Source organism: Orbicella franksi, chromosome 2, assembly GCF_964199315.1.
Source record: "Orbicella franksi chromosome 2, jaOrbFran1.1, whole genome shotgun sequence".
In the NCBI taxonomy this organism is placed as follows: Eukaryota; Metazoa; Cnidaria; class Anthozoa; order Scleractinia; family Merulinidae; genus Orbicella; species Orbicella franksi.
In genome coordinates, this window is record NC_138146.1 from 13,711,801 (window position 1) to 13,783,260 (window position 71,460).

The 71,460-nt window shown below is 40.2% G+C and overlaps 4 protein-coding genes and 2 pseudogenes across 6 annotated transcripts; 1 reads left to right on the plus strand and 5 right to left on the minus strand.

Moving 5' to 3' along the window:
- Positions 1-2,670: 2,670 nt before the first annotated feature.
- On the minus strand, positions 2,671-15,957 carry LOC145470828 (uncharacterized). The gene is made up of 4 exons (XM_081454699.1): positions 15,799-15,957; positions 7,422-8,088; positions 4,691-5,014; positions 2,671-2,888 (listed from the first exon to the last, which is right to left on the minus strand). Exons 1-4 carry the CDS (start codon positions 15,955-15,957, stop codon positions 2,671-2,673), a joined length of 1,368 nt encoding a protein of 455 aa, XP_081310825.1.
- Positions 15,091-24,530, minus strand: LOC145478110 (uncharacterized). Its single transcript, XM_081456027.1, has 3 exons — positions 23,179-24,530; positions 20,872-21,195; positions 15,091-19,809 (listed from the first exon to the last, which is right to left on the minus strand). Exons 1-3 carry the CDS (start codon positions 23,879-23,881, stop codon positions 19,604-19,606), a joined length of 1,233 nt encoding a protein of 410 aa, XP_081312153.1. The 5' UTR covers positions 23,882-24,530; the 3' UTR covers positions 15,091-19,603.
- A 7-nt stretch (positions 24,531-24,537) lies between these two features.
- On the minus strand, positions 24,538-41,072 carry LOC145478113 (uncharacterized). The gene is made up of 3 exons (XM_081456032.1): positions 39,240-41,072; positions 29,067-29,390; positions 24,538-27,611 (listed from the first exon to the last, which is right to left on the minus strand). Exons 1-3 carry the CDS (start codon positions 39,904-39,906, stop codon positions 27,394-27,396), a joined length of 1,209 nt encoding a protein of 402 aa, XP_081312158.1. The 5' UTR covers positions 39,907-41,072; the 3' UTR covers positions 24,538-27,393.
- An 88-nt stretch (positions 41,073-41,160) lies between these two features.
- On the minus strand, positions 41,161-44,935 carry LOC145478111 (uncharacterized). Of its 2 annotated transcripts, XM_081456030.1 has the most exons (4): positions 44,523-44,935; positions 43,954-44,226; positions 42,863-43,189; positions 41,161-41,604 (listed from the first exon to the last, which is right to left on the minus strand). In XM_081456030.1, the coding sequence occupies exons 1-4, from the start codon at positions 44,620-44,622 to the stop codon at positions 41,399-41,401; spliced, it is 906 nt and encodes a 301-aa protein (XP_081312156.1). In that variant the 5' UTR covers positions 44,623-44,935; the 3' UTR covers positions 41,161-41,398. The 2 variants fall into 2 exon arrangements, with proteins under 2 accessions (XP_081312156.1, XP_081312155.1); XM_081456029.1 differs by having other exon boundaries at positions 43,954-44,935.
- A 17,101-nt stretch (positions 44,936-62,036) lies between these two features.
- LOC145478126 (uncharacterized) lies at positions 62,037-67,282 on the minus strand (annotated as a pseudogene). Its single transcript, XR_014048191.1, has 2 exons — positions 66,721-67,282; positions 62,037-62,367 (listed from the first exon to the last, which is right to left on the minus strand). The product of XR_014048191.1 is annotated as an uncharacterized LOC145478126 (transcript).
- On the plus strand, positions 64,693-66,250 carry LOC145480098 (uncharacterized; annotated as a pseudogene).
- Positions 67,283-71,460: the final 4,178 nt, after the last annotated feature.

The following is a 71,460-nucleotide window of genomic DNA, read 5'->3' on the forward strand; positions in this document are numbered from 1 at the left end:
CTCGAACTTTTTTCAACTCATTTAGACGAAAGAATGGCCTCGGCGGGCTACAAAAATGACCAAGAGAAAAAACAGAACAAGACAGCAGAACAAACCGATAATATTTCACCGCGTGGCTTTCGGCACGAAAACGAAAATACAGCTTACTTCTGGATAAATTCAGCCTTAGAAGCCACCAACTGGTCCCATATTACTTTCTGTATCCTTACAAATGTCCTGACTTCCATCTCCGAAAGATTTTGCCCCAATTTTGAGCAAATAAACATTTCGCCGACAGCGACCACCATTACGGTGGCTTGCATACTAAATTAGCTAACTTGACAAAATTCTCCCGTGGGGGGAGGATGTGACGAAAAGAGCTGAAAAATAGCCTGTAATTGGCTAATGATGAGATCTTCCCACTGTCCAAATTTGGTGAGAATCGAAAGTAACGCCAATTTTCTGTCACGTTTTCAATCTGTAGCCACTGGAGTGACCAAAATCGATACATCGGTCGGGATAGAGTTTCATTATTAAATTACATGACTTGTGTGACTACTTTGCTAGCCCTTTACTCATGGAAAACACCAATCAAATTTAATCATGTCTTTAAAGAAAGAAAGCTGTTGTTAATAGTGTTGTTATTGTGTGGTTCATATCGTTCGTGACCATACATATCCCGAAGAAAGTTCTAGATTAGGACCATTACGTCATTGGAGATTTGTCAACGGCTACCACTGATGGTGCAATAATACAGTTTGTGTTGATCAAGTGATGTGATATCTGCAGTAAGAAAAGAATCATCAATGACTGCTTTGAAATGTGCACTACATTCCGACGGTAGTGCTAAGCAAACAGTTAAATTTTAAAAGCGCGGTTATAAGATCTAAAAGATCTTCTTGTTGTTAATTAGTAGGCATCTACTAGCGTTCTATCACGAATGCCGTTCTCTGATTGGTTACGCTACTCACTATCTATTTAAACAATAGAGTGTTTCTGTCGAGGAACTATCGGTTGATAGTTGCCCCGCGGAAATTTGATGCTCTTAAAACGTAATATTTTGGCGCAGTGCAAAGCAAGCAACTATCTACAAATGACTCAGCCATTTTTGACTTAGATGCAGTGATGTTCATATGCACAGGAAGATGGTCACAGATTCATGGTATTCGACCAATAATAGGTTGACAGTAGGCGATGTACAGCGGACGTTAACCTTGTGTAAACTAAAGCAAACTTCTGCTTTATCAACTGCTTTATGTACGACGAATGGTGAGAGATCGACTAGAAACACGTCAAATCGGCTTTGGACCTGCCTTTTACAACAAATAAGGTTAGAACATTTCGAAATTATCAGCTCTGTGTCTATTTCAACTTATTATAGGTCAAGTTATGTGACGCATGCTAAAATATACGTCTAGCCCGTAAATTGAAATTTGACGACGGATGGTCAAATATTTGCATTTTTGACGTACTTTGAAAAGCTCTCGCGTCGCTCACAATCAATTGCCCAAAGAAATTTTTACAGGAATCTGTAGGCCTTCCTTCTGCGATTCAACCACCAGAAGCTTAATCCATTAAAAGGTTTCGCACATAGTGAAAATTAATTATATTCACGAAGTACTTTTAAGTGAATAAAATACATGTCTTCGAAATTTAATTATTTTGCACCCAAAAAGACAACGCCACATTCCCTAAAATCAACCCAGTTCACATTTAAACATTGCACAAAAATATTTGAGTGTTTTAAAGACGGAAGAATCATGTGGTTTTGCATGCGAGGCTATACAATGGTGCGTCAAAAGACGATTTTAACGGAATTTGGTAATTTGCATATTTCTTTGAAATAAAAGGATATTTTGCCAAAAAAACTATCCAGTAGTTTTTGTCATGCCTTAGCCTATCTACCATGAAAATATGAGCGAAACTGAATTTTCAACCCTTGCCACGAAATTAAGAATTTGTCTGATTTTTACAGGCAGGCACTCTTAATACATTTCAATTGTTTACTTACTGTAAGCCCGCTTCCTTACAGAAACATTTACACGGACGAGTACTATCCATCCGGGTATTTTCCTCGGACGGGCACTATGGGCTGATAGTGTCTCTCCACGGATGAACATCGCGTCACGTGATCAATTTAAACCAATAAGAATCGGAGAAAATTTAGTGGTGAACTATAATCTGTGATAGATAGTGAGTGGCGTAGCAGTGTTATTAACAAAATGACGGCCGCTTCTTGGCGTTTTCGAAGTGTCTGTGAAGAGAATTTAGATTAAGTTTTGAACGACTAGTAGATTTATACTAAAACAATTACATTATTCGCTCTCGATTTCTATGCGTGGTATTGAATCGGGCTGCGCCCTCGTCAACTATCAAGCGATAGAAATCGAGAGCGAATAATCTAATTGCTTAATAGAAATACGATTTTTAACCAATCAGCGCGTGTATTTTCTTAGGGCTGTTTTCTAATAAACAATTAGATTATGAGCTCGAGGTTTCTATCACGCATAGAAACCCTTGATGGATTTCCTGCTACTAACAAAATTTCGCTGGGCCTTCTTGGTCCGTGGCATCTTTTAAACTCAAAATGGCGGCTTTTTGAACCAACTGGAAATGATGTTACGTTTACAGATTTTTCAATTTGCAACTTAAAGTTTCCTGACAACCCTAGCTGTCTTTTTCTCGATCATGTTAGTTTTCTAACTGCAAAAAGTGAAACAGCACAGCAGTTAGTCCAAGAAGAAAGGAAACCCAGGTCAGAGCAGTGTCAAACGTGATTCTACAAACTTTAAACCCACAGCGCCTGTCCTTAGCGTAAGAAATAAACAGAGCGATGTTACGGCGATCTCTGAACGGATGGCCTTCATTCCAGTCATCAGATGTGGTGCAGTTGATTCTCTCGTAGATTCCTTTGAAAAAGAAGGGAAAAGGCAATATAGTATTGAAGAAGCCAAATATATAACGATGACCCAGGTACCGGTTCATCCACAGTCGTTCTTGTAAAGTAATTTGAGATGGCCAGAGATAAGTATAAAGACACGGGTATTAGAATTTTAAGCATGTTCGAAGGGGGTTATATCAGCCTACTGTTTGCAATAGACCGCTTGCATAAATGCTGCCCAAGTTTGAATAACAATACTTTATCCTTAGCCTCGTACTTATGTTTCCAGACAAAGGATTTTTCACATGAATGCGAGGCTTAGGATGTAGTAAAGAATTGGTTCATGTTTAGCGTGCGTATATTGGGAATTTTGGAAAGCAAGAGAGAAGCGCGAAGAGTTGCTCGAGGCGAGTTGCTCGTTGCGAGACTCGAGGCGATAGCCGAGAGTAACTCTAGCTTCTTGAGTGCTCTCCAAACTTTCCAAGTGTATCCATAACTCGATATACGCACAGCTAAAAGTATGAGTCAATTCTTTTCTAACATGGCGACAACAACATGGGGGTTCTCGCGATACACGGTGAAGGAAAACAAAGGTCATTAGAGTCAGTTGAGTAACAGTTGAACGAAAACGCTTAACCTGGTTTCTAAAATTGTCAACGAAAAATTCGCTTCTTCGAATTAATTAAAATGAAAACGTAGACAAACAAAGTCAAAATACTCAAGCTTAAGTAAACATCTTAGCCAGGTAAAGGTCAAAGGCTCGAAGTAGGGTTTGGATTGTGCAGAATAATCTTCAAATTGCCGAAACTTAAACAAAAGAAACTTGCACTAAACTCGACGGAAATTTCGTAGCTAAACTAAAACTGCACACTTCGTGTTATATACGTACGGCCGTGCGTATATAGAGATTTCGTTCATGATGGCTCAATAGGAATTAGACAGGTTATAAAAAAGTATTAGTATATTTAGGATCCTAATGACCTTTGTTTTCCTTCACTATACATTGTGAGAACTTTGTAGGCAATCACGAATGAAGCATGTTTTAGCGCCCAAGTTGTTGTCGCCATGTTATAAAAGAATTGGTTCATGCTTTTAGCTGTGCCCATATCGAGTTATGGATGCACGTGGAAAGTTCGTAGAGCACTCAAGAAGCTAGAGTTGCTCTCGGCTATCGCCTCGACCAACTCTTACGCTTCTTTCGTGCTCTCCAAACCGCCTTTCGGCGTGCGTCCATAACTCGATATACGCACGCTAAACATGAACCAATTCTTTAATAGTAATAAATAAATTTTCAGATGAATGACTTCAATCTTCCAAAACTAACGGAGAAATACTTTGGATGAAAACATAAACACCACTTACTGGTCATAAATAATTAAAAATTATTGGTCGAGGTTGAAAAAAATATCGTTATTTGTCAGGGGCGAGCAGATCAATTATTTGCCAAAGCCGAAGGCTGAGGCAGATAACTGATCTGCAAATACATTGACAAATCACGATATTTTGCGATAATGATAAATCGAGTCCAATAATTGTTTTATCATTCGATCACCATGTTTGTTTTGATATTTACACCACTCTTTTCAGCTCAGGGAAGCGACCTGCCATTTTTCGCACAAGAGTGCGGTTACAATTACCCATGAGCAGAATATTATTTGCAGCAAAACGCATTTAGACGTAATTGTGCATGAGCAGACCATTTTTTGTAGGCGGTCATTGCAGGTCACGCGGTGGCCTCTCGGACAATGAAAAGGAAGACAAAATGAAACGAATGATAATATAAATTATTACTTTCTCATTGTTAATTGTTGTCTACATAAAAGCTCTTACCAGCACAGCTACTTGTGATCCTGGCCGCACAGAAACAGGGGAATACAAACAGATACAGAAGACCAACCAAGACTGAAGCGAGGAAGACCAGAGACATCGATGGAGTTTGATGCTTGACACTCAAGGTAACTTCTTCTGACAAAAGTATGACGGTAACAACGACGCCTGCTCCATATTTAAACCAGTGTAGCACAAACCAAACGCTGTAAGCTGATACTGTATTGAAAACAACTGTACACAGATGTTCATGAATTCTTATCACGTCATCAAGGGTTCCATTCTGAACATCCCGGATTAGCCTGAAGGCGTCTTGTGCAATAGTACCTGGAATAAATTTTTACAGTAATACAGACATTATTTATCGTTTGGCATCATGCCGATGTTCAAGCTACGTAGGTATGGCCAGGTTTGAGTTGTAAATGCATTTTCTTTGATACTTTGAGCGTGCTACTAGCAACCAGTGAACGTACATTCATGCAGGTATATATTCACAGAAACATGCCCGCATTGATCCAAAGACAGTCCCACCAGCCAGAAGTCATCTGACCACTCCCCTGGCTAGGAGATTGGCCCCTCACGTATGCACGTGGCATGGACCACTCCAGCAGGGTGCCATGTCAACACAAAACCCTCAAACAAGGTTCAACAACTGAGTAAAATACCCAGAAACACAGTCAATATCAAGGTTATTTAACACTTAATCTAGTATTGATAGAGATATCTTTTTGGTACATGGTAGTATTTCATTGTAACTAGTTTTATTCATTTTTTTTTCTGTTTGTGTTGCTGACCTAATAAATTATTTATATTTTGTTGTAATACTGAGGCTGTCTCAGTTCAAAACCAATTTTGCAGATTTTGGAAACCTTTACAATCTTGCTACACCACACGACAAAATTAGGTGGGAAAGTTGTAAAATTATTTTTGATAACAATACGTTTTCAATGTAACTGAATTAAGTATACCATACACGGACCCAGATGATCCACAGTCAGTTTTTGCGCTATACGATGAGTGGGATCTGGGTACGATATAACGAGATCTGCCTCCCGCCTTTCTCCATCCTTGTCCCTCTAACCCTGTAGGGCCTTGAGGACGTATGAAAACACCAAATCCAGAAACGGAAACGAAAACGAAAACGGAACCGGAATATAACTGAAAAGATTGAAAAATTCTATGAGCTTTTAATTTTTAGCTCAGTGTTTCATGCATTTCCATTAGGTAGGAGCAGTCCCAAGTTGCATCATTCACATGTAATGGAAATTCTCAAAGAAAAAGTTTGTCCCGGGCGAAAAAAGCAACATTAAGAAAATGAATAAAACATATGGAAATGAAAAGTTTTACAAGAGCAGTTGTCAGTAACACCCTCAAGATATCTCCAATTTGTGGTTTCAGTTCCATTTTCGGTTCTCGTTCCGGTTTCGTTTCCGGATTCTGGATTACATATTCCCTATTTTCCATACGCCTTTCTCCCTATAGATATTGGAGAGCAATGAACAGTAATTATTTGCTCGAAGCTTTATTCAAGAGCGAAGGCTAGAGAAAGAATGAAATGGCCTGACTTCGTGATGCATATCAAATTCATTGCGACGTTTGCCATACACACTATCGCGTGACCCTAACATCCGGTAATTTTAAAATTGCTCCAAAAACACGCTACTTTGAGTGGAATATTGCTTCTCTTTCCCAAAGTAGTATTTCTTTCTCAAATGTACCACCAGAAATAAGTTGTAAAATATGTAACCTACTATCGATAATAAACTGGAGAGATTTGGCGCGATTTAGGCATGGCATTTTTAACACTTTCTTACGTGGGTTTGATGTAAATTCATAAAAGCGTCACCGGCCGGGAAACCACTGTACCGAAGAAAACTGGGCTTGTTCGACAGCGCATGCTTGGAATAAACACAGGAATAAATTTGCTGCATTTTGATATGTAATTCGTAGGGGTTGGCATCAATTACGGCATAGCAAAATAACTTCGAAAATCTCCTATCTTGTTTTCTTTGTTGTATTTGCGTGTTGCATGGCGGTGACCGCCGTAGGTGATCATTCTGGAGGTCAAAATGACGATTCAAACGCGAAATTCAGCCGGCAGAATATTCCTTCGTATACTTACGAGATCAACAAGTAAGTAAACTTATAAATATTTATTATATTTTTTTTTCGAACATTCAATCGTTAAAATTTCCTCTCTCAATGTAACTTCCCGTTGCCTGACCAAGTTCAGTGTCAAACACATCCTGTTCTACTGGCAACTCTATTCTGAACTCAGGCCATCCGGGTACTTCTTTCCTATCAGACCACAGTTTTCGCTTAATCGCCGTCAAACATTTACTTTCTGCTTTCTAACGTTTCTTCGTCTGGAACATAAATGTTTTCGAGGCGGACAAATGGTAACTGATCACTGTCGATTGGAAATCACGCCACTCATCAAATTCATTTCCATGGTCGACATGAATCTTCATGCATTTTTTGTCCTTGTCCACCTCGGTCACTTCAATATCGTAGAGGTTATTGTCCTTCTTTGGCTTTCTTTTTTTTTTTTTATAGCACAAGGCTTTGGTTGCTCAACTTTGACAATAAAACTCTTTGGTGGTTGCGATTCTACTTTTGGGCGAGCCGCCATCTTGAATTTTGGTCACACTGAGCAAGCGCAATAGTGCCACCTTCATGTAAGAGTCACCAATTTTGTGGGCAATGAGTTTGATATGTAAATAAAGTAACTTACCGAGTGTAAAGGAACTGACAGCGAAGACATGACAAGTGGTGACTGATGCCCAATGAGCCAAGTACTGTACTGTAAAAGCCGCTTCACCAGGGACACTGGTGGGTTCTATTTTGAGAGAAAGGACCCACGAGCTTAAAAAAGAAATAATAATGAAAACAAAAGCGAGAAATAACAAGAAGATGTCCGTTCTTTGAATATCTAGCATCATCGTTTCAGATGGAGATACCAAGGCCGAGTCTTTACGCCTAGCTGCGATAAAACAACCAGTGAAAACAATATAAGAGAGGAGACCGGCAAGAGAAACTGATAATGTAAAACATATTATTTCAGCACGAGTATTAGGCGTAGTGACATCTTGACGGGGAATTCTGATATAGAAGATCCAGAAAACGGTGGGAAAAATACAAATTGCGCTGAATAGAACGCGAGGAATGTAGTTCCATGTTTGATGTCCCCACAATCCAAACGAGCAGAAGGTAACTTTAAAAACAGACAGGACGAATGCAGTGAATCTATTGGCCTGCTGTGGTTCTCTGCCAGGCCGGAAGTGTAAGTAAGTTGCTGATGACTCGGGCCGAAGAAGTGGTTCTGTTTCATTCTGAGTTTCACTCAGTTCATCAAGCCTTTCGTCTTCCATTTTGGACAAAATGGTGTCGGTGTTTATATCCTTTCAGCGTTTAAGTCATTCGGTGGAAGTATAAATCGTGATTCTTAATATTCCCGGAACCTGCGTCTGGTTTCGTTTTCAAACGGCGTATAATCACGTGATAGATCACGCATGCATTCTGACGGCTTTCCGGAGAGGAAATTGTAACGTAAAGAAAGTCGTGACGTTACCCCTTTTTAGTGAACATTATCGCAAACTATCTTGTGAAACCGATTACAGGGTAAATTTAAAAATTCCCTGAGAATGTGAAGGTGAATTAATCAACATGACACGAGCGTGGGACAAAGAAAAATTCTGAGTCCCCGACAGGAATCGAACCCATGACCTCCCGAACACCGGGCGGGCGCTCTATCCACTGAGCTACGAGAACTCATGGAGAGCAAGGATATTTAAAGTGCCACTGAAATGAAATTTTTGTATGTGAGATTTTTGCTTAGTAATAAAGTTTCAACCTTACTTGGAAACGCTGCAATTTTTTTTTTTTCGCATACGGTAAGCGAAAACTACTTTTTCAGCCGTTCGAAGTTGGCTGGTTAAGCCCAAAATTGGCGGCCATTTTGGCGCGGCCAAAACAGCCTAGTGACGTCACTGGTTGTATTACTCTCATGCCGCGCTGAAAATTTAGAGTGATTATGGGAGAAGAGATCACTGTTCGAAGCCCCCCAAAAAAACATCTTAAGGACATCTCAGAGCTGTAAAGCAGATAATAACAGTAGCCTTAGACATGAAGAGGTCGAGAGTCGATCCTGGGGCTTTCCAGTCTATTTAATTGGATATTTGCAGGATATTTTATGTAAGCAAGCAAACGAGTGGGAGTTCTTAAATCGCAAAATGATCGGGACTTTTGGTGAAATGGCCAGCACTCAATTAAACAATATCTACACTCATAAAGTAAAAAAGACATGAAAACAAGAGAAAGCGGCTTGTGAAAATATTATCCGGACTGCTGCTGCACGAATAGGAGCAACAACGCTTCGAGTTTTCGAGTCGCTTCGCTTGGAGGAAACCGGACGCTTTGTGAGTTTCACAGCGGACGAGATTGTGCCACAGTGACCTTTAGTCTAGTTGCATCTGCTACATCCTACAAGTTATCACGACAGCAACAATTTAAGAAACCCTCTTCTTTTATATGAGGAAGCGAATTTAAACTATAAAGGTAAACTAAGCTGCCATGACCGTACAGGTATGTTTTCAGGAAACGAGAGAAAGCGTGACAATGTCGGCGGCGAAAGTCATATATGCAAATCAGCCGTTCAAATTCTGTTTAATACGTGACCTTCGAAAGGAGTGTAAGCTAGTGACGTTTTAACGAATTGTTTTGAACTTGGATACTATTAAATGAAGATCATAGACATAAGTATGTGCTAAAGAACTCAAAGTAATCCATCGGCCGTGAAATATTGCAATTGGGAGATACGTGTAAAAGAGAAGCGAAATTCCCGCTTTGTTTACACTGATACGTATGCGGCGATAAAGCAAACCCTGCTGCGGATCACAATTTTTCAAAGATACATTTTGTCTACCACAAGAACTCTCACTTATTAGTATCATAGAAAGATGCCCTCTGTGTGCAAAGAAGTACTCGACTCAAAGCTTGTGGACCGTTAATAACTTCGTGATTGTGCGGATGGCTGAGCGCTTATGGCTTTTAATGCAGTAAAGTTGCCGAGGATATATTCGAACCTTGTTAATAGACCTTAAATAAACGTGAGAATCCAAATTTCAGAACCAGGCTGAAAACAGACGACGAAATATCGTGTTTAGGCTTCAGGACGTGATATAAAAGTTGCCACACTCGTCTTCGAAATCTCCAATCGAGTACTTAAGATGTTCGAAAAGTATACTGAGCTGTTCTAATCTGTAGCATATATTTTGGTGAATCTACACTCTCTGGCGCCCTCCAACGTTTATGATGTGTATTTCCTGTCAAGGCTGGACACAAATTAAAAGGTAGAAAACTAGTAGGTATTGACAATATGAAAAATAGACTTGAATAAATCAAGTGAAAACAAGAGAGAATCTATAGCGCTTCTTGCGTTAATACAACCAGTGACGTCACAAGGTCCTTAAACTCGGTTCCAGAGCCCGGACACAGTTTTGCTCCAAAAAGTCGATTTCAACAGCTAAAAAAATCACTTTCCGTTAGGATTTGACAGAAATAAAGTTCACCATTACTTTAAGCACGTTTGAAACTATAGATTGGGATAATAAAACAGAATACGAAAATTTCGTTTCAGTGGCACTTTAACTGAGTTCATTTATGATAGGTGTCCTGCATACTGCTAGGATCAACGCTGTCGAATTCATCGTGAGTAGTGATAAGTTAATAAAGATGGTGAATTTTAAGCTCGGTAATGAAATGTGAAGGTGAATTAATCAACATGACAAGAGCGTGGGACAAAGAAAAATTCTGAGTCCCCGACAGGAATGGAACCCATGACCTCCCGAACACCGGGCGGGCGCTCTATCCACTGAGCTACGAGAACTCATGGAGAGCAACGTCATTTAACTGAGTTCATTTATGATAGGTGTCCTGCATACTGCTAGGATCAACGCTATCGAATTCATCGTGAGTAGTAATAAGTTAACAAAGAAAAATTCTGAGTCCCCGACAGGAATCGAACCTTCACATTTCATTACCGAGCTTAAAATTCACCATCTTTATTAACTTATCATTCCCTGAAAATGTTTGACGAAACTATTATTAAACACGCAACACTGGAAGTTCCAGAGTGTGAGGCGTTTAGCCTATTTATGACTAGAGCAATTTACAATTGAGAACCAAAACAGTCACTTAGCAATTAGACTATTCGGCCAATCTCAAAGCGCAGTAAAACCAAAACCAAAACCAAAACCAAAGTAATTGCTTGATAACTTTCGACACTCAATGTTGAAAACGCTCAATAGTCAGGTCACGCTAGGTTATAATTGGACCGTGAAATAATAATTATAAAAATAGATAAATAAACTGATAACTTTATAGGGTAAACACAATTACTGGTTACTCAGCAGTTTACATTGTGGCCCTTTTAGATAAGCAAAACAAGTATATTGTGAATAAACAGAAACGTGTTAAAAACTAGTGGGAGGCAGACCAGTTGCCGGCTATTTATAAGACGTGGAGGAGTTGAATTCGAGACCACCGCCGCCTCCACTTGACAATAAAAGAACTCAAGACCTAAAATTGCTAAAAACCTGACAGGAATATTCACGGAGTAGAAATCTGCTACATAGATATTGAGCACTGAGAGAACGTAACATACTGTAATGAAACTGATATAGTGATTGCACGAGCTATGATGCGCGTGCTAAGATGTATAACGGTTGTATTTGAATGTATACTCGCAAGAGTTCTAAGACTAAGAGACGGTTATATGGCGAGTACGGGATGCGCAATGTACTCGTAATACAGCGTATATAAGGGACTCACGTTATGGAGTGGCCTGTGTGTGTTAGTAGACTTGCCATGTACTAGTAAGCTAAACGTTGAGAGTCGAGTAATTAAACCGTTGGCTGTTGGACTCCTTGACTGGAAGTTGTTATCGCCCGCGTGCGTTACAATACATTGTATCCCGGGGCGACTTACCATAAAACGATCGTCGGAAATTTTGAAAGCAATCCATAAAAGGTACCCGTATGATTGTTTTATGGACGTGTCAGTTCTTTCTTACAAACCGCTCCTTTCGCACTTTTTACCAGCTTACTATCCTAGCCAAAAGGTACTGGAATGTCTTTGGTCATCAGTTCATTTCATGTTTAAACCAATTAATCAACTTGAAAGGTTGAAGAGCATGAGAGAAGCTATCGTAAATGCTAGAGTTGCTCTTGGCTGCGTCCCGAGCAACTCTTACACTTCTCTCGTGCTCTCCAGACTTTCCACTAACTCTTACTTATAACAAGGGAAATAAGCAATACTGTAACAGTCTATTAACTACTTTTTAACAAGCTGCTTGCAGATTATTAACTAACTTACTGATGTGCGGATAATTTTAGCTCAGTCATTTATTTTTTTTTTTTATTTACAAACACAATATACATAAAAAAAGACTGCCAATAACTTCTGGCGGATTTTTAGAATTTTCTGGCAAACAAAATAAAACTTTGTGGAAAACAGAATTAAAACAGTCTTCGATTCAGATCAGGGCGTCACTTACGTGTTGTCAAACATAACTAGCGGAGGTAACATAAACTCTGTGAGTGCTTTTCCTGTAAGACGGAGGTTAGAAAAAATGAAATAGCAAAGCTGTTAATCCGAAGAAAAAGGAAAGCCAGGCTAAAGAAGTGTTAAACGTGATCCTGCCAACTTTGAACCCACAACCCGTGTCCTTAGCGTAGGAAATAAACAGAGCGATGTTATGGCGATCTCTGAACGGATGGCCTTCATTCCAGTCATCAGATGTGATGCAGTTGATTCTCTCGTAGATTCCTTAGAAAACGAACAAAAGGAAACTATAAAATAACACAATGTTACAGAGCCTATGTGTACCAGAGATACGGTTGTTAGATTTGTTTTAAAAAAAAACCGAATTCAAGCTTTTAGATAAAATCAATCGAGAGAAAAGTTTTTAAAGACAGTATACTGACACATCTACTCTGTTCGTTTAATATGGGAGGCTTCACTGAAAATTCTCCTCATATTCGAGTAATATTGAACTTTTTGGTGGTCTGTATTAGTGCTGTAGTTGAGCGGTATTCCTAAACCCTTCATACTTCCTTTCTAGTGGATATTTTCGGAAAGGAAGCCAGCGTTTAATTTGTCAAAATCATAGTCCAAGAATGTTAGCCAATCATATATCATGTGTCTCAGAGTCACTTTTCCTTGCGCCAAACAACCACTGGCTATAAGAGAGGATGATCACTTGCTAAGAGGGACGGACGAATGCGTTTCTGTCGGTGGAGTGCTTTGGGGGCTAGGTAAAATAAATAATAAATTACATTATCATTGGATACATTTTTTTTTCTTCCTTTTCATTGCCCGAGAGCGAACCACGTGCCTGGAAATAAATGCCCACAAATAATGGTCTGCTTATAGGTACTACCGTCAAAATGTGTTTTGTTGCAGATGATATATTCTGCTCATACGTAATTGTAATAACTTAACATCCTTACGGCCGGCCTCCTTCGAGAATAGTTCAGGGGCCCGTTTCTCGGTCCCGAAAAGTTTTTGCACTCGAAAAGCCATAGCAAAATCTCAAACCTTATGATTACAGAGCTGTTTTATTCACTTATTCTTAATTTGAACATAGGTTCTCTTCATACAGGAAGTTTCAGGCGTATACACTTCTCCGTTTTTAGATACAGATGAACTAAAAATGGTTTTACGGGCCCGAAAAGTTTCCAGGACTTTCGTGAAACGGACCCCAGGTCCGGTAACTTTGCGCAGCATCCCTAATCCTGTTAAGGGAAATTTAGAAAATTACTAGCGATCTTGTCAACTGACATGAGAATAATTTTCATGACTAACAGAACAAAGCATGAGGTGTAAAAAGCTAAACATTAACACTCAACACACTGTCAGCTCCGTTCCAGAATGTGCAAAATAGCTTCGTAGAAGCTAGACTACGAGTAGTCCCTCTTTTGCCTAGTCCCTCCTTTCGCGCGGCCATTTTTTTCTCGCAGTTTTCTTTCGCGTTACGCACGACGGACTAAGCGAAAGAGGGACTACTCGTAGTCTACGTAGAAGCCAGAAATATAATATGACGTCCATGGAAGGAAGGAAGCGAAATATCGCGGCATATTATTAAATTTTCCTGATTGTAAGTAAGTAAGTAACTTTGTTTAACCGGGGTAGCCCATTCAGCAACGAGGCTAGTATCGATAGGGGCCCTGGGGAATAAAGATATATACAATCTATAAGATCTAAAAAATTAAGTACAATTTAGAAATTTAAAATTAGAGTAGGAATAATAAAAACTTTTAAAAAAAGAGACTTAAAAGGCTAAAATGTACAAAATATGATAACATGTTTATAGATTTCCAAAGGATGAAAATTACAAATAAAAATGCTTAATTATCAAACTTTTAACATTACTCAAGGAGGGGGCACTCTTAATACAAGCACGTAACGCATTAAAACAGATAGTTCCTGCATACTTAAAAGTTCTCTTTCCCATATTGTATTTAGGCTTTGGTGGGTGCAGGTCGTTACTTCTGCGAGTAACATAGAGATTGTAACATATTAACATCTTATTAACATAAAGAAATATACTATCGAGCCTTAGTTTCACTATTTTCGGAGATGGGGGCGGGGGGGTGGGGTGGGCTCGCTGCTTTCGGAGGGTCGCTACTTTCGGGATTTATCAGCGGCCACAATTTTTTGACCGATTACTTTCGGGGGATCGCTACTTACGGGGAGTCGTTATTTTCGGAAGTTTACGGTAACATGGTTAAAAATCCCAACTGGCAGAAGGCAGATAAGTGGATCATTTACCAGCGTAGACGAGGAGTTGAACTCGAAACTATAGAGAACAACGCCAGCTAGTGGCCAGAACGGGACTTAAATCCGCGACCTACGCATTTTAAGTCCGGCGCCCTAGAATACGAGTAGTCCCTCTTTTACTTAGCCCGTCGATTTTCTTCTGCGTAATGCGCGACGGACTAAGCAAAAGAGGGAAACCACTCGGCCTTTCGGTTGAATAGTTCAGGTCCGGTAACTTTGCGTAACATCCTTGTACCAAGGGACTTCTAGAATTAGAAATTACCAGCGATCGTGTCAACTGACATAAGAACAATTTTCATAACTTAACAGAACAAAGCATGAGTTTGTAAAAGCTAAACGTAGCGCTCAAGACATTGTCAAGCCCGTCAGGCGGACAAAGCCCTCGATCAAATATTTCAAATTGATGCAAGAACTGAGTTAAAGAGTCCTCGCAACCGCTCTCTTCTATTTTTTGCAAAAAAGGCTTCGTAGAAGCCACAGAAATCTCTATGGAAATTAAATCAACAACAACAACAATCCTTTATTTACACACGATCTAGTTCAAAGCAGTAGGTTTGCTTGTAGGGTCGTGTTTACCAAACCAAACCAAGACAATATGACATCCACGGAAGGAAGGAAGCGAAATATTGCAGCATACGTAATACCAAACTATTAAGATCCTTCCGGCCGGCATCTTTCAAATATTAGTTCAGGTTCTGTTCTACCAGGAAAATGTCTCCATAAAATGAGCACATTTCTTGATGATTTTAAACCCGAAAGTTTACAGCCGGGAACGGTGATCGAGACTTGAAAATGTCAGGACTTGTTATCCGCTTTGCCTCCGTGATGTGCCTGCTTGTGATGCTTACAGGACCAAGTTCTGCAGCTTTTAGGCAAATAGGTGAAAAAAATATTTGAAACTTTGAATAAATCGGTTAATCTTCTTTTTTTTTTTCTTTAATAAAATAGTTTTCTATTGGTCAAGATAGGAAAACTCTGACCTTCAAAGCTTCTCTCACGAGTATGCTTTTTTGCCTAGTTCTCAGGCCTCGATGTTTCGCCTCGGTCAATCTTTTCGGGTCACGTGGGCCGACTCGGATACCTCACCGAAATCAATTGACTGTGAAGGCCCAGGAGAAAGCCGTACAGGAACTAGGCAACAGAGGTGTAACAGCTCTCGTAAGCTTTTAATTCTTTTGTTTGTTAGCAGCTGTTATTGTTTTGGGGCTAGGTGCATTGTTTCTGTTGTTTGTCCTCTTAAAGAGTGGCAAACCAGTCATGTGAGACCTTACGAGATCTGCTACATCACCCTTTTCAAAGACCTCCCCTTTCTGTATGAAATCAGGTTGTCTAATCCTCAATAATTCCACTGTGGTAATGGCCGATTCACAAGTTTCTGCTCCTTTGGCCACCACATAATTTTCTCTAATTCTTATTAAACGTATTTGCATCTGATTTTGCGTTTTTGTTAATAGACCAGTTTACAGTTGTCTGTTCAGTGACCTGGCCTTTGAATGGCAGCGAGGCTGGAGGTGACCTTGTTTTGATAAAGACCTCACTGTTTTTGTTGTGTAAATCAAGTTGTTCTTGTCTTATGCTAACTAGTTAGTATTTACATGAGAAAAGTAGAGAGATCTGTATCAAAGTAGACTACGAGTAGTCCCTCTATCGCTTAGTCCGTCGTGCGTGACGCGAAAGAAAACCGGGAGAAAAAGAATGGCCGCGCCAAATCGTGGGGGCGAGGATTTGGCGCGGCCATTTTTTTGTCGCGGTTTTCTTTCGCGTCACGCACGACGGACTAAGCGAAAGAGGGACTACTCGTAGTCTAGTATCAAAGCAAGGTCACCTCCAGCCTCGCTTGCGGTCATAGGCCAGGTAACTAAGCGCAGAGCTGTATGCTGCCGCAGTGAGTGAGCCTGAAGCGAACAAACGAGATTACACTATATCGGAGAAATCCACCACTTTTCGTGCAAAACACAAGGAGTTGTGGTTATGCGGGAATGGAAGAATTGAGATGCGCTGTTTTCCATGTGCTCTCCTCGATCGATGAAAGCAGGGATGAAAGCTATCGGGAACAAGAGAAGAATCAGTCCATAATATCCAACAAAACACTCTTGTGGAGTCTCAACTAATACTAACACAAGTCATATGGAAAATTACAGAAATGAAGCAGTTAATAGGTCAAAGGCGCCCGCCGTGATAGAGAACCAAGTCAGTTTTCAAAATTTTATCGTTAGCTTACCTTAAGTATTAAAACACAAGTGAATATATGAAAGATCACATATATGAAGACATGATTGATCATGGGAGTTACACACACAACTTGAGCAGTTGTGAAATTTTGAAAGCCTAAACGGGATTCGAACCAATTTCCCCCGCGATGCCGGTGCAGCGCTCCACCAACCGAGCCACCAAGCCAACTGGGAGCTGGAAAATCTCTCCAACAGATTAATGGATCGCGCACGTGGGTCATGTGGGGAGACGAACATGATACGCAAGGGGCGGTAACGGAATTGAATGAAGTCAATTAAATCAAATTAACAATTAAAACAGCCACGAAGCTACTTAGATATTTAACAAATTATTCCATGAGCGCGCGTTGGATATGAGATGGTAAATAGCCAACGAGGCCTGTAGAAGCCGAGTTGGCTATAACCAATCTCATATCCAACAAGCGCGAATGGAATAATTGTTTTATTAAATTCGGTGCGTTTGTATACTTGGAAATTATAGTTTAATTTTATTGGATTTTGATTTTACAAAGCGACCGGAAGTCGATGTGGCAAAAACAAAAACAAGTTGGAAATCACATGACATGCGCGCCGTTTGTAAAATTAGTTGAATGAAAAATTTGAAAGCGAAGCAAGCGAATTTGCTGAATGAAATTACAATCAAGTAGGATTCAAGGAACGTCTATCAAATGAACCTTGGTCAGAAAGTTTGAAAAGTGTTCAAGTTCGAGTCATGGAGAAGAGCCGAATAATTGTGCACTTACACATTGCCATTGTAATAAAGCTGCGGAAAACTTTGATCGCCATGTGACACAGACGTTGTGCCAAAATTATTCTCGACAAGATCTCTTTCAGGATTCCCTTGTTTTGAAAGCCTTGGCATTTCGAGCTGTATGTGTGGAGCTCATTATTGGCCAGATTCAGAGTCAGGGACAGAAACTATCCTAGCGTCAGATTCATTTTCAGAATCTCCGAGGCCACCCTGTGGTTTTTCGTGGCTGGTAAAGAACCGGGCTTACTTCGATTCAGCTCAAAACACTCAACTTCTTGAGGTGCTTTTCGCAAGGACATCGGAATTGTTGGCGCTAGCTGTCGTTGATTCTCTCGTCCTCGTCGGCCAAAAAAGAGACCGGGATAAAACTAGGTCGTCCTCTGTAGCTGTGCGGGATTTTTGCTCTCGGCCGATTCGAGCTTGCTTAAGTCGAACAGTTTCCTCATCTGCTCATTGGAAATTGGTTTCTTATGGACTACGCCGGCAATGATGCCTGTTTTCCTGACGCCTGTTACAAATGTTCTAATAATTTATTTGCCTGGTCAGAGATAGTGAAAAACGGTTTGTTGTGTGGCGACGAGCGACAGTTTTTTGTACAGTAGAAAACCTGTTTGCCGGACAGGTCGGCGCACGCACGCAAACCTGTCACACTCTCCCTCTTCCACTGATAAATTTATTGACTACAGCAGTTGAATAATAAATCTCTTATTAGGTGTTTTGGTGTGTAGTATCGCTTTTATTACATAGACACGTGTGTTTCACTGGAAAATACACCACTCGCAAAATTCATACGAAACCACATCCGGGACTCGAGTGGCGTATTTTCCATATCCTCACTAGTGAAGATATCGATGATTTCACTGATATCAAGTTTGTCTCTTAAATTGTACTTAATTTCGTTGATGTATCATCGAAACATCTTCGGATCTTCCTCGAAAGTCCTCGGCAATCTTCGGTAATCTTCGGAAATTTTCGAAAATGTTCGACAACGTTCGTGTGATCTTCGGACAAGTTTTGGAGAATCTTCGGAAATCTTCGGAACGTGGTCGGAAATCTTCGGAAAATCGTCAAAAACGCCGTCATCAGTATGTCTATATAATAAAAGGAACATTACACGTTGGTCGAAGATGAGAATTTCATGCTCTCGTGGCAAGAACAATATCTCACTTGTTCGCTGCGCTCACTCGTGAGATATTGTTCTTGCCACTCGAACATAAAATTCATATCTTCTCGCCAACGTGTAATATCCTCTGTATATTTTTACTCGTTTGTATTTTGATTCGCCTTACGGGCTCGTCAAAATACGGCACAACTCGTAAAAATATACAGCGATACTACACACCAAAACGTCTAATGAGATATATATCTGTCCGATTTTCCAAAATCATGCCCGCAGATTTGAACCCCTCCATTCCGTTAGCTTGTGATTTTTTTTTTGAGGGGAGAGGGGTAGGGGCCTTTCCTAATTGCAGCAGCTTGTAGAGCTTACCTAGCATGAAATGTAGAAAACTTCTTGCTGCTATCTATTCTTTATTATTATTATTATTATTATTATTATTTAACGCTATCCACTCCCCTGCTTTTTTTTAATTGGTGAGCCCAGGCTACACTCGTCTGAATTTCAGTTCGCGCGGTGACCCTGACAAGGAGCCGACCGATTAGCGTTCTATAACTGCGCACTGTCTAAAGGAAGTCTACCCGAGGACATCATTAAGTCCAATGAAGCTGCAAGTTTAACGATTAGCTAGCAAGCGTCGTCCATTATAGTACATGAGAGGGCCCTGAGATGTACTAAAACGGGACGTCATTTAGCCCCGTAATATTAAGCCGTTTGCACTGTGGTGATAAAGTTGTGCTTGCTTTAGACAACAACGAGCTTTAGCCACATCAATTTAGGACTTAGACGTGCAATGGACTAGACATTTCTTGCTGCTGTTGGCGTTATTTGGTCTGAACTTTGATGTAGCTAAAGACTTCCAAACAAGACACAGGCTGTATCTGCCAGAGATCTTTCCAGTTGACATCATGAGTTTACCACAATACCTTTGTTCATATACAAGTTCAGTCGGCAATCAACTGAAAACTTGACGAAAATTAGAAGAAGTGATACAACAGACCAGTAAGTCCAAAGAAAAACGACAACCAGGCCAGAGAGGTGTTAAATGTTATTCTACCAACTTTAAACCCACAACGCCTGTCCTTAGCGTAAGAAATAAACAGAGCGATGTTACGGCGATCCCTGAACGGATGGGCTTCATTCCAATCATCAGATGTGATGCAATTGATTCTCTCGTAGATTCCTTCAAACGTGAAGAAAGCAATCAATAATTGAAGCAGTTGTCACTTTGTACTTTGTTTTTGTTTGTTTGTTTGTTTGTTTGTTTGGTTTTTTGCTTACGATTGATAAAAGTAAGTAATAAAACTACTGGGCAATATACTTCGGGACACTAGCCAGTCAAATACTTAAAGAATATTCGACCGGCAATAGAACAATCTGATTGGTTAATCTTAGTTATTGGCCTTTTGAACTACCTTTTTGGTGGTGTAATAGAGTTATCTCCTGGGACGAGGTGAAGCAAATATGATGGTTTGTCTAGATTTTGACCAGATTTATTTAAGCGTCGGTCCATGGAGGCACTGAAAATACTGTTGATGTCAAGTTCACAGAAACTGAGACTGTTTCAAGGAACTGCGCAGGAGAGCCAAACCTGAGAAGAGCCCAAGAGGGTAGTAAGGATAGAAATTCCCCATCACCCACCTTTTACACCTTTCCAATTTATTTTTGTTACCGGTAGTTATCAGCGATGGGAAGAGTAACTTTCTACAGGTATTCTTAGGTAGTCTGATATCAGACATACAATGCCTCATGACAATTTTTATCGTTACTCACTGTTATATATCTTTTTGTTCATGCTAGATATGAGAATTTCGCGATAACTCAAAGCAATACCACGATTATTTCTTTATTCTCACCGCTGTCTGCTTGCTGCTACGAACTGACGCTTTTTTCAGGTCCAGTCTCGAATGAGTCGAGATCACTAAATAAAACAAATGTGATCACGAACGCATCTGCAGAGACTTAGTCTCATTCATTCGGAAGTATTTATAATTTTGTAATACCAAAGATAGTCTAGATGGCTTTAACTGATGTTGAGAAACCACGAATTTTATAACAGAGATCTGGAAAATCTACTGATAGCCGAGAAATGGTGTGAAATCCCTTCATCCATACCATCATGAGAGCACGAACTCTTTACCACTCTGCATTGTTTTATCACACACCATTGGTTTACCCTTGTATATATTAGTTAATATTTGCGTCTGAAGTATTTTCATTCTGCGGTCTTAGAGTATTTTCTTACCTGTGCAACTGCTTGTAATCCTGGCGGCAAACAAACAGGGAAGAAGAAACAGATAGAGATGGCATAGGAAGAACAAGCCGAGATACACTAGGTTTATGGTTGCAGTGCTATATTTGTTCCTCGAAAGCAATTCTTTGGATATGTAGATGACAGATAAAACAACGCCTACTCCGTAAGTAAACCAGTGCACCACGAACCACACGCTGTAAGCTGACACTGTATTCAAAACAACTGTACACAGCTCTTCGTGAATTCTTATGACGTCATCCAGGGTTCTATTCTGCTCGTCCCGGATACGCCTGAAGGCGTCTTGTGCAATAGTACCTGGAATAAATATCTAATTAGACATCGTTTATCGTTTGGCATCACACCAATGTTCAAGCTTCGTAGGTGTGACCAGTTTTGAGTTGTAAATTATTTTATAAGCTACTCAGAAACTAAACGCATTTTCGTTGATACATTGAATTTGCTACTACCCGCCAGTGAAAGTGCGGATGACCCTAAAAGCATCTTGTACAAGGGTACTTGAAGAATGTATAATATCAAAAGCAAATAAAAAGACAAGTTGTAGCAGTTCACTAGACCAACCTCAAAAGAACAAGCAAACGTTGAAAAGACCAGAAAATCAGTAACACCGAACGAAGTAACTAATAACAGATATTTTGCTACCGTTGCCTTAAATTACAATAGCTGGTGAGTTATTTTCAATCATTAGTCCTTTTTTGAGTTGATATCTTAATTTGACGTTCACGAATTAAAAATAAGCAGAGTGACCCTCCTATAACCACGTGTCAATCAGACGGAGATAAAAATAGCTATTACATCATTCCGATGATTACATGCATGGGTAGGTTCTCTTATTATCATTTCTGGAGAACACACCAGAAGGTACGTTTTAACTTACGACAAGAAACAAAAGCGTCATGCGATATTCCACACAGAAGGAAGCGTTGCTCACTCCCTCGCGGAACAAGGAATGTTATTCGCTCTGTAAAACTTGTTTCCCACCTTTGGTGCGGGTAGGAGCCCATGTGTTCGTGTAACTCCACCTCTGGTGCCAGTAACGTCTCTGCCCAGGTTCTCGTTTGTTCACTAAGTCGTTATCATTTTATCTAACGGACCGTTTTGATCGCTTATCTGGTTGCTTACCATTTGTCAGAATAAACCGGTTGGGATGACCTTTGGAATAATGGTAGGGTTTTTTTTCCAAAATCAGTAAACCAGACAAACCAACCGAAAGACACGACGCTTACCATTTACAATTCGATTTCCTGGGAGGGTACTCCCAGAAAACTTTGGTGGGGGCGGTGTGCGCGGTCCGCTTGCCGAAACCCTCACCCTATTTATGATCAAAATCTGCAATCTTCCCTACCCTATTTATGACCCGACCAAAAATTCGGTAACCTATTTATGACCGTTGCGACAGGCACAGTTGCTCTAAACATAATTTATGAAGGCCTTTTGTTGATGGTCTTATTGATAATGATGAAAAAGTAGCTTCTGCTAAAAAACATACTGAATTAAAGACCAGAGTGCAAAACTATACCCTATTTATGACCAAAACAACTGAAAAACCATACCCTTTGGGGCCGCACATGCATATATATAGCCCATATAAGGAAATACCTCCCCCGGTTCGATTTCCCGTTTTTGTTTTTGGCTGATAAAGGCCGCCGCACACTAGCCGACAAAAAATCTTCACTTGTCGGCTAGTGTGCGGTGAATTTAGACAAGTCTGCGACAAGATCAGGGTTTGTCGGGCGATATCTGACAGCGCTAGATCTCAAAACGTCTTGTCGGGCCTTGTCGGCTAGTGTGTGGTGGACCAAGACAATTTGTCGGGGCTCGCGCGCTCCTCAACCAATTAGGAAATGTTACGAGAGTCACGTCAGCGGAATAGGCGCCATCTTGAGTTTGGATGGCTCGGCCCCAAGCCTCAACGCGGTTAGGGGTGACAAAAATTCGACTAGTGTGCGGCAAGCTGATGGCCCGACAAATTTTAACGCGATTTGACCCCAACAAAAATCTGCAGTTCTACGGCAAAAATTCGGCTAATGTGCGGCAGCCTTGAGAGACTGCAAACTCGAAAATGTAGCAAATGGAAACGAAATTTCCGAAAACTTCCACCGTTCCGTTCTGAACGGAAAAAGAGGATTATCTCTGTAGGTAGCCTAACGATTTCCCAACGGATTTCCCGGAAAATTACCGTTCCATTTGACTTTAAACCGAAATTTCCAGATTTTTGGCTTAATGGTAAGCACCCTTACACTCTACAATTAAAAACCGCTCTGTACGAACACAACTCACCAAGTGTAAAGGAACTGACGGCAAACACGTGACAAGTAGTTATTGCGGTCCACTGCGCCAAAAGTTGCATACCCACTCCTGTGGCAAGAATATCGAAGTACGAATTTCGTGGCTGACTCCATATGATGGCGTAAAACATAGCCACCGATGTTAAATAAAGCACTGTTATAATAACAAATGCAAAATACAAGCACCAGACATTCGGTGTCTCGAGGTCTTCCTGCAGTGATTCGGAGGGTGCTACTAAAGCCGAATCCTTGCGTCGGGCTACAATGAAACAACCTATGAAAAGGACATACGAAACCACAGCTGCGAGGGAAACTATAGTGTACACAGTATTGGCAATATGACGGTCGTCTTTGTGGTGAGAAGGCTTTTTAGAATCCGTGGAGTTTTGTAAGAAGCTGCAATCAAAACCGTGACATCCTAGCACAACATAGAAATCGTAAACGACTTGATAAACGCAAATAGCGGTGACTAGCACGCGAGGAATGAAGTTCCAAGCCTGATGACTCCATAATCCAAGCAAACAGAAGGAAACTTTGAAGATATTTAACACAAATCCTTCGCATTTATCGACATCATGTTGCTCTCGGCCAAGCCGGAAGTACACATAAGTTGGCGGTGGCGGAGGAATGAGAGGTTGTTCTTCATCATTTGCTAGCGCATTATTACCTTCCATGACCTCATCTTGTCTAGCCATCCCCGCATTTTCATGTTAGGACCAAAGATTTAACGTATTCTTTTAACCTCTTAACGTCCATTTAACGGAAACATTCACGTAAATAATTGGAAATCGACTTCCTTTGTATTTATTTCTGACTCAAGTTATTTTCATTTCTATTTTCTATAATTTCGTACGCGTGCGCAGTGGAAGAACAGGAAAATTATTCAGTCACGCAGTCAAATATCAAATAAGATCTATTTACTATAACCAGATCTTCCACGTTACGTCTGCCTAAATCAGTAATAACATCTTATACTAAGCGAGCGCGAGTGCTGCAGTGGAGAATATTGGCCCGAGGTCGTGGCGGACCTACCGATTGCAGTCGAGGAGCCAATATTCCCCAGTAAGGGTCGAGAAATTAACGTTAGTGAGCAGTTTATCACGTGGAACTCGGCCCATACTTGCTTCAAATTTGCCGGCTTTCAAACCAATAACTACACGGCTTATGCCCGTTTCCGTGAGGCAAAATCCCGACCAAGAAAGAACCAAAAGAAACGATTGGATTTACCTCAATTAAGACTACTTTGCCATATAGCAAAGTACTTCTTCACATGAAAAACCTTCTTAGCAACATTTCTAGCTTGCGTGGCAGTCGTAAATTTGGGAAGGGGAGAGGATAGAGGGGGGGGGGAGGGGGGGTTGGCTCGATTTTCGCCGCTCTGTCGCGTCCAGTCTTGGACTCGAGACTAAGGTGGAGGGGTTGGGGGTGGGGGCAAAACACGAAAAACTCTCCCACCTCTTGAATACAATCCCCGTCCTCCCCCCTTGTCTCCCCCATTTTATACTCCGTTTCCATTTGATCGCAGGGAGTGCTGAACTCTTTTCAGTAATCTTGGCGATCCGCGCAGCGATCATATAGAAACCAGCTTTTAGGGCATGCACATAGCTAGACTGGATCGGTGTAATCTTTAGAAACCAGGCAAGGGCCCTCTCTCCTTCGCAGAGGCTCAAAGGGGTTTTTCGGGTGGGGAGATTCCGCTGAACGCTATGAGCGGAGGCGTGTTTTTGCGCATGCACTCATCTCGCACAGCCGCCTTCTATTAAACGTTTCGCACCTCTGAGGAGGAGAAACTGTACAGCAATACTCTTAAGATGTCCGCTCAGAATTGTCTTTTTTTTTTCTTTTCACAATTGTTTCATTATTTAGAAACGGTTCTGAAAAAACAAGGAAAAACTGTCGGTGACGGTGAGATTGAACTTCCATTTTAGACGCTGTCCACAGCCTCCTTGATGTCTATAACTGAAGGCAACTGCTCTTTTTACAATATCTGTCTGATTTCTCGTGCGCTGGCTCATTTTTATCATCAATAAGAGTACAGACGGATGATAAAATTTTAATTTATGCAAGCTTTGAAGTTCAACTTACAGCTGTCAAACTGTCAACTTTTTAACCAATGAGATTTTGTGGCCTTTTTTAAGTAGCCAATCAAAAAGCGAGAAAAGCTATTGACAGTTCGCGTAATTTTGCATAAAATTCACTTATCTTTGTTTTACGGCAGGGTTACGGCGTGTTTTCCCCTCATTTATTCCCGGCATTTGACCATTTTGGGGTCTTCTTATTGCAAAAAAATATATTGATGTCAGTTTTTTTATGCATCTGTCCTCTTATTGATGATAAATTTCGTCATAACATTGTCAAAGTTTACTGCGGAACCACTCGCCTGCGGCTCGTGGATCCACAGCCATTATGACAATGTTATGACGCAATTTATCATCAATAAGAGGACAGACGCATAAAAAACTGACGTCAATTTGTTAATTTTCTGTAGTAGAAAAAATAAGATGTGAAGCAGCAAAGCTGGAAGTCCAAAGAAAAAGGAAAGTGTTAACGCGCACTTTCAGTTCTGTACATATCGGAATGTATTTGAAAAAGGAGTAAGTCTGCCGGTAGGAACCATGTGGCCCATCAGGCCGGAGTTTATCGCGGTTTCTGTGGCATGAATCGAAGCGACTAGGACTATTTCTGTAGCTTCCCCTGACTGGGATGCTAGTCTATCGCAGGGTTACCCCCAGCATTAAATTCACTGGTACCCATTTACACACCTGGGTGGAGAGAGGCACTGTGAGAGTAAAGTGTCTTGCCCAAGAACAAAACGCAATGTTCCCAACCAGGGTTCGATCCCAAACCGTTCGATGCGGAGACGAGCGCAGTAACCATGAGGCCACCGCGTCTCCGGACAAAGAAGTAAGATGGAACATAACTCAGGAGAATTCCAGTTTAAATTTAAACAGAGTCTGTCTAACGATGCTCATTAGTGGCCAATCAATGCCAATCTTAGAGATAAGCAGTCCAACAACTCGATATTCTTGTGTTAGATGGTTTGTCTCCAGCGTATCCTCGTCTTATAAAGAAAGGTACCAGGTATTGACCGTTTCAATCATGTCGTTTTCATAATCTAATTGTAACATACAAATTATTTATTATGTTTATCACATATAGATCGAAACAGCGATACACTCAACCTAGAAAGCTGCACGAGCAACCGGAAACAACCAATCGGATTCGACAATGTAGTTACTGACACGATTTTGTTAATACTATATACATTACCTCCATTCTCAATGACGGAAGGCATTACAAAGCTAACGATCTTCATTACTTCAAAGATCTATTACTCGTAAGAGAACTTTTGCATTTTTTTTCCAACAACCAACTTGGGATAGACAGAAAAACCTTCAATTTTAATAAATCGTCTCAAAGTTAATAGAGGGGAATGGTTAGGAAACCTGGCAAACTTCTTTGTTGTATGTTTTTGTTGTCCATTTTGGAGGTTGCCCATGCTCAAAACCGGGCAAAGTACAACAGATGGTTATGTGTGCTCATGCAACTAACCAGTCTTAAGAAAATACACGCACTGATTGGTTAAAAATCGTGTTTCTATTTAAGAAATAGAAAAAATGTACCGTGTTTCTATCGAGTTTTAGTATAAATCTACTAGCGTTCTATCACCAATGTCGTTCGCTGATTGGCTACGCTACTCACTATCTATTCTGTGATAGATAGTGAGTGGCGTAGCAGAGTGCTCTTGTTAACAAAATGACGGCTGTTTCTTGGCGTTTTCGAAATGTCTGTGAAGAGGATTTAGATTAAGTTTTGAACGACTGGTAGATTTATACTAAAACAATTAGATTATTCGCTCTCGAGTTCAATGCGTGAAAGTTGACGAAGGCGCAGCGATAGAAATTCGAGCTCATAATCTAATTGCTTAATAGAAATACGATTTTTAACCAATCAGCGCGTGTATTTTCTTAAGGTTGTTTTCTAAGTAACAATTAGATTATGAGCTCGAGGTTTCTATCACGCATAGAAACCCTTGATGGATTTCCTGCTACTAACAAAATCTCGCTGGGCCTTTTTGGTCCTTAGCATCTTTTAAATTCAAAATGGCGGCTTTTTTAACCAACTGGAAATGATGTTTCGTTTACAGATTTTTCAATTTGCAACCTAAGGTTTCCTGACAACCCTAGCCGTCTTTTTCTCGATCGTGTTAGTTTTTTAATTGCAAAAAGTGAAACAGCAAAGCAGTTAGTCCAAGAAAAAAGGAAACCCAGGTCAGAGCAGTATCAAACGTGATTCTACAAACTTTAAACCCACAGCGCCTGTCCTTAGCGTAGGAAATAAACAGAGCGATGTTGCGACGATCTCTGAACGGATGGCCTTCATTCCAGTCATCAGATGTGGTGCAGTTGATTCTCTCGTAGATTCCTTTGAAAAAGAAGGGAAAAGGCAATACAGTATTGAAGAAGCCAAATATAGAGCGATGACACATGTGCCGGCTCATCCACAGTCGTTCTTGTAAAGTAATTTGAGACGGCCAGAGATAAGAATAAAGACACGGGTATTAGAATTTTAAGGATCTTCAAAGCGGTTTATGTCAGCCTACTGTTTGCAATAGACCGCTTGTATAAATGCTGCCCAAATTTGAATAGCAATACTTTATCCTTAGCCTCGTAGGTATGTTTCCAGACAAAGGATTTTTCACATGAATGTGAGGCTTAGGATGTAGTAAAGAATTGGTTCATGCTTAGCGTACGTATATTGGAAATTTGGAAAGCACGAGAGAAGCGAAAGAGTTGCTCGAGGCAATAGCCGAGAGTAACTCTAGCTTCTTGAGTGCTCTCCAAACTTTCCAAGTGTATCCGTAACTCGATATACGCACAGCTAAAAGCATCAACCAATTCTTTTTTAACATGGCGACAACAACATGGGGGTTCTCGCGATGCACGGTGAAGGAAAACAAAGGTCATTAGAGTCAGTTGAGTAACAGTTGAACGAAAACGCTTAACCTGGTTTCTAAAATTGTCAACGAAAAATTCGCTTCTTCGAATTAATTAAAATGAAAACGTAGACAAACAAAGTCAAAATGCTCAAGCTTAAATAAACATCTTAGCCAGGTAAAGGTCAAAGGCTCGAAGTAGGGTTTGGATTGTGCAGAATAATCTTCACATTGCCGAAACTTAAACAAAAGGAATTTGCTCTAAATTCGACGGAAATTTTGTACCTAAACTAAAACTGCACACTTCATGTTACATACGCACGGCCGTGCGTATATAGAGATTTCGTTCATGATGGCTCAATAGGAATTAGACAGGTTACAAAAAAAGTATTAGTAGATTTAGGATCCTAATGACCTTTGTTTTCCTTCACCATACATTGTGAGAACTTTGTAGTCAATCACAAACGAAACATGTTTTAGCGCCCAAGTTGTTGTCGCCATGTTATAAAAGAATTGGTTCATGCTTTTAGCTGTGCCCATATCGAGTTATGGATGCACGTGGAAAGTTCGTAGAGCACAGATAACTGATCTGCAAATACATTGACAAATCACGATATTTTGCGATAATGATAAATCGAGTCCAATAATTGTTTATCATTCGATCACCATGTTTGTTTTGATATTTACATCACTATCGTCAGCTCAGGGAAGCGACCTGCCATTTTTCGCACAAGAGTGCGGTTACAATTACCCATGAGCAGAATATTATTTGCAGCAAAACACATTTAGACGAAATTGCGCATGAGCAGACCATTTTTTGTAGGCAGTCATTGCAGGTCACGCGGTGGCCTCTCGGACAATGAAAAGGAAGACAAAATGTAACGAATGATAATATAAATTATTACTTTCTCATCGTTAATTGTTGTCTACATAAAAGCTCTTACCAGCACAGCTACTTGTGATCCTGGCCGCACAGAAACAGGGTAATACAAACAGGTATAGAAGACCAACAAAGGCTAAAGCGAGGAAGACCAGATACATCGATGGAGTTTGATGCTTGACACTCAAGGTAACTTCTTCTGACAAAAGTATGACGGTAACAACGACGGCTGCTCCATAAGTAAACCAGTGTAGCACAAACCAAACGCTGTAAGCTGATACTGTATTGAAAACAACTGTACACAGATGTTCATGAATTCTTATCACGTCATCAAGGGTTCCATTCTGAACATCCCGGATTAGCCTGAAGGCGTCTTGTGCAATAGTACCTGGAATAGATTTTTACAGTAATACAGACATGATTTATCGTTTGGCATCATGCCGATGTTCAAGCTACGTAGGTATGGCCAGGTTTGAGTTGTAAATGCATTTTCTTTGATACTTTGAGCCTGCTACTACCAACCAGTGAACGTACATTCATGCACGTATATATTCGCAAAAACATGCCCGCATTGAATCAAAGACAGTCCAACCAGCCAGAAGTCATCTGACCACTCCCCTGGCTAGGAGATTGGCCCCTCACGCATGCACGTGGCATGGACCACTCCAGCAGGGTGCCATGTCAACACAAAACCCTCAAACAAGGTTCAACAACTGAGTAAAATACCCAGAAACACAGTCAATGTCAAGGTTATTTAACACTGAAAACTCAGTCTAGCTAGGTGGGGGTGTCAGTACAAGACACCCTCCCCTACCCCTACTTTTGACAGCTGGCTGCCAGCAAACCATTAGCAAATAGGCCAGTGACTGAGCCATGTGCCCTGAGCCATGCCGTGACAGAGGGTTGTGCCTAAATCCTACTGCTCAGAAGGACAACCGAGGAGTACTAGGAGCGAGTTTCCGAGTCGAGCAGTTTTCGGAAATTGTCGGCTATTCCAATATGGCGGACTATACCAATCACATAAATATGTGAATTGCCAGTGGTAAAACTATGTTGATCAACAGGACAAGTACGTTTTTATTCACCTGACAAGTTAAGAATAATGTGTAGAGAGTAAAGCAGTGAGTTGTTCGGCAAAAGCTGTATATTTCTTTAGATCTCTTCCCGTCTAGTTCGTAAACCGTAAATTTGTAAGCCGGCTAACACATTACACTGTAGACGTCTTTGACTTATAATAGGCACAAGCGTTTTGAAATACGTCGTTCCTTCAGGACGAATATCTTTATTGATTCGGCGGATCCCCGAATTCAAACTTCCTTTGCCTTGTCCCTCTGGCCGGTAGGATCTTGGAAATACTGCCGTCCAGAGGGACAGCTTGTGTATAAGGTAATTGGACTTAAGTCCATGCACAGTTTTATTTGTAGAATAGTTTGATACATTGCTCCTTAGCCTAACACGACACTAGATTATCACTCTACAGTAATATTTCAGTTTTCTGTGATCTTGTCCCTCTGGCCGGTAGGATCTTGAAAATACTACCGGCCAGAGGGACAGCTTGTGAACAAGGTAATTGCACTTAAGTTCATGCACAGTTTTATTTGTACAATAGTTTGATACATTGCTCTTAAGTTTTATACTAGACTAGAATCACTCTACAGTTGAATCTTTTCAGTTTTCTGTGATCTTGTCCCTCTGGCTGGTAGGATCTTGAAAATACTACCGGCCAGAGGGACAGCTTGTGTATAAGGTAGTTGGACTCAAGTCGATGCACAGTCTTATTTGTAGAATAGTTTGATACATTGCTCTTTAGTCTTACACTACACTAGATTATCACTCTACAGTAATATTTTCAGTTTTCTGTAATCTTGTCCCTTTAGCCAGTAGGATCTTGAAAATACTACTGGCCAGGGGGACAGCTGCTTGTGTAAAAGGTAATTGGACTCGAGTCCATGCACAGTTTTATTTGTACAATAGCTTGATACATTGCTCTTTAGTCTTACACTACACTAGAATCACTCTACAGTAATATTTTCAGTTTTCTGTGATCTTGTCCCTCTGGCCGGTAGGAACTTGAAAATACTACTGGCCAGACGGACAGCTTGTGTATAAGGTAATTGGACTCAAGTTGATGCACAGTTTTATTTGTAGAATAGTTTGATACATTACTCTTTAGTCTTACACTACACTAGATTATCACTCTACAGTAATATTTTCAGTTTTCTGTGATCTTGTCCCTCTGGCCGGTAGGATCTTGAAACTACTACCGGCAAGAAGGACAGGTTGTGTATAAGGTAATTGGACTCAAGTCCATGCACAGTTTTGTTTGTACAATAGCTTGATACATTGCTCTTTAGTCTTACACTACACTAGAATCACTCTACAGTAATATCGGTTTTCTGTGATCTTGTCCCTCTGGCCAGTAGGATCTTGAAAATACTACCGGCCAGAGGGACAGCTTGTGTATAAGGTAATTGGACTCAAGTCGATACACAGTTTTATTTGTAGAATAGTTTGATACATTGCTCTTTAGTCTTACACTACACTAGATTATCACTCTACAGTAATATTTTCAGTTTTCTGTAATCTTGTCTCTCTAGCCGGTAGGATCTTGAAAATACTACCGGCCAGAAGGACAGGTTGTGTATAAGGTAATTGGACTCAAGTCCATGCACAGTTTTGTTTGTACAATAGCTTGATACATTGCTCTTTAGTCTTACACTACATTAGATTATCACTCTACAGTAATATCTTCAATTTTCTGTAATCTTGTCCCTCTGGCCGGTAGGATCTTGAAAATACTACCGGCCAGAAGGACAGCTTGTGTATAAGGTAATTGGACTCAAGTCGATGCACAGTTTTATTTGTACAATAGTTTGATAATTGCTCTTATTGCTTAAGTCATAAAGCAGGCTAGAATATTGAGGATTCTCATTTATATGAAGGTTATCAGGCACTTGAATTCAGTGCCTTAAGAAAATTTACTTTGCATTCACTCCAAGTGAAACAGAGTGCCAGGCAGTTCTAGGACACATTTCTGACATGTCCAGTGGGCTCAAGTTGTATACATCAATATTTAATATATTATTTTGTGACTTGAATACTCTGTGTAAGGATAAAGGAATCTCTTCAGGAGGATTGTTAAACTTAAAGAGTTGGATACTGTTCCTTAGCATTGTAAGACTATTTGTTTATGGAATAAACACAAATTAAAGTAATGAAAATGTCCTTCTATTATCTTTTTTTTGTGAATGGTGTTTACCTTTAAACAAAATAGGTTTAAGGAATCCTTTATTTAACCAAAACATATTGCTTAAAGGACACTGACCTGACATACTCAGAAAGCTACTCTCATTGCAAAATTTCTAGTCTATTTCCGTCATGTTTATTAATCCTGTATCCCGCAAAGGATAAGTCACGTCTAAAATGAGGCTTTCTAAACGACAACTGTAAATAAGTGTAACCCCAGTTACCCTAAAAATTAATTAGATTGAATAGTTTGCTGAGTTTGCATATTTGGGCACCCATGAGTAAAATTGGGTGGGGGGGGGGGGGGGCCGAGGGGCAGGAGCCCCAGAAGATTAGGGGGCAGGAGGCAGGAGAACAAAGGGTGGGAAGTGGGAGTTCTACGAAGACGGGAATCATTTATTAAGCATTAAAATACTTTCAAAAACAAGAACCCAAATGTTTTTTGACTTACACTTAGCTTATCTTGAGACTTCTGGACTGAAGGAAAAATTAAATCCGTCTTTGGACTGAAAAACTGAGGCCAACTTCTGGTAAAATTGGAAACCCTTTTACAGTGGTTACAACATAGGTCATAAATGTTGTCATTTAAACGGTCAAAAGACGTGAAGAGCTAGAGGAGCAAGGTTGAAAACAAAGGAAAAAAGGAAAAGAAACGCCAAAGGATCGTGCAGCTAAAGGACAAGTATGTGTTTTGAGTGTCCTTATCTACAGGGGACAGGGCGAAAAGGAATAAGGCGGGAGTCAAGAGATGAAAGTACGGGAAGCGGGAGAACTGGGAGTTTCTGACCCCCTTTCGGGCTCCCCCCGCCAAAAAAATTGTTCCACAACAACTTAATTGAACCTGATTAAAATTTTTAGTCAGCCCACAAAACAATTATACTGTAAATGGAACAAATAGAGCTACAGTTGCATTAGAACGCTTATAGGGGTCCTTATGATGTAGGTAACAGAGTTAATAATCTCCCACCCCCAGTAACTAATCGCAGACAATGTAAATGGCATGTGATGAAATTGGTGCGAAATAGGCAGAAAATTCAAGTGACAAAGACTCTGGCGGCCATGTTGGATGACAAGAACAATAAACTAGGCTAATTCTTTTGTTAATGGTCATCCAACATGGCAGCGATGGTGTCAGTTAGATATATGCCAGTTAGTTAGATTTATGGTAATATAAATGTGCCAAGCTCTTTGTCTGCACTTAGTCCACACAAGCTCGGGCTCTTTTGACTGAACATTTTCTTACACATTTTAATTCAATCCCTATACATGGGATACACCTAAGCAAAAAAATGATTATGATTGTGGTGTCTTTGTCTGTATGGTAAGTTGTGCAAATACCATATTCTATCAATTACCATGTCTCTTTAAATAATCAGCTTGGCTTGAGTTAATTCAAATCAAAGTGTTCATCTTTACCTGAACTGATCACTTGTGCTAGTGATACATTTTAAATTCATTGGTATTATCTATGTTTAGTTTCCACAGCATCTCAGCAGGGGAGAAACTCCTAATTTCAACCAGGTATTTTGAATCGAAAGCAAGTATCAACACTTCTCATTGCATGACAAAGTAATGGAAAATCAATTTAAACCAAACTACATGGATACCAACTACACATCTCCTATTTATAACACTTTCTTGCAGAAATTCACTATGTTTGTCTTATTTTCCAGGATGACATTCTCTCTTTCCATGAAGTGATGAAAATGCAGATCTTACAGCAAATGCTACCAAACTGAAGGAATGTACATTCAAAAGAACTCAAAAGTTTTCATAATAGTAAAATATTAATTTTGCTTGAAAAGGATTCGTCTCCATATTTCCTTAACCAGTTGTACATATATATAACAGTTTCCCTCACTAAATAAACACTCTAAATCCATCATTCAACTTAAGATTCCACACTGATACTGTCATGTTCATTGACTTTTTACAGACACCATGAACTTAAGTCCAATTACCTTATACACAAGCTGTCCCTCTGGCCAGTAGTATTTTCAAGATCCTACCGGCCAGAGGGACAAGATCACAGAGAACTGAAAATATTACTGCAGAGTGATTGTAGTGTAGTGTAAGACTAAGCAATCAATCAAACTATTCTACAAATAAAACTGAGCATGGGCTTAAGTCCAGTTACCTTATGCACAACCTGTCCTTCTGGCCGGTAGTATTTTCAAGATCCTACCGGCTAGAGAGACAAGATTACAGAAAACTGAAACTATTACTGTAGAGTGATTCTAGTGTAGAGTAAGACTAAAGAGTAATGTATCAAACTATTCTACAAATAAAACTGTGTATGGACTTGAGTCCAATTACCTTATACACAAGCTGTCCCTCTAGTCGGTAGTATTTTCAAGATCCTACAGGCTAGAGGGACAAGATCACAGAAAACTGAAATGTTTCTATAGAGTGATAATCTAGTGTGGTGTAAGACTAAAGAACAATGTATCAAACTATGGTACAAATAAAACTGTGCATGGACTTAATTCCAATTACCTTACATGTATACACAAGCTGTCCCTCTAGCCGGTAGTATTTTCAAGATCCTACCAGCCAGAGGGACAAGATCACAGAGAACTGAAATATTACCGTAGAGTGATAATCTAGTGTAGTGTAAAGCTAAAGAGCAATGTATCAAACTATTCTACAAGTAAAATTATGTGCATGGACTCAAGTCCAATTACCTTACATGTATACCTACCTGCAGTTTTGAAAAGGGGGTCTGTTAATTGTGCTGTGAAGTTATTTTTGTTGGTAAACTTTTCAAACCAGTTTGACTTGATTAATAGTCTTTTGGATTTTCTTGTTTTCATTTTCAATTTGAGTCTGGTTTTTCTAGATGAAGGTAGGGGCTGTAGATCATAAACATGCCACACTGTCAAAATCAAACTGGTTTGTTATAAAGTTGAAGCCAAAGGTAAATTTTGTAAGCAAAACGGGGTTGCTATAATGTACTGATCTTACCTCTCCAAGCTGACGGGCGGGTCAACCCTAAATGGGCTCAGACAGTGACTTAATCTGAGTGCAAAAGGACATGTTGTTTTACAGAAAATGCATGACCTGGAAACATAGAGCCATTACAATTGCACTTTTCCTTGAAGTTTTGAAAAACGCATACCTAATTGTACTCCGCGAGCTGTGCTGAAATCGATGGCGCAGGCATCGATTTCAGCTTAGCGTAGCACATTATTTTCCAGGGGGGGCTCCGTTACCGGAAAGTCTGGAGACATCTACAGGAGTGTGGCTAATTGTGGATACCTCTTTGGGGTCCCTGGCCCTTAATCCAGGGGGGTGGGGTCGGTTTGAACTTGTGTCCATAGTCTCAAGTCAGTCTGACGGCTGGGTATGTACTTAGCTGTCCGACGTGACACAATCCTTAAAGTGCACGGAATTTCCCAAAGCTGAGTGGGTTTATTGCCTTGGCAGAAGGTTCCACTATTGTCGTGAGGGGGGGGGGGCTGCTATGTGCGGAGTGGTACCTGACCCCCGGGGGGAGGGGAAGATTTCAAGGCACTTTAGTTTGCTGTCATTAAGTTATGCTTGCAAAGAGCTTTTATCTGATATGATGACGGTTAAGCCTGAATTCATCCACAGGTGGCCCAGGGATTCTAGTGTCATTTCCTTTTTACACGAGATGAAATGTGGAGTGCAGAACTTGGTAAGCACTGCTTACATGACTCTATTAGGCACCAGCTGTTATTGGGCTGTTCGGACCTGGTTTTCAAAACATCAGGTATATACACAAGCTGTCCCTCTGGCCAGTAGTATTTTCAAGATCCTACAGACCAGGGGGACAAGATCACAGAGAACTGAAAATATTTAACTGTAGAGCGATTCTAGTTTAGTATAAAACTAAAGAGCAATGTATCAAACTATTCTACAAATAAAACTGTGCATCGACTTGAGTCCAATTACCTTATACACAAGCTGTCCCTCTGGTCGGTAGTATTTCCAAGATCCTACCGGTCAGAGGGACAAGGCAAAGGAAGTTTGAATTCGGGGATCCGCCGAATCAATAAAGATATTCGTCCTGAAGGAACGATGTATTTAAAAACGCTTGTGCTTATTATAAGTCAAAGACGTCTACAGTGTAATGTGTTAGCCGGCTTACAAATTTACAGTTTACGAACTAGACGGGAAGAGATCTAAAGAAATATACAGCATTTGCCAAACAACTCACTGCTTTACTTTCTACACATTATTCTTAACTTGTCAGGTGAATAAAAACGTACTTGTCTTGTTGATCAACATAGTTTTACCACTGGCAATTCGCATATTTATGTGATTGGTATAGTCCGCCATATTGGAATAGCCGACAATTTCCGAAAACTGCTCGACTCGGAAACTCGCTCCTGGTACTCCTTGGTTGTCCTTCTGAGCAGTAGGATTTAGGCACAACCGTGACAGAGTCCCCTCTGGATTTAAAGTTGCTGGCTTAGCCTGGATTCGGGCTGCAATCCAGGTGAAAACCTAGTGGGCATGTTTTTGCGAAATCACTCAGATATATGACTGGATTTAAGAAAACCGTGTCATTACTTTGCACCAGAGGACCTTGATTTCAAGACTCCTAAAGACCTTAAAATCACATCAAGGGATAAGAAAAACAAACAAAAATAAGAGGAAAACAAACGCCTATGCGGGAGAGACGTTCTTTAACACTGTTTTCATAAATCCAGACATATATTATATATATCGCAGAATTTATAGGCTTTCTAGCTAGTTCATTTGCACAATCACATGCCAGTAACTAACACACAGCCACATTCTTAGAAATTTTGTCAGGTTTCCCACGCTACCTTCTTATTTGATACTGGTATATGTAATAGAATTTATCATCAATGACAACCCTGTGTCGTTGCCTTCTTAATCTAGTATCGATAGAGATATCTTTTTGGTATACGGTAGTATTTCATTGTGACTAGTTTTATTCATTTTTTTTTTTTTCTGTTTGTGTTGCTGACCTAGTTAATTATTTATATTTTGTTGTAATACTGAGGCTGTCTTAGTTCAAACCCAATTTTGCAGATTTTGGAAACCTTTACAATCTTACTACACCACACAACAAAATTAGGTGGGAAAGTTGTAAAACTATTTTTGATAACAATACGTTTTCAATGTAACTGAATTTTAAAGTATACCATACACGGACCCAGATGATCCACAGTCAGTTTTTGCGCTATACGATGAGTGGGATCTGGGTACGATATAACGAGATCTGCCTCCTGCCTTTCTCCATTCTTGTCCCTCTAGCCCTGTAGGGCCTTGAGGACGTATGGAAACACCAAATCCAGAAACGGAAACGAAAACAAAAACGGAACCGGAATATAACTGAAAAGATTGAAAAATTCTATGTGCTTTTAATTTGTAGCTCAGTGTTTCATGCATTTCCATTAGAAAGAAAGCCAGCAGCAAACGGTGGCAGACTACTGATGTCAGTTATTCGATCCCAAGTTGCATCATTCACATGTAATGGAAATTCTCAAAGAAAAAGTTCGCCCCGGACGAAAAAAGCAACCGTGACATCAGGAAAATGAATAAAACATATGGAAATGAAAAGTCTTACAAGAGCAGTTGTCAGTAACACCCTCAAAATATCTCCAATTTGTGGTTCCAGTTCCATTTTCGGTTCCAGTTCCGGTTTCGTTTCCGAATTCCGGATTCCAGATTTTCTTTTTTCTATACGCCTTTCTCCCTATAGATATCGGAGAGCAATGACCAGTAATTATTTGCTCGAAGCTTTATTCAAGAGCGAAGGCTAGGGAAAGAATGAAATGGCCTGACTTCGTGATGCATATCAAATTCATTGCGACGTTTGCCATACACAGTATCGCGTGACCCCGACGTCTGGTAATTTTAAAATTGTTCCAAAAACACGCTACTTTGAGTGGAATATTGCTTCTCTTTCCCAAAGTAGTATTTCTTTCTCAAATGTACCACCAGAAATAAGTTGAAAAATATGTAACCTACTATCGATAATAAACTGAAGGATTTTGTCGCGATTTAAACATGGCATTTTTAACACTTTCTTACGTGGGTTTGACGGTAAATTTATAAAAGCGTCACCGGCCGGGAAACCACTGCACCGAGGAAAACTGGGCTTGTTCGATAGCGCATGCTTGGAATAATAAATGTACCCCCAAATTTAAACACAAGAATAAATTTGCTGCATTTTGATATGTAGTTCGTGGAGGTTGGCATCAATTACGGCATAGCAAAATAACTTCGAAAATCTCCTATCTTGTTTTCTTTGTTGTATTTGCGTGTTGCATGGCGGTGACCGCCGTAGGTGATCATTCTGGAGGTCAAAATGACGATTCAAACGCGAAATTCAGCCGGCAGAATATTCCTTCGTATACTTACGAGATCAACAAGTAAGTAAACTTATAAATATTTATTATATTTTTTTTTCGAACATTCAATCGTTAAAATTTCCTCTCTCAATGTAACTTCCCGTTGCCTGACCAAGTTCAGTGTCAAACACATCCTGTTCTACTGGCAACTCTATTCTGAACTCCTACCGTCCGGGTACTTCTTTCCTGTCAGACCACAGTTTTCGCTTAATCGCGCTATATGAATTGCCGTCAAACATTTACTTTCTGCTTTCTAACGTTTCTTCGTCTGGAACATAAGTTTTTTCGAGGCGGACAAATGGTAACTGATCACTGTCGATTTGAAATCACGCCACTCATCAAATTCATTTCCATGGCCGACATGAATCTTCATGCATTTTTTGTCCTTGTCCACCACGGTCACTTCAACATCGTAGAGGTTGTTGTCCTTTTTTGGCTTTTTTTTTTTTTTATAGCACAAGGCTTTGGTTGCTCAACTTTGTCAATAAAACTCTTCGGTGGTTGCGATTCTACTTTTGGACGAGCCGCCATCTTGAATTTTGGTCACAACGAGCAAGTGTAATAGTACCACCTTCATGCCTTTATGTAAGAGTCACCAATTTTGTGGGTAATGATTTTGATATGTAAATAAAGTAACTTACCGAGTGTAAAGGAACTGACAGCGAAGACGAGACAAGTGGTGACTGATGTCCAATGAGCCAAGTACTGTACTGTAAAAGCCGCTTCATCAGGGACATCGGTGGGTTGTATTTTGAGAGAAAGGACCCACGTGCTTAAAAAAGAAATAATAATGAAAACAAAAGCGAGAAATAACAAGAAGATGTCCGTTCTTTGAATATCCAGCATCATCGTTTCAGATGGAGATACCAAGGCCGAGTCTTTACGCCCCGCTGCGATAAAACAATCAGTGAAAACAATATAAGAGAGAAGACCGGCAAGAGGAACTAATAATGTAAAACATATTATTTCAGCACTAGTATCAGGCGTAGTAACATCTTGACGAGAAATTCTGTTGAAATTGAAGATCCAAAAAACGGTGGGAAAAATACAAATTGCGCTGAATAGAACTCGAGGAACGTAGTTCCATGTTTGATGTCCCCACAATCCAAGCGAGCAGAAGGTAACTTTAAAAACAGACAGGACGAATGCAGTGAATCTATTAGCCTGCTGTGGTTCTCTGCCAGGCCGGAAGTGTAAGTAAGTTGCTGATGACTCGGGCCGAAGAAGTGGTTCTGTTTCATTCTGAGTTTCACTGAGTTCATCAAGCCTTTGGTCTTCCATTTTGTATAAAATGGTGTCGATGTTCATATCCTTTCAGCGTTTAAGTCATTCGGTGGAAGTATAAATCGTGATTCTTAATATTCCCGGAACCTGCGTCTGGTTTCGTTTTCAAACAGCATATAATCACGTGATAGATCACGCATGCATTCTGACGGCTTTCCGGAAAGGAAATTGTAACGTAAAGAGAGTCGTGACGTTACCCCTTTTTAGTGAAAATTATCGCAAACTATCTTGTGTAACCGGTTACAGGGTAAATTTAAAAATTCCCTGTTTGACGAAACTATTATTAAACACGCAACACTGGAAGTTCCAGAGTGTGAGGCGTTTAGCCTATTTATGACTAGAGCAATTTTCAATTGAGAACCAAAACAGTCACTTAGCAATTTAGACTACTCGGCCAATCTCAAAGCGCAGTAAAACCAAAACCAAAACCAAAGTAATTGCTTGATAACTTTCGATACTCAATGTTGAAAACCGCTTAATAGTCAGGTCACGCTAGGTGATAATTGGACCGTGAAATAATAATAATAATAATAAAATAGATAAATAAACTGATAACTTTATAGGGTAAACACAATTACTGGTTTCTCAGTACTTTACATCGTGGCCCTTTTAGATAAACAAAACAAATATATTGTAAGTAAACAGAAACGCGTGTTAAAAACTAGTGGGAGGCAGACCAGTTGCCGGCTATTTACAAGACGTGGAGGAGTTGAATTCGAGACCACCGCCGCTTTCACTTGACAATAAAAGAACCCAAGACCTAAAATTGCTAAAAACCTCACAGGAATATTCAGGGAGTAGAAATCTGCTATATAGATATTGAGCACTGAGAGAACGTAACATACACTGTATCCCGGGGTGACTTACCGTTAAACAATCGTTGGAAATTTTGAAAGCAATCCATAAAAGGTACCTGTATGATTGTTTTATGGACGTGTCAGTTCTTTCTTACAAACCGTTCCTTTCGCACTTTTTACCAGCTTACTATCAGAGCCAAAAGGTACTGGAATGTCTCTGGTCATCAGTTCATTTCATGTTTAAACCAACTAATCAACTTGAAAGATTGAAGGGCATGAGAGAAGCTATCGTAAATGTTAAAGTTGCTCTTGGCTGCGTCCCAAGCAACTCTTACGCTTCTCTCGTGCTCTCCAAACACTAACTCTTACTTGTAATAGGGAAAATAAGCAATTCTGTAACAGTCTATTAACTACATTTTTAACGAGCTGCTGGCAGATTATTAACTAACTTACTGATGTGCGGATAATTTTAGCTCCGTCATTTTTTTTTTTTTGTAGTTTTTTATTTACAAACACAATATACATACAAAAAAACTGCGAATAACTTCCGGTGGATTTTTAGAATTTTCTGGCAAACAAAATAACTTTATGCAAAAAAAAATTAAAACAGTCTTCGAATCAGATCGTTTTGTTAAAGCCAGGGCGTCACTTACGTGTTGTCAAACATAACTAGCGGAGGTAACATAAACTGTGTGAGTGCTTTTCCTGTAAGACGGAGGTTAGAAAAAATGAAATAGCAAAGCCGTTAATCCGAAGAAAAAGGAAAGCCAGGCTAAAGAAGTGTTAAACGTGATCCTGCCAACTTTGAACCCACAACCCGTGTCCTTAGCGTAGGAAACGAACAGAGCGATGTTACGGCGATCCCTGAACGTGTGGCCTTCCTTCCAGTCATTAGATGTCGTGCAGTTGATTCTCTCGTAGATTCCTTAGAAAACGAACAAAAGGAAAACTATAAAATAACACAATGTTACAGGAGCCTATGTGCCAGAGATACCGTTGTTAGATTTGTTTAAAAAAAAACCCGAATTCAAGCTTTTAGATAAAATTAATCTAGAGAAAAGTTTTCAAAGACAGTATACTGACACATCTACTCTGTTCGGTAATATGGGAAGCTTCACTGAAAATTCTCCTCATATTCGAGTAATGTTAAACTTTTAAGTGGTCTGTATTGGTGCTGTAGTTGAGCGGTACATATTCCTAAACCCTTCATACTCCCTTGCCAGTGGATATTTTCGGAAAGGAATCCACCGTTGAATTTGTCAAAATCATAGTCCAAGAATGTTAGCCAATCAAATATCATGTGTCTCAGAGCCACTTTTCCTCGCGCCAAACAACTACTGGCTATGAGCAAGAGAGGATGATTACTTGCTAAGAGGGACGGACGGTTTCTGTCAGTAGAGTGCTCTGGGAGCTAGGTAAAATAAATAATAAACTACATTATCATTGGATGCATTTTCTTCCTTTTCATTATCCGAGAGCCAACCACATGCCTGCAAATAAATGCCCACAAATAATGGGCTGCTTATAGGTAGTACCGTCTAAATGTGTTTTGCTGCAGATAATATTCTGCTCACGCGTAATTGTAACCATGATCTCTGGTGAAAAATGGCAGATTGCTCCGCTGAGCTGCCAGAGAGTGATTTAAATAAGAAAACAAAACTGGTGATCGATTTATAAAACCATTATTGAACTCGGTTATCGCAAAATATCGTGATTTGTCAGAGTCTCGCAGACCAATTATTTGCCTCAGCTTCCGGCTTCGGCAAATAATTGATCTGCTCTCCACTGACGAATCACGATATTTTGCTCACTGCTCGTCCAATAATTGTTAAATATTTAGAGAGAAAGCCTCATCAGTTTTAGCTGGTTTTCATGCAGGTCCTCTGATCTATCCTGGTCGATTTGGAATTTGGAGTGTTTGTTTTGTATAGGGCGGAGGGAAACCTGAGAACCTGGAGAAAAACCCTCGAGGCAAGGCGAGTACCAACAACAAACTCAGCCCACACTCCACACCGGGTCGGAATCGAACCCAGGCCACATTGGTGAGAGGCGAGCACTCTCACCACTGCGCCAACTTTGTCGGACCTGTTGTAAGGGCATAAATTAATCGTCCAAGTACGTGATCAATTCATCAATGTTTTGTGCTCTTAGTCTATACTTTGTTCCCTATAAACTTCTCTTACCGTTGCATTTACTTGTAATCCTGGCAGCGTAGAAACATGGGAGTATGAAGAGATAGAGAACACCGACGAAGATTAAATAAAGGGAGATCTTGAAAGTAGCTGGGGTAGGATTACTGTCCCGGTCCGTCATGATTTCCTTAGATATTAATATGATGTCTACGACCATGCCTGCTCCAAAACTAAACCAGTGCAGCACAAACCACACGCTGTAAGCTGATACTGTATCAGAAACAACTGTACACAGATCTTCGTGAATTCTTATGACGTCATCGAGGTTTCCGCCATCGAGGTCCCGGATGAGCCTGACGGAATCTTCCGCAAAAGTACCTGAAGTGAAAAACGATGAGCGCTCTTTTGACAAGGTTTATAACTGTAATTGGCACGTTATTTTATATAATCCTTCAATGAGCCAGGGGTTGTTTTACCCTACCAGGAAGCTCCCTCACTTGGTTTTTTGCGGAAGATTCTCAAAAATTAAATATAACGTGTTAATCCTACCTACTGGGACGAGGTGAAAATTGATGCATACTTACGTCCTTCTGCGTTTAATTGCACCTGGTCATGAACACAAATTTTGAAGAAGGTGCAGTAGCCTATTCCTGTTGCGTAATCTAATCCATTCAGTGGCAAAGACACATTTGTTTTAATCAGCAAGTACAGAATATCAGAGCCCACCATTCTTTCTTTTTACCTGAACTCAGGTCGAGAGCTCTTGTTTTATCCCACATATTACTTGGAGTTTGCATAGATCATTTGCTTCCTTTTAGTTGCGATTTTCCCTTAATTTGTCTTTATACCGGCTTCAGGGTGTAATCATGTCGGAGGAAAGATCAGTTCTGGTCTGGTCTCGTTCTCGCCATTTTGGTGCTGACCAAACCGGTAGCGGGCTCAGGGGAAGAGATTGAAAGAAACGGAATATGGCTTTGTTGAAAGTGCTCAGCATTCCAACCTCGAAAGGACTTTTCAGTTTTAATAGAATTGCCATACAGCTTCCTCAGAAACCTGTCAGATTTCGTTTTCTTCCAGAATGAATGCGATAACGTAAGCTTTCGCCCTTTCAAAGAAAAAGTGTTTCAGCACTGAATACTTACCGAGAGATAAAGAACTGATTGCGAAAACGTGACAGGTGTTGAGAGATGCCCAGTGCGTTAATACTACTGCTGCTGCAATAAAGTACGCGGGCTTTAAATTGTCTTGAATATTATTACTTTTAAACTGAACGCTGAACAACAAGACCATTCCACTTAAAAACGACGCCATAATGATAATGAAAATAAAAAATAACAGGGTGATCTCCTTCCTGTCAACAACGTCCGCCACTGATTCGCAGGGAGACATCATGGATGAGACTGTACTCCTGGAGGCTGTTAAACAAACAAGGAAAATCGAATATGAGAAGAAAGCTGCTAGGGAAAATATAGTAAAGCACGTTCTTCTTGTTTTAGGGAACTCCTCAGTCTTGTTATGATGTGTCTTGCTGAAGTAGCTGCAGTCAAAGTATGGGCAGCCCCAGTCAACAGAGATCTGGTAACCGGCTTGAGTTATACAACTCATAACAAATAGGACACGCGGAATGTAGTTCCATTTTTGATTTCCCCATAGTCCAAGTGAACAGAACACAACCTTGAAAACAGCCAAAATAAGTCTAGAGCATACGGACCATCCGCCAGCATTCTGTGGCTGTCGACCTTGCCGGAAGAGCAAGTAAGGCGGCGGAATAAGCGGCTCACTCTCATTATGAACTCCATCCACTCCGCCATAGCCTTGTTCTTCTCCGTTGTCTGCCATCTGCGCTAAAAGCGTCAGTGCAACTTCACAGTCTTTTTGTCAACGAGTACGATAAATCACGGACCTAAGCTTTATCGCGATATTTCCGGAGTCAGCCGTGCCAAGGCAGTTTCGCTTTCGATTCGCCCCAGGTCACCCGGACGCCTTCAGTCATGGTGTCACGTATAACGCAATTTTGTATGAAACCCGAAGTAAATACACCGTCTTTCGAACACCTCTCCCCCTGCTCGGGGGCATTTTTTCTTTCTTTTCTTCGGTAACCGCACTGTAGGGGCCTAAAGTGGCTGAACTAAGACAACTAAACTGAACATTTGCAAAAGTTCAATTCCGAGAAGTAAAGTTATCTTTTACCTTTATTGACTCAGTTTCTTTCAAATGACTCGTGCCTTGTCATCGATGTCAATCGTCAGAGGAGATTAGCCAAGTATGTTACACTGAAGGCCATTGAAACAGGTCTATAACGCAAATGTTTCACGTGTTTTTCGCTGGCAATTATTTATCGCGAGTTCAGATTGCCAGTGACTTCTTCTTTGGCTCTAACGGAGGAGCAAAACTTGCCTTTGAAATTAAAACAGAAGGTTGCTTGAACAAGAGAGGTTATCTGTACCCCCCGTGGGGGGGGGGGGTACTCCCAGAAAAATCGGGTTGGAGTCTGCGGCCCGCTTCCCAAAACTCTTACCCAGGGGCGGGGCAGAAGACTCCTGAAATTTTCGTAAAGGCATCGTCCAACAAAAAATGACGTCACATCCGGTTTAAAATGCGCTTCGCGGCTCGCTTCACAAAGCGAGAAAATGGCGTTTCGATTATTCATGATTTCCCTCTATTTGTAAACCATCAGTTTCGTTTCAGTTTATATTGAGTATGGAAGGATGTTGCAGATACATTACTTCGACTTTTGAAGCAATAATTTCGGGAAAAGAGAAAAGTTTATTATTGTTTTGAAGCAAAATAACGGAGAGCCTTCCGTCATCGTCGGGCGAATTTTACACATTTGCAAAACTGGTGTTGTTCCGACTTTTGGTTCTTGTTGTTCGTGATGTAGTGATAACAATAAGTGCAATAGCCTATAATGTTAAAAACAACCTGGATGAAGTATTGCTGGCCATAGTTTGCACTGTGTACTACGGGAACATAATTAACAGAGGCCGTTTAGCTCCGAAAGTCGCTGTCACCAGAGCTTTTGTTGCTCTTGGCTCACGTGTATTGGTAGAAGAGACAAGCTGGATCGCATGCTGAAGGTCAGTATCCCACATTCCTACATTTCTCGTTGAAGATTGTTGTTTTCAGTAAGATACAGTACATATGTATCGATAGTTTGGGGTCATCAGTCTCTTTCTCTTTGGTGAGTGCTTTTAAAACGCCCAGTAAAAACTTGATTCACGGCATGGAAACTTATGCCTCGCTGGATCGAAATTCGAGCAAGATTTTTAAGTTCTAGTCCTCTTTAAAAGTAATTAAATCAATTATTCAAATCCAAGCCATCAGAGGGAATCTGCCATTGAAGCTGCCCTAAGTTAAGGTCCTGTTTATGGACCTTCCCCTTTGAAAATCGTGGGGGTGTTCTTTGAGGCAACACAGCTCCCATTTGTATGGTCTAAGGTACCCGGGATAACCCTCCCCCTGAGGCAACTTTATCAAGTGTTTGTATGAGAAAATGTAGTCCCTGTAGGCCGAGTAAAAGTTGACCCTGCATGATTATTCGTAACTCTTATTGAATAATCAAATGTGCAACTATCCCCTCTTTGTTTAAGTTTCCCTCACTCATTTGATCAGAGTGGGTTTTGCTGAGTTAATTTTCTCTTCTTTGATACAAATTGCTGCTTTAAATCTTAAATCTAGGCATTACGTGACACTCGCCATGCCGAGAGTTGTTCCAGTTAGGCGAGCCAAAGTGTTTATGTATGCTCAAAGAAAAGTTGTTGGTTACTTTAGCTGCCAAGGCGAGTCAACTTGCCCACCTGAATTGTCTCGCCCCCAAGTCTGGTTCGTCATCCTCGTGTAAACGGTTGGTTGAATTTTGCAAAGAAATAAGTGAAAAGTTAGCTCCGCCAGGGTAACTCGGGGAAAGGGTCGTCTCTGGTACACAAGAGCCATTCTATTTTATTTCCATTTTCCCTCTTCCTCTTCCAACTGATTATGCGAAATATACTGTCCAAAATCTTTATGGGCACTGGTGTTTGAGAGTGTCATCTTTATCACTACTGTGGAATGTACCTCACCATACAGCCACCCCCGTTAACACAGCCACCTAGTTATTATGGCCACTCTATTCTGGCTCAAACAAAAGCTCAGTCGGTCATTTTCTTATTTATTAATTATACAGTCAGATTTTTGTGACCTGTTGGTGACCAGATTAACAGAATTCTGGCACATTGTAGGAGTAATTTAGGGACCGTTCATTTTTTATGAGGGGGGGGGGGGGGGGCTGCTGGGATTTGGGAAGCACCATTTAAAAATCGCATGATCCCCCCTCAGCTTACCAATTTTTTCACGTGGCCCCCCCCCCCCCCCTTATAGCGGTCATTTTTGGGGATGACCCCCCCAAAAAAAAAATTGAACAAACAATATTTAGATTTCAACTTTTTTAATATTTCTCTATTCCCCTACTTCACGTTTTGTGCTCACTGTGAAGACAATATTTACAATCCCTATACTACAGAGAGCTGTTGTTTGAAAAACAAATCAAAAGAAAGAGAAGTCAATTTCGGATCTCCTAGTTATGGCTCGCCCTGAGCGTGTGGCATTTGGTCTCTCATTGGCATCTCCCTCATCTGAATTGATGAATGCCCACAGTTTTAATGTAAAACAGATCAAATGTATAGAAGCTAAGTTGACGAAGGTCACGCAGGACATGGAAGCGCTAGAAAATAAGAGCAATTATAACAGCACATTCAAGGGCATACTCAAACATGCACAGCACATCAACAAAAGGAGAAGGAAAAAAGAAAACCGCAGAAAGTCAAATGCAAGAAAGAGGAAGCGGACTGAAAACAACGTCCAACGAGTTTATGGAATCTGTGTTGGAAACCCGCTAGGAAATGATCTTCCACAATGCCTTGTGTACCCTCCTAGAACGGCCGTCCCGGAAGGGTGTATTAAAGTTGAGGATGTTGCCACGTCGTTATTTAGAAGAGATGGGCCATACATCGCACAGCTCGTGGAAGGGAATTATTTCACCAATGCTGCAAGAAGCAGAATCACCACCAACCTTGAGCAGGAAGTCAGAGATTATGTTTACACCTTCATGTATCCTGAAGAGTACACTCTGACAGAAAGCATTGCTGCTTCTTGCAGCATCGGTGAAAGAGACTCCCATAGCAGCACAAGCGGCGACGAAGAACTCGACGACAGCGAAGATGAAGATGAGTGCCAGTGAAAGTTGCATTCGAAAATAACAGCGTTAAATACTTCTTTTCAGTAGCTACAAATGCTTTTTTGTCGCCAAACGTTTTTTTTTAAGCAGAAGGAAAGTTTGTAATAAATTTGTATCCTGCCTTCTATGTTTATTCTATAGCAATTTTTTTGATATTCAAACATTATGCCATTTTAAAGTTTTACTAAAATATTTCACGTGACCCCCCTTTTCCCCTTATTTTTTTGGGATGGCCCCCCCTCGAAAGCCATTTTTGTCACATGGCCCCCCCAAATCCCACCAGCCCCCCCTACCTGATAAAAAATGAACGGTCCCTTACATACAATTTACAGCAAGCAACAGGCATCATTTTGTTAGTGAAGTCCCATGCATATAATTATGTAACTCCTGATTATTTTGAGATTTTATCTTTATTATGTCATCAAGGCAATAATACTTTGATTCCTGCTCCAGCGGTAGGGGGGCGGGGAACTCTCCTCTATGTGTTATATATAGCTGTGCAGCCCCAAAGGGTATGGTTATTCAGCCGTTTTGGTCATAAATACTCTAGGGTAAGGCTTTTGCCCTCTAGTCTTTAATTTGTTATGTTTTTTAGAATAAGCTACCTCAATTTTCATCATTATTGATAAGACCATGAGCAAAAGTCCTTCAAAACTTATGTTTAGGGCAACTGTAGCAGTCGCAACAGTCATAAATGGGGTAGGGAAAATCACAGATTATGGTCATAAATAGGTTAAGAGTTTAACTTTTGTGAAGAGGGCTGCACTGACCCCCACCCAATTTTTCTGGGATGTACAAAACACATTTTCTTAGCAGTTACTACAGTCTTGCTTTAGTAAATCAAAATAGTACTTGCCGCCAGGTACTTTATAAAAGTATAACCCTTCCAGAAGCCTTCACAAAGTACATGTAATATCCGGTGCTAACAAATTTTTTTTTGGCGGCTGATTAAAATTTGGTATTAAATTGTACTGAACTGGTGCAGATTTAATATACATTATATTTTGTCACACTTAGTTCACTTATTTTAAGACTACTCAGCAGCAACTAGTACCTCTTGTATGACCATGCAGTAACAGTATATTCCAAACAAAAAAAAAGTGCATGTATATGTATTACTATCCTGCCTGGAAGAGTGTGTAGAGAGAGCACATAGTGCAGTGCCCTACTGTATGTCTTTTGTTAGGTATAATAATCTTAAATTTAGAAGATTCATATTGATCTTAGAATTCACAAAAAAGTTGATTTCTTGACAACTCTCCTTTAGCTGTGTCACTTCATAATAAATTAGCAGTTTGGTATGTTGTAGCATAGAACTTTAATTAATTAAGTTATCGCACCGGTATCACAGAGATCATGGGTTAGAATCCAGTTCACACCTAATTTTTTTTCAGGCTATAATTTCACCTTTGCTTAAGTTGTGTATAGTACGTTGCAATGATCAATCATGTCTTTATAAGTTGATCAATGTATATATGTCCCACTGACTTATACTTCAACATTTTATCTTAAAGTTTGTTTATTTGTTTTATTGTGTGGTTCTAGAAAATGTCCATACCCACCCCAAGGAGATTATTGGAAATTCCAGGGATGGGGAGGGTCTCAAAAGCCAAACTTTTCCATAGGGATGGGAATTTGGTGTGTTTATTGAATTGCCAGAGGTTGGTTGGCTGGTTTTGTTATTGCTTTGTCATTTATCTTCCATGAATTTTTTTTAAAAGCAGAGTGGTTGGTGGCAAAAGCAAAACTGGCAATATTCTCACTTACCTGTGTTTCTAAAGTCATGTTTTTAGGTTTTTGTGGTCAATCTATTAGTAGTTGCGCTGTCTTAAATTACAATAGAAATGATGTGATATTAATTATGTAAGTTATACTTTGGTATCGTTCATACCAAAATTATAGTATTTTCTGGTTCAATGTTTGCCTCTGCATTAATTTGATTAAACTACTGTAGTTTATTTTTTAATGGAATTTAATTCTGTCAAAAGGGAGGTGGGAATCTGAGAACAATAGTGAACTAGACCAACAAATATACAGAAATCTACCACCATTGCTTTCATGGCTGAGTGGAGATGAATCTAAGTCAGACCAAAATTAGAAAAAAAATTACTGATTTATTGGAGGGTTGAAATGGGATCCTGGCTATGGGAGAGTAGGAATTGGGGCTGAGGGGGGTGGGTGGTGTGCTTGTGAATTTAAGAACCTCTCTGAAAGTGAAAACAAACTGTAGGTTTGAAAAGTTTAAAGCGGAGTTAAAAAGTATACTTTAATATATCTTGTTTATTGTAGTGTATTGAGCCAGCGGTTGACATTATGAGCATGCGCACTTATGCGCATTCTGTTTCATGTGCTTCGATTGCAATAAACCAAATACATGACAGTGGCGACGAGGATGAAGTCGTAGGAAAACGTCGAAAATATGACTGCTATCGGGAAGATAGAGAGTTTTGATGAGACACAAGAGAAATGGGAAACTTATGCGGAACGCGTAGAACAGTTTTTCTTAGCAAACAACATCGATGAGGACCGCCAAGTGCCAACCTTGTTAAGCTTGATCGGCAGCAAAACGTACACATTGTTGAGGGACCTTCTTTCACCGGATAAACCAGCCACGAAGAGCTTCCAAGAGATCGTCACGACCCTTCAGCAACACTTAAGTCCTAAACCATTGGAAATAGCAGAACGCTTTCGTTTTTACAAACGAAATCAGCGAGAAGGAGAAACCGTGTTGGCCTACGTAGCAGAACTGAAGAAACTAGCGACTCACTGCAATTTTGGCGCGAACCTTAACGAAGCTTTACGGGATAAATTGGTATGTGGCCTTCAAAATATGCAGATACAAAGGCGTTTGCTTTCAGAAGCAAAACTGAAATATTCCAAGGCTTTGGAATTGCACACTGAGCTGCACGCAGAACCTCGAGTTGACAAGATCTCAGATAACAGCAAACCACCGCCAACGCCACCGCCGCCGCCGCCGCCGCCGAACCTCACGCCTGAAGTTTGCTATCGATGCGGAGGAGACTCGCACGCATCACACAATTGCAGATTCAAGGACCAGACATGTTATCATTGTGGGAAGGTGGGCCATATTTCCAGAGTTTGTAACTCGAGACGACAAGGTAAGCCGAAGCAACCACCCAAAACACCACAAAACACTCAAGTCCATACTGTTCAGTACAGTGAAAGTGATGAATTTGAAGATGTGTTAGGAAGCATGAAGATACACAATGTGAGGAAACCGAGCAGTAATGTAATCTGGGTAGATCTGAAAGTGGAAGGGAAACCGTTGAAAATGGAACTGGACACAGGCTCGGCTGTGTCGATCATTCCACATGATTTGTACAAGGAGAAATTTAACGACAAACCCTTGCATAAAACGGAACTAATGTTGAAAACCTACACGGGGGAAAGCATTGTTCCACTGGGAGTGCTTAAGGCAAATGTTGAGTACAAAGGTCAGCAACCCTTACTGTTGGATCTGTATGTGGTTAAGAATAAGGGCCCGGTGTTGATTGGAAGGGATTGGCTCTACAAGATACGCCTGGATTGGTATGCTATTAAATCTCTGAAAGCTTCACAAACCCCACCAATTGCTAACGAGCGTCTGCAGACCATGCTAGACAAATACTCTGATGTTTTTGAAGATAAACTTGGAACATTCAAATCAGCTAAGGCAAGGCCAACCCTCAAAGAAGATAGCCAAGCTCATTTCTGCAAAGCTCGTGCCGTACCTTACGCCTTGAGGCCCAAGGTTGAAGAAGAACTGAGAAGACTTCAGAATGAAGGTATTCTCACGAAAGTTGAGTGGAGCGACTGGGCAACGCCCATTGTACCCGTTCCAAAGAAAGATGGGTCTGTCAGAATTTGTGGTGATTACAAGGGCACAGTGAACCCAGAACTACAAGCTGAGCAGTATCCTTTACCCCGCATTGAAGATATCTTTGCAAAGCTTAGTGGTGGGCAGAAATTCTCAAAGATTGACCTTCGTCAGGCATACCACCAACTAGAGATGGAAGAAGGTTCCAAGAAATACCTCACCATCAACACACACATGGGTCTGTTTCAGTACAACAGACTGGTGTTTGGCATCACATCAGCACCTGCAATCTGGCAGCGCACCATTGATCAAGTGCTGGAAGGAACATCTGGCACAAGCTGTATCCTTGATGATATGATCATTACTGGCAAGGATGATGCAGAACACCTGGCTCACTTAGAAGAAGTTCTACGACGGCTTCAGCTTCATGGGTTGAGAGCAAACAAGGCAAAATGTGAGTTTTTCAAGGAGAAGATAACTTATTGTGGACATGACATCGACAAAGATGGCCTACACAAGTCAGCAGAGAAGGTAGAAGCAGTATTGAATGCGCCACGTCCAAACGATGTAGTTGAAGTGAGATCTTTTCTCGGGCTAATCAATTACTATCACAGGTTCCTGCCTAACCTATCGACAGTAGTGCATCCCCTGACACAACTTTTGGAGAAGAATCATCAGTGGAAATGGACAGAACAGTGCGAGATAGCATTCCGCAAAGTGAAAGAAATGATCACGTCAGAGCAAGTTTTAACGCATTATGATCCCAGCCTACCACTAAGGCTTGCTTGTGATGCATCCCCTGTCGGTATTGGAGCGGTGCTGTCTCACGTGATGCACGACGGTACCGAGCGACCCATGGCTTTTGCTTCAAGGACACTCACCAAAACTGAGCAAAAGTATGCACAGATTGACAAAGAAGCCCTGTCAATAATCTGGGGGGTAAAGAAGTTCCATATGTATTTGTTCGGCCGCTCTTTCACATTGTACACAGATCATCAGCCCTTAACGTCAATCTTTCATCCGCGGAAAAGCATCCCTGTGGTCACTGCAGCTCGACTGCAACGTTATGCCTTGTTCCTGGCGGGCTATGATTACACCATTGAATACAAGAACACTAAAGTTCACAGTAATGCCGATGGTCTTTCCCGCCTTCCACTCGTAAAGGAATCCAGAGATGAAGAAGTTGTCGACCCTGTGGGTGTATTTAATTTGATGCAGTTTGATCCACTGCCAGTCACAGTGGATAACGTTAGGCGAGAAACACAGAGACATCCTGTTTTGGCTCAAGTGTATGAGATGACCAGTGAAGATTGGCCACACAACACTGCTCCTGCACTCAACCCCTATTTTGTTCGCAAAGATGAGATCACATTACAATCAGGCTGTCTGATGTGGGGAATAAGAGTCGTAGTACCTCCAAAGTTGCGCCCTCAAGTTCTCGAAGAACTGCATCAGGGACATATGGGGGTCGTGAAGATGAAGGCCCTCGTCCGAAGTTACATCTGGTGGCCTGGAATCGACAAGGAAATTGAACTGACGGTTAAGTCCTGCTCAGGTTGCCAACTAACACAGAGAGAGCCCAGTACAGTACCGGTACACGCATGGGAGTGGCCTTCATCCCCCTGGCAACGAATTCACATTGATTTTGCCGGTCCGTTCCTCAACAGCATGTTCTTGGTGGTAGTGGATGCACATTCAAGATGGCTAGAGATAGAGAGAATGACTAGTACAACCTCCGAGAAGACCATTGAAGTCCTTCAGAAGTTATTTGCCAGATATGGAATACCAGCCCAGTTGGTAAGCGACAACGGGTCGTAATTCACATCAGAAGAGTTTCAGCAATTCCTTAAGAGAAACGGTATCAAACACATCACGTCAGCACCTTACCACCCTGCCACCAACGGGCTGGCGGAACGCTGTGTGTGGAGCTTCAAAAGTGCGATGAAGAGTGAAACTGAAATGAAATCCTTGAATCTTAAGTTGGCAAGATTTTTGCTGGCTTATCGGAACACTCCCCACTCAACCACTGGAGAGCCACCATCCCGGTTGTTCTTGGGAAGAAGATTACGCACTCGACTGGACCTTTTGAAACCAGATCTCAGCGTCCAGATAAACAACCGTCAGATAGACCAGTCTGTCGCCAAGGGTGGCTCTGTAACGCGGCATTTTACCATTGGCCAGAGAGTAATAGCACGAAATTACAATGGAAAATCAAAGTGGGTACCAGGTACTGTGCGTGCACAACTAGGACCCCTGTCTTATGAAGTGGAGATTGGGCCTAACCTAGTTTGGCGTCGACACACAGACCAAATCAAAGATTCCAATGTCCCTGTTGCAGACAACCGTACACCAGTTATCCAGCCGTTGCTGTTCCCGCCCCCCATTGAGTACCATGGTGACCAGGTAGCTGAGCCGCCTGAGCAGACAGAAGCCGTCCCACGGGAAACGGGCTTTCAGCCATCCAATCCAGCGGCTAAACCTTCAGTTAGCAGCCCGCCGAGCCAGATTGAACATGTTCCTGTTAGAAGATATCCTACCAGAGAGAGGAAGCCCCCAGCCCGACTGGACCTTTGAACATTGAACTGCCCATTTCTAGGGCTCTGACTTTATTTTTAAGAGTAGCATGTTGTGTTGAACTTTTGGGCTATGAGACTGGCTTAAGGGGGAGGAGTTGTAGTGTATTGAGCCAGCGGTTGACATTATGAGCATGCGCACTTATGCGCATTCTGTTCCATGTGCTTCGATTGCAATAAACCAAATACATGACATTTATTAAGGTGGTAATGAGCATAATACCCACTTAGAGTGAGTCATTGAAACAATGACATAATTTATGTTTGTCTTTTCTTAGGTGGTTACCTCCTGGCATATACACCCCACACAGGCATACAATGTTATGATTAGATAATGCAACCTGCTTTCCCATGTTGAACATACACGTAAGAGTATTGATCAGTGGACCAGTGTACAAGTGTGATTTCTCTACTGATAATGAGAATTATAATAAAGATACAAAGCCACTCTGGTGTGATTTATTTAATTATTCCTTAATGGTAAAGTGAACCAGTTAAACCAAAGGTTGCACTCTGTAAGATCAGGTGTACAAAAATTAAATAGAAAATTTCACTACATCAATTTTATTAATTAAGTATACCTCTTTGCAAAATGTAGTTGGTATTTTGTTGTACTGGTAACAATATAATTTGGAAATTTTTTATGGGAAATGTTTCCATTTAAAAATGTAGCTCAGATGCCACAACTATAATTCTCCTTTCTGTGGTGTTTTCTTTTGTGGTAAATTGTGAAAACAAATTATGTTGACCTACATGTAAGTTAAAAAAATATACAAGTAGTAGCTCTTCTGAAAAAAAAAAGTTAGTTTGTTGTTGTTTCTTCCTGTTCATTTTCTCCTTGAACATTTTTATTTTCCTAATAAGTAGTTTAGCTAGCCATAAAAATGTTTTGTTGTCTCTGAGACCATTTTCAAGATAAAAAAGTGATTTGTATATAAAATTTGAATTTTTTGGGGGGGGGGGTGGGGGGGTGGCGACCTTTTCAGAATTTCCCTACAAAGATAACAAGGTACAAGGGAAGAAGCCAAAATAGAATTTTAAGTGTTAAAACATATGTTTTCATCATCAGTTTGGGCCTCTCTGTGAAGCTGCATAGTATACTTGAGGATCATGTTATACCCATTTTAATTCAAAATACAAATGGAAACTTGCATTGACAATCACTTAATCTCTTGGCACTGTTTTGTTTTTTAATAATTGCCTTTTTTCACAAAACAATAATTTGAACATCTTTGTTTCACAAGCTGGGAGGGGGGGGGGGAGGGGTATTCTACAAAGTTTTAAATGGAAAGGCCTTATCTCAAGGTCCATTGCCCCTTACCCTTTTGTATACATTTGTACCATTTTGATAGAAATGGCACCTCTTTTGTCAACCTTACATTGCAAAAGGGTAAATGTACCCCTTTAACAAACCTATTTAAGAATACTGCATCCCTTTTCTATTCCCTTGGAAAGAAGTTAATAAATAATATTATAGAATCTCTTCATTCTGGCTGAGGAGAGTAAATGAGAGCTTTTTAACAACATTTAGAACCAGAAGAATGGAATCCCTAAATGACAGATTTTCCTACCCTTTCATACACCTCAACTTGTGAAATCCCTATCATTAAGTTTATACCTGACGCCTGAAAAAGGTACTCATCGTGAGCTGAGCCTCCCCATATAGGTCATTACAGAGAGCCTTCCCACATACACAAGTCAGGAACTCTTGACAAGTACTGTAAGTAGATGCTGGCTTTAAGACTGGTCTGAGCCAGCTTCTTCAGTTTTTTAGCACAAACTTGTTGCTCTCTGTCAATTTCTAGTACAAAACCTTTTCTTTGTTGATCTGGTCCAAGTTCACAGACACTAGCATCACTCTCATGACACTGACTCTATCACTGTCACTCACAGTCTGATTCTTCAGTTCCACTGCACCATGCTTCATCGTCACCCATCATTGTTAGACATGAGTTCATTACCTTGTAAAATTCACCAGCCTGGCAGTGTCACTGTTGCTATTGCCTGTTCCCAGACTTCCTTTTATGGCTAGGTGTAGGGGCATGAAATTTCACTACTGTTTACGAACAATTTGTTTAGATGGCATATTGAAAGTGATGAATTACTGAAAATTTTCAGTATTGCTAGTGTCCTTAGGGATTGAAATATCTTGACGTAAGATTACAAAGAGAAAGCACACTGAAATATAATGCACAATTTTTTAGTAACCTTTCAAAATGGGTTGCCAATATGACAGGGATTAATAGATGAGGAACTTGGTCTGCAAACAGGGCAAATGAGAGGGTTTGAAGAAATTAAAGGTGCATGCTTGACCTCAGTTGGGGGGGGGGAGGGGTATTGGAACTTAGCGCTGCTGACGTCGAACACTGTTGAAACGGAAAAATAAATTTGATTATAAATGAGAAAAAACCACGACATGTCCAAATTACTTAATCGCCATTAAAACTAATCCTCTTGCTTTTTTTAAGGGGTTCACGGCCTGCCTGTAACGAAGCGTTTATCAATTAAGGGATTGCTTAGGGAAAACATATCTTGTTTAAGGTTCTTAACCAATCGTAACATATTTTATGGCATCAGTTTGAGTCATGAGCAAACACACGAGTTTGTGTTAGTGTCGATCGGCAAGAAAGTTCTGCAAAGCGCGTTATGTGTGTGGGTCTATTCTTGCAGTGATACGATTAACAGCACTCAAGTACTCTCGAGTGTTTGGCAACAGTAAATTTTAAAAAAGGCGCTTCTGTTAATAAGGTTCCCCCATGTCTAGAAACCTGTCATTGTGCATTTTTCTTAGTGTAATGCCTACCTAAGAGAATAGGATATTTGAATTGAGTGCAACTTACCTAGAATTCATTATTTCCACACAAACGATGACTCCTGTGGAATTCAGCGAGGAAGAAATGGCGACATTTCGTAAAAAACACGCCTTCAAAACAGCGTGTTTTTGAATAAATAATTACCCTGTCCTTCAAACAAACTGATATGACGAGGAAGAAGACAAAATTTTGTTTATCCTGGCCAAATAAAACGTAAAAAATATCCGGCCGATTGCAAAATATTACTATTTTACTTACTGAAAGAACGATTATGCCATGTTCAAATTTGATTTTGCCGCTCAGCGCTCTTTTTTACCGGATGTGACGTCATTTTTTGTTGGATGATTCAGATACACAAAAAGTGCCAGGCGTCGCAGAGTGTTCTCCCCCGCCCCTGTTCTTACCCAATTTATGACCAAAATCTGCGATATTCCCTACCCTATTCATGACCTGACCAAAAATTCGAAACCCTATTTATGACCTAACCCTTAAATCAAAACCCTGTTTCAGACCTGCGTTATAATAAGTTCTCTAGTTCAGACCAATGTTAAATTACCGTAAACATAATTTGTGAAGGGCTTTTGTTGATTTTCTTTTCAATAATGACGAAAAAGTGGCGTCTTTTTAAAAACATACCCATATCAAGGCTAGAGTGCAAAAAGCATACCCTATTTATGACCAAAATGGCCAAAATCGGCTAAAATCGATACCCTATTTATGACCAAAACAGCTGAAAAACCATACCCTTTGGGGCCGCACATACCTATATAGCCCATATAAGGGATTACCCCCCCCCCCCACCTCGGTTCTGCATCATGATTCATGATCAAGAGACCTTTTTCGCTTGGGTGGTTTATTGTCCCATTACAGAGCACGTGACATTCTCTAGAGAATTGTTCTTTTATCCATTTAAAAATTATTTATTCATATACGCGCAAATATTTCAAAATCTGAAAGGAAGAAATCTCAAGAGTATCATCACATGGTCTGAAATGGGGCAACAAACCGCCCAGTCGAAAAAGATCTACACTATATAGGGCATTAAGATACAGGTCGATACGGTATGTTTGTGTGATTGTTTGACGCTTGCGTGACATTTTGATAATTTAATAAGAGAACTGATTTTCGTTTAATTTAAGGAAATGGCTGTCAAAATACGTAACTAATTAATCTACACACAGGCGGACCACTATATGTGTTCGTGGTTAATAATTGTTTATATGAAACGAACAGAATCTTCGAGGGTTATGGCTAACGCTGAGGGTCTCCCAGGGGTTTTGGGGAACAAGGGAACATTGGCAAAATATCGAAGGGAACAAGGGAACATTAGCCATTTTTTAGGAACAGGGGAACAAAATTCGAAAAATTACAAAGGGGAACAAATAACGAAAATGTGTGGGAACATGGGAACATAGGGCAATTTTGGAAGGGAACAAGGGAACAAAGACCCCCCCTGGGAGACCCTTAACGCTCTGAAAAAGACCGGCCAAAAGTAATTTCGTAAAAAGACGCTTCAGACGGCCCAGGAAAGCGAAAAAACACCACACGAGTCGATGGGATATTCAGACCGAGTTGTAATTTAGATATGCAATTTTCAGAGCTTTATTCATAACCTTCATAGATTCTTTTCGTTTCATTTAAACAGTTATTAACCACGAACACATAGAGTGGTCCACCTGTGACATGATCGAATTAGGTTAAATCATAGTACTAGTATCGTCGCTTTCGGAACGTTCATGAGGTTTGCTTTAGCACGTAATCCTTTTGATGCTTAGATGAAACGTGGCATCCTTTCACGAAGTAAGTTTGCTTGATCTTTCTGTTTTGGTTTTGTATGCTTACTATCGAACGTCGTTAACTCGGCAAAAAGCAAGTATTATTGACCGCGTATATATCGCAATTGTGTTGTACATTTATTTTCGTTTTGCATAGCTGTTTTTTCGTTAATTACCGTTGTGTACTTGGTGGTGATTCAATTCCAGATCGAATATTAATCATTAAACAACATTATATGTTTGGGATTCGGTGGTTTCTTTGCTCTTTCTGGGATTTCCACCCCACTGGATCAGGTAAATCAATTAAAATGGTAAAAAAAAAAAGTTTAAGAAATATAAAGCGGTAAGGAAATAAACTTTATTTGTGAGCGGTTGCCAAATTAGCAAGAGCTTTCTGGTTGGCCACCGTCAACATTTCAAAAACGTTACCAGCTCTGGCTGTCAGGTCCTTTCTAGTTCAAACACTTCAGCCTTTAGCCTTGAAATTCAGGTGCTAAGTACATTGATTCACAAAAATTCAATTAATAGAGAATAACCAAAAAACTAAATAACTTTCAATCCGAGAACTCAATCCTTGATTGTGTCCATCAGTTTCAGACCCTGAGGCGCTCTATCTTCTATATTACGACGATGCAATACACTACGTACCTTTTATTTATATATACACGATAACAAATTAAAGCTAAAAGCTGTCGCTTGAGGGGTCGTGTTACTAAATTAAAATGCTAATTTACAAATACTAATTAAAAAAATACTAAAATACTGAAAAATGTTTATTATACTAATACTAAAATACTTAAAAATAGCAATTTACTTACAGATATCCAATAAATTTCTCCCTAATACACAATAAAATTGACTACTTTTCAATACTTTGATTCTCATGAATTTGAATGTCCGAGATGTCATGCCGACATGTGTTGTGTGCTCGTTCAAGCAGTCTGAGTGATTGGGAGCTATCAGTTTTAAGAACTCAAAGAGCTCGCGAGCAATACTGCTTTCCTCAGAGGCGTTCACAGCTTACCTGTGTACAGATGGCTAACGACCCAAACTCGTTTTTTCATAGGAATATTTTTTCTCCCGCCAAGGCTGAATATTCTTATTTCTCTACCGATTTTAGGCTGAAAATATTCTTGCCAATGTTCCGAGATAATAGCGTATGACATTTTGTATTGACTTTGATGGTGTTGGAACCATTTTGGAGCTAGCCTGCAGGGAGTAAAGCCTGATCTGACACACATAACTTCTCAGCAGAAATGTTATTACAGCATCGAGCCTACGGTAGTGTTATTCTTCTTGTTTTTTTTTTTTTTACTAGTTCTGCAGTTTAGAGGAGGGCAAAATATTATACTGTTTTTTAACATGTAATAATTGTATTGCATAAACAAATTTTCAACACACAAAATTATAAAGACACATTGAGTGATCATCGCAGTAAATATATTCTGCTCAAAAAATCTCAGCCTCGGGTTTATTCTTAAAATTTCTTAAATTTCAGCCACGATATTCTTACATAATATATTGTTGTACAGATAAAGAGTGAAGCTATCCCTTCGCACTATTACGTATTCTCGGTATTGGACTGGAACTAGCTTGCAATGGAGGCTCATGCGGGGGGAAAGAGTCTCTGCATTAGCCTCACTTGCAAGCTAGTTCCAGTCCAATTCCGAGTATACGTATATGAAATATTCAGCTTTGTACACAGATCCAGACCACCGAATCATCTCCCCCCTCTGCCCTCTTGGTGCCAGTCAGGTTTCAGTTGCCTTCATCGGCTGGAGCTAAGAGCGTAACGTGAACGACTGCCTGCTGGAATAAAAACTGAGTTAAGTCTGATATTCGGGTCATACAGTCGAGCTTTATCGTAGCAGTCTGTGACTTGTTTGTCAGTTGACCTTTGGATTGCACATCGTTGTGCGTGAATGTAGCCAAGCAAACGCCACTCCATAGCCAGATGGCGTTTGTCGTCATTACCTGTGAGCTGTATCGCTGCTTTTACATAATCTTCCGCCTTTCTAAGCAGGGGGAACAGGTCTCTGCGTTCTCTAGCTCCTACTTTAGGCTCTCTGCTGGATGCTTTGCGTTGTTTGAATTCGAGGTCTTTCTGTGTATTTAAGACGTACAGGTTGAACTTACAGGATGCAAATTGAAAGGACACCGAGGCATCTGTCAGTACAACTTCACCCATTGCCTCAAAGATTTTATGGGCGTTCTGCTGGGCTTCCAGTTGTGGTCGTCCTTGATCGTCTTTCAGCCCACACAGGTCAAATACCTTTGGTACAACACAAGAAACATCGGCGAAAGCTGCATCTTCTTCCACAAGCTCCGTGACGAGTTTGACCCCGGTGGATATGTTTAGTGTTTCACTCTCACACCATTTGGCCAGTTGTTCTTTTAGAGGAATGCGTCTTTGCTTTCTCTCTGAAAGAAACTTTTGATACTGAGCGACTTTTGGATCGTCCTCATCATCCTCAACGTGCAACAGTTCGATCAATTTGGTAAGTAAAGTTTTAGACCACATGCTTGAATTCTTCTCGAGGAATTCCTCGATGAGCTTCACTGCCTCTTCCTCGTTTCCCTTTGCAGAGAGATAATCAACTCTACCAATTATCGACTGAACAATGTACTTCGGGTGTCCAGGAAGACGTACACGAAAGTATCCTGGGCCAACATCAAACTGAGGTTTGGGATTCTTGTTCTCTTTCATGGAAGTAAAAATAGTACCGACACCAGTATACATTCCTTCGGCGAGTTTCAGTGATTTCAAAAAATCTGCTATCCTCCTGTTCCTGTGTTGTACAGGTGGTACTTTATTTTCTGAGAAGTCTTCGGGCTTCAGAGTGGGATCTGGACCAGGGTAGCTGATGATGTCAATGAATTCTGGTTTGATGTGAATTTTGACTGGATCAGGGTTGGAGACTTCATAGCTTCTGTGATAAAACGCATTAACGACTGCTTCACGAAGGGCTCGCTCGGGATAGGCAGTAAATGCATGGCACGTATCGTCTTTTGATTTCTTCAGGATAAAAGACAAACACTTTTCAATCTGTTGGTCTATTGGGCCAGTCACTTGTTCTCCCTGTTTCAGGTAATTGTCATGGGAGAATATAGCAATTTCTGCCCTTGCCCCTTTGAAAAATTTATGAGGTTCAGAATTAAAAAAAAGTAGGGCCACATTTAGTGGTGCAAAAACTGGAACCAATTGCTTTTTGACCACCTTATCTGAAGTACTCCTTACCAAATCCAATTTTTGGTAAATAGTTATTGGCTCACCCGTATGACGGGCCAGTTGACTGCCGGTATCCTTCAAGTACGTCAGCACAAGGTCTTTGTCTATATCTTCTTCAGACAGGATACGACCGGTTCCTATTGATGGAAGACAGGAGAACAACTTTCATTACTATCCTGTATGATTGTGTCTGATCAGAAGCACACAAAAAAGGATAAATAACAGAATACTGAAGAGTCGATGTGAGGGTTACATGGCGGCCGCCCATGACGCCCCTTAAGGCTGGTTTTTACTAGCGACGGCCGGGAGTCGTAGTCGGAGTCGTAATCAGAAGCGTAGAGTGATACCATCTAGTGAAAATAAAACCAATCACAATGTTCGTTTCCGGGCCTTGTGATTGGTTGGTTCCGTTTCTGCTTCCGACTCCGACAATGTAGTTTCCACTAGATCATGAACGACGGAGTCGTAAACGGGATCGGAAGAAATGGAAACGTTCTGATTCTTCCAACTCCGCTTCCGTCGAGCTTATGACTCCGCTTACGATTCTGAGTTTCAGTTTACACTAGGTCGTAAGTTCTCTTACGACTCCGACTCCGACTACGACTCCGACTCCGTCCCTAGGGAAAACCAGCCTTTAGGTAGATACCTAGGTGTTCCATTTCTTTTCATTTTTGAGACAAACATAGATCCTTTTCCGATGCATTTCGATGCTGGCTCCATCCCCCCCCCCCCCCAAAAAAAAATGCTTAGCATAAGGCTTGAAATGACAAGGATACACACTGCTGAACAAGGATGATTACGGGGTACTTAGTTTTGAAATTTATTAAAAGGAAACGACGAAAACACAGAAAGCAGTGAATGCTTTCAAGAGATTTACAGCTGAATGTGATTCATTTATTGAGTCTCTTATAGACTTGCGTCATGTCCAGCAAGTAAATTACTTTTGGTTTACTGCACTGTTTTTCAGGATGTTTTTTTTTAACAAAGAATCGATATCAAGTTGAAAGGAATCAATGAAAGCCGATGCAATCATTGAAAGTTAAAGTCAATCATGTGTAAAGGCAAAAAAATTTTTTTCTGGATCGTCGATGGGTCTTCGATTTCCAATATAATTCGATTGAGGTCGACCGTCGTGCTTTTACACGTGGATAAACTCGTGGCGGTTGGAGTCTCATACTCGCTCAAAATGGTAGCTAGCTAGCTAGCTATATATAATTAATTAATTAATTAATTAATTTAATTAATCAATTAACGCCGGGCCAGCGCGCGTCACAAAGCTGCATTGCAATGTTTTCAAAAATGGCGGCGGAATTCGGAATTTTCGCGAGAAGACTGGGTATGAGTAAGGTTTGCTATAAATACAGGGTCCTCGTACCTTCTGGGAAAGATGTGGAGCTTCATTCACAAAAGAATATGGTAGGTTGTTCCTTCAGCTTTCAGAAGATACCAAACATGCCATGGTTTTGCTAGCGAAGGACGGACTTTCTACGAGTGACTTTCTTGGTGTAATGGCGTAGATTTGCTCGACATTACAAAGGTAAGTTTTTGGCTCGGAAAGAATTTAACAGTTTTCCAAACAGCAGCATTTAAAATAAATATTTTACATCTTTGAGACGTAGAGAAGAATCGTATCGTTTTTGTTTTGCTCAATTTTAGCTTATATATGAATACCCGGGCTAAACGCATAACAGTGGCTTGTATATTGCGCTAGGTGAACTGTTAGCATTATGCCACACACTAAGAACAGGCGATTCGATGTTAATGCCTTTATGAAGGCCCGAAAGGAAGCGAGACAGAAAGCAGTGGAACAGTGTAGAAGTTTGAAGGCAGAGCTCAGCACGAACACGAGAAAAATTAATAGACTAAAATCAAAGGTTGGTTAGGTTAGTCAGTGAGGACATACATGTAATTATTGAGTTATATTAATTAACTGATCAAACACTGATACATGCTGTTAGTATTCTGTGTTGTGTTTTTAAGTACATTAGGTATAAATTAATAGATTACATTTAGTTAGTTATTTAGGTAGCTAGTTATTTTGCTTGTTATATATAATAAGTTTAAGTTAATTAGTTTTTAGAGTAGTTACCTTGAAGATATTAGCATTAAACAAGCTACTCTGTTAGTTTGAGATTAAACAAAGCTTTTTTTTCTTTTTATGTATTGATAAATACTTCTGACTTGTTCATCATTTCTGGAAAATGCTACATCTATAAATTGCCACTTATAATAATCAATTAATTAATTGCTGTTGGCTTTTGTTTTACTTGTGGAATGAACATTTTGAAAGTGAAAGATTAATCTAATTTTTGCTTCCTAAAGGTCAGTGATTCAGGGGAAGTATTGAGAGACTTGACTCGCGAGACTCAAAATGTTGAGGTTAGTATAATAATCTTCACTGTAAGGTGATTTGTTTCAGTGCTGTATAGAAGAGGGGATAATGAAGTTTTTTTTTTTTTTTTTTTGCAGTTACAACCAGTTAACACTGATATTAGTTCCCGAACAAGATTCCCAACTATTTTGGTGGATGGGAAATCAAATATGCAACCAAGAACAGCAGCGAAAAGACGGCTTGAAACAATGAAAACTGCTTCCAGAATCCATGGAGGTTCTGAGAATAACTTAACACCAGCCTTTGACGGGATGTTTGACACCTTAGCAAAACGATGTAAGGTAGACAAAATGAAAGATTATGTTTTAAGTCAGAAAATCTTAACAAAGAAGGTAGTCTCAGCTGCATTTAAGGAAAATTCAAAAGCTTTTGAAAGCTCGCCAGAAAATGTAAAGAGAAGCATTGCAGTTTTCTATAGTAGTGGTGTAATGGGCAAGCGTAAATATAAGTCTGTAAGACTTGCATTATCAATGAAAAAAAAAGGGAACAATGGGAAACGGGAGGTCAGCTATTACTGTGATGCCAAACTGCCCTATTCCAAAATTGCTGCCCTATAACAAGCTTGTCAAAGAAATCAACCAAGTCAGCATTGGAAATGTGTACAAATTAGAAGAACAGTTTCAAGGTGTTATGGAAGATGAAACAACACAAGGTTGCTTTTGAAAGTTAATTGAGTATTTGCCACGCTTAGCAAAATTTTACCTCAGAAAAGACAAGAAGGAAACCCTTCAGTGGTTTGGCAAAACTGAGGGTACTTTTTTATTTGCAGTGGGTTGGGGATGGCTGCCCATTTGGGAAGAACAAAAGTTGCATCAAGCAATGACAACTTTATTAATTTTGGGGGTAATTGTGAAGAAACTTCGCCAGTTGTACGTAAGTACTGTCAGTTCTTGTGCAAAGAAATTAGTGAGATAGAGAAAAAAGTCTTTGAAATTGAGGGCTTCCATGTAACCTTTAAATGTGCTGAATTGCCAAATGACATGAAGATGTTGGCTATGCTGGGAGGCGAACTACCCAATAGTGCAAGATTTTTCTCAACTTTTGCAGATGTTTCAAAAGACAACTGCATTGACTTAAAGGGGACATTTTTATCCCACTTAAGTTTGTCACGGGGAAGTACTCTCCGGCCACCAAGGACACAGACCATGTGGAAGCCTTGGAAGTATGAAGAGAGGATCAAAATTGCAAATGAGGTTGACAAATTTAAAAAATCCTTGTCTGAGAAACAACTGAAGGAGAAACAATTTTGAAGCAAAGTCACAGAATTTATTGCACGTAAGAAGAGTCGCCAAGAATTTGTCCCTTTAATTGGGAAATTGATTGATCTTGCCCATGTGGAGCCTTTACATATCAAGAATAATGCCTGGCAGTATTTCTTTAAGGGGGTTCTGAAAGAGGCAGTTGGAAAATCAAATCTTCCAGACAGCTGCAAAAAGTTTGCAGACATTCCAAATGACAGCATTGTCTCTAGAGTTTTAACTGCACTGAAGTTTGAGGTAAAGGCCAAATGTTTGGAAAGAAAGGTAAAGAAGTAGTACGATGAAACACAGGGTAAGGGTCAGGATCTCCAGTATAGATTTACTGGAAAAGATTCCAGGCTACTTTGCCACAATTATGGCTCCTGGTAAAACTAATTTCACGTATATTGATAAAATAGAATATTTTATAATAACATAATTTATGCGTCGTACTCTTCTCGGTATGGTACTCCATTCGGTATTTTACATGTGCTTTTAACTGAGCTATTCATATACTGCCATTTAATCTCAAGGGTGATAAGTTAATTTAACTAATGTCAAACTCCAAAATTCAAGATAACTGAAAATAGGTAAATCAGACTTAGAGGAAGTTCTGAAATAATTTATCCACAGACATATTTTCCGAGCTCAACTACTCAGTTGAATCGATCAACCGCGCAGTCAAGCTCCGCCGAAGTTTTCGACGAGCTATCTCACACTTTTCAAGACCGGTGAAATACTTTATACATATGTTAGTAACTTCAATTTCAACACTTCGTCTCGCAGCTAGTCTCGCAGCCTCGCATTTACAATTCGAAATCTTACTGCTAATGTAATTTCATTGCTATAAGTTTTCTTACCGCTGTCACTCGCCGTTCTGTCATCAAATGGAGTACTATTCTCTTGACACAGTCGCTTTATTTCCTGGTCTTGAGCTACCTTGGTTTCTGCCCCCTGTCTAATGTAATATTTCATTTCTCCTTTGTCGCTTTCTCTGCACATATGCGGTCTGGCTTCTGAGGGCTTGACCCAGATCACGAGAACCTCCTTTCTCTCTTCCTCAGGTTGTAGTATGGGAAAATACGGCGGCTTAATGTTGCCGCGGCACGCTCCAGCTATCTCTTTCTGTATAGTTTCCAGGTCTCCTTGAATACCATATGGAACAGCGTCCCGGTTGTCTGGTGAATCACAGTTTTCCTTCTCTTCTACTCCGATGATGATGTATCCGCCGTTAACATTGTAATAGTCGTTAGCGAAGGCGGAAATGGTGTGGATAATTTGCCAGTGCGGACCGCCTTTAATTCGTGGCTTGTTGTGCCACGCTTTTTTGAACTCTACTCGTTGTGATTCAACTCCCTGAAGAGCGAGGAGATCATTTATGTTTATCGGAATAAATGAGGGGTACGATTGTGCGGCAGCCATTTGTCCGAAATTCTTTCGCTTCTTTCACGCGACCCTCGGGGCTTCTAGAATCCAGTTTAGGTGGGTGGGGTGTTGCTCAATTAAATTCGACAATCTTAAAGTAACACTCAGTTTATGACCCAGAACCCCCTTTTGGACTGCTTGTTTAAAGTTATCGTGACCTATAATGCGTACTTCACCTACTGTCGATCGTGACGTGACGTTATGTATTTTGAGACTGGTGCAAGAAATAACAAAAGCCCTAATACCCAATGACAAGTCCACTTCCATTTACAACTCACTGTTCAATTTTCCGAACCCTAACCTTACCCTACTTCTTTCCAAACAATGTTCAGCGCAATGCACCGGGGGTGGGGAGGGAGAAACGTTAGGTGTCTCCGAGGGTCATTTGTAGCTTTGCAATTATCGAAATATTAGCCACTTGGCTCAATTTGGTTGACAATGTCAAAATTAAGGCAATCGCGGATTTTTATGAAGTGTAAACAGGGCTTTAAAACAAGGATAACGAGGCTTGAGTGGAAATGAGAAAGTTTATATCAACGTGCCCAATATCCCGTTCATAATTTACGTGCTTTGCATACAATTATAGCAGGCCGATCACTTAATTAACATATGCAACCTGATGATTACTTGAGGCCAAAAGGTCCGCGATGTAATGGCAACAAAAAATACGGCAAGAACGCAGTTTTGATACGGTAAGAATTATCATATTCGATATTTCGCAGATCACATTAGCTCACATTACGAGCTAACGGTCCTACCGGTAGCAGATATCGGTGGAAGACAACTTCCCTGACTACGATCTTGAAAGGGAATAGCTTCTCCGAAGGTGATCGTAAACTCACGCTCCTAAACGCAATTGACAATACTCCTGACTATAAAACCTTCGTATCGATTAAAACATAAGACGGCTTGGCTAAACTCACGTGATCGAGAAAATGCAATTTGTTCACCTAAATTACCTTGCTCGTTGGCCTCAGTTCGTTTTCCTGTCAAAATAGTTTGACACTGCAGTTTGTACTCAAAAGCGTCGCGGATGAAAAATCATCAGAAAAATCGAAAGATGTAATTGAAATGCAAGAGGCGAGGAATAAAATTATTTTATAGTGAGGACTGAAAGAATTTAATGTATTTAGTGCCAAGTGGTTGAATATTTAAATTATTATCAAAGTTAGAAGTAATGGTTCTCTTTTGTAGCATGTTGACATGTTTTGATTATAAGCTGAGTGACACTATGGCAAATGTTTGCTGACGTATATGTATACCCCAGCGCTTCGATGTGCTCCTTCATCAGCGTCAAAATGAATCACATATGTTACATTAATATAATGCCGAATTTTTTCAATAAAACCCGCTTTAAACTTTTTTTTTTTTCTAAGTACATTTAATTTACTCGATCTTTCCTATCCTCGAAACAAATGGTTTTGGTTAGTCGTAATGAGCACTGGACGGAAGGGTTTTTGTTCGCCTCCCCCGTTTCAGTTACTTAGAACATAGCCGGAATATAGCCCCTGTGGGAATGGTTTCCAATCGTTGCAGAACACTTGAGTACAGCTGGGGGCTCAATTCACCCCCCCCCCCCCCGCTCCCCCAGTTAGAATTTAGAGGCCTCTATAGTAACGCTCATTCGCAGTAGTACTTGCATTGTCTAATTAACCATTTTTTCACAGTTATTTTGTTGAAACATTTTTCTTGCATAGTTAAAGCTGCTGGTGCTGAGTACAGAATATTCTTCGTGGTGTATCAATTCGTACACTGAGTTGGCCAAGGACGGTTATTAGAGGTGGACACCTCGTCACGTACGGTTACTTGTTTTAAGGATGGCGTTCTTTCTATTGATTCTCATTTGCGTGGCATCGATCGCTGCTGTAGTCTCCGCTACTAACGTGACAGTCGTTACAACTTGCACTTCCCTGATCAATGATCAATGTACACAGAATCTCACGTCTTGCCTTCAGCCTCCTTGTTCACTGTCATGTGGAAGGACATCACCTCAATTTTCTTGTAGTCAAGACTGTGTTCCGTCATCTAATCTCACAGAAGGGTACCTGTGTGATGCATTGGAGTGCCAAGCATCGCAATATTGCCACCACACTTGCAACATTATCAATTGCAATTCATCGATCTGCACATCCAACGACTGTACCCAGCAATGCTTTGTTGCTGACTGCGGGAGGATGGTCTGCAAGGAAGACGTCTCCAACTGCAATCAAGTAGTAATTATACCAAAAACTGGCCAAGACATGCACTGTGCTGCGAGATCGTGCAATCAAGAATGTAAAAGTTGTAAGAAAAATTTCTTTAGTGAGATGACATGCTCGTCTTCAGTTGACACGTGCGAGCAAAGAGGGCTAAATGGCAAGTTTCACTTGAAGTGTTTAGCTGGAGTGAAGAACTGTACACAGAAAACAGATCTTTTTTCCATCGCTAATATGGAATGCCATGGAGATAAGTGTGTGCAAAGTTGCTTTCATAGCACGTGCGACATGAATTGCTCATCGAGTGTGCGAGAATGTGCACAGTCTGAAGATGGGCTTGGGTCTGCTGTGATCTCAATGAACTGCGATGCACAGGTCTGTACACAGCACTGCGGCGATAGCCGCTGTAATATGATATGTTCGTCAAGTGTGAAGGAGTGCACGCAAACATGCAAAGGAACTTGTTCCATTAGGTGTGATGCAGAAGTGTGCCATGACGATTCAACCACCACCGCAACGCGACCTAGCCTCTATCCCATACCTACTAATAACATTTCAAAGATTAGCATTAAGTTTGTAACTTTCTGTCTTGTGGGAACGTCTTTGGTCACTTTGTAAATGTTGTTTGGAACTGCAATACACATAGTAAATGTTGTGTACTTCATAGCTATTGATGAAATCAAAGGTTCACGATATACAAACATCCACATCGTAAAAATGCTGGTTTTTTTGTTTATTGGCAAAGACGACTCCTTAAGTAAATATAACTCCGAAAGTTATTATCATTTATTTCCATTCATACTTTTCTAAGGATAAATACAACACTAAAAAGAGGAGGCTTGTGTGATTTTCTGTATGAGGATTATATAGACTATGTTCTTATATACAAATTACATTTTGCCCGGACGCATTGCAACTTGATTTTTTTGTCCTGGTCATAGAGTAAAGCTCGTAGATTGCAAAGATCTTTATTTTCCTCGCAGACTATTTTCAATTTGCTCTGGAAAAGGATAAGCAATCGAATCGCAAGCTGCTGGTATCATACAATGCGACACAATAGATATATGTCTTACTACACGGCTCTAATACATGACCACAACTAACCAGAAATGGCTTCTATTTGCGAACACCTTTGAAAACAAACTTACTTGTGTGCAGAGGGCTGACTAATCATAATCATCATCATCATCATCATCATCATCATCATCATAATCACCATCATCACCATCATCACCATCATCTTGATCAACAACGACTTTTTAAAACTTAAACAAGCGAATATTAAAATTAACACCCGACATTGTTATGATGATGATGACGACGACAACAACAACAACAGGGTTTATTTGAAATGTAAAATTAACTTAATTACTAATTAATAAATAAATTAAAAATACATACAGTTGCTGGTCACTCAAAATAACTAAAGAGCTAAACTAGTTGGGTGACCACCATTTATTAATTTAAAATAACTATAAGGTCAGGAAAGAGGCATTTTACATTTTACATTTTACACATTTCATTAAGGAAATAGATTACAGAACAAATAATTCTTAAACATGTATACAATAAGAAGTAAATAAATAAAAACAAATAATAACAGAAACACCAAAATATAGCAATCAGTAGTAAAACTTAATAGAAATTAATGAAATGCGAGGATAATTCTCTTTTGAATGAATAGGGAGTTAGAATCTTAAATCTCTCTTCAGTTTCATTCCATAATATAGGTCCATTGTATCGAATATGATAATGATAATAGCATTTATTTAAACACGATAAAAATTACAGCAGAGCTGATGTGGTTGTGTATATAAATTAAAACCATTAAAATTAAAAAAAAAATCCGAAATGTCTGGACTGAGCTCTGGGTCTTCGCGTTCAGCCCAAAACCGTGCCGACATTTTCAACTGAAAACATATTACCTTCAAACACACGTTGCTGCTACTAACTCTTGTATTTATTTTCAGGTGCAAGAAT

What these genes read in the sequence shown, in the direction of transcription:
- LOC145478110 (XM_081456027.1), bottom strand. Translation starts at nt 23,881, where the DNA reads ATGGCTAGACAAGATGAGGTCATGGAAGGTAATAATGCGCTAGCAAAT. An exon ending in CGTCAGTTCCTTTACACTTG is followed by an intron (nt 21,196 to 23,178) that starts GTGAGTTGTGTT and finishes TATTTATTCCAG; the next exon opens with GTACTATTGCACAAGACGCC. An exon ending in GATTACAAGCAGTTGCACAG is followed by an intron (nt 19,810 to 20,871) that starts GTAAGAAAATAC and finishes TCACGTTTGAAG; the next exon opens with GAATCTACGAGAGAATCAAT.
- LOC145478113 (XM_081456032.1), bottom strand. Translation starts at nt 39,906, where the DNA reads ATGAACATCGACACCATTTTATACAAAATGGAAGACCAAAGGCTTGAT. An exon ending in TGTCAGTTCCTTTACACTCG is followed by an intron (nt 29,391 to 39,239) that starts GTAAGTTACTTT and finishes AATCTATTCCAG; the next exon opens with GTACTATTGCACAAGACGCC. An exon ending in GATCACAAGTAGCTGTGCTG is followed by an intron (nt 27,612 to 29,066) that starts GTAAGAGCTTTT and finishes TCTTTTTCAAAG; the next exon opens with GAATCTACGAGAGAATCAAC.
- LOC145470828 (XM_081454699.1), bottom strand. Translation starts at nt 15,957, where the DNA reads ATGCAAATACGTTTAATAAGAATTAGAGAAAATTATGTGGTGGCCAAA. An exon ending in TGTCAGTTCCTTTACACTCG is followed by an intron (nt 5,015 to 7,421) that starts GTAAGTTACTTT and finishes AATTTATTCCAG; the next exon opens with GTACTATTGCACAAGACGCC. An exon ending in GATCACAAGTAGCTGTGCTG is followed by an intron (nt 2,889 to 4,690) that starts GTAAGAGCTTTT and finishes TCTTTTTCAAAG; the next exon opens with GAATCTACGAGAGAATCAAC.
- LOC145478111 (XM_081456029.1), bottom strand. Translation starts at nt 44,650, where the DNA reads ATGGCAGACAACGGAGAAGAACAAGGCTATGGCGGAGTGGATGGAGTT. An exon ending in AATCAGTTCTTTATCTCTCG is followed by an intron (nt 43,190 to 43,953) that starts GTAAGTATTCAG and finishes TTTTCACTTCAG; the next exon opens with GTACTTTTGCGGAAGATTCC. An exon ending in GATTACAAGTAAATGCAACG is followed by an intron (nt 41,605 to 42,862) that starts GTAAGAGAAGTT and finishes TCGTTTTCTAAG; the next exon opens with GAATCTACGAGAGAATCAAC.